The sequence below is a fragment of the Seriola dumerili genome, unplaced genomic scaffold, assembly GCF_002260705.1.
Source record: "Seriola dumerili isolate Sdu_G_001 unplaced genomic scaffold, Sdu_1.0 BDQW01001892.1, whole genome shotgun sequence".
NCBI lineage: Eukaryota > Metazoa > Chordata > Actinopteri > Carangiformes > Carangidae > Seriola > Seriola dumerili.
The window spans coordinates 680,142-752,230 of NW_019176147.1; the positions used below are offsets into that span (position 1 = coordinate 680,142).

General features: G+C 41.2%; 3 protein-coding genes and 1 long non-coding RNA gene across 5 annotated transcripts; 2 read left to right on the forward strand and 2 right to left on the reverse strand.

Moving 5' to 3' along the window:
* Window positions 1-6,732: 6,732 nt before the first annotated feature.
* On the reverse strand, window positions 6,733-25,548 carry LOC111239120 (polypyrimidine tract-binding protein 2-like). Its single transcript, XM_022768918.1, has 17 exons — window positions 25,460-25,548; window positions 22,575-22,596; window positions 22,100-22,151; window positions 21,531-21,694; window positions 21,305-21,376; window positions 20,415-20,486; window positions 20,158-20,316; window positions 18,908-19,018; window positions 18,326-18,494; window positions 16,869-16,946; window positions 15,604-15,716; window positions 12,698-12,731; window positions 10,711-10,803; window positions 9,705-9,821; window positions 9,466-9,565; window positions 9,278-9,355; window positions 6,733-8,845 (listed from the first exon to the last, which is right to left on the reverse strand). Exons 1-17 carry the CDS (start codon window positions 25,465-25,467, stop codon window positions 8,716-8,718), a joined length of 1,572 nt encoding a protein of 523 aa, XP_022624639.1. The 5' UTR covers window positions 25,468-25,548; the 3' UTR covers window positions 6,733-8,715.
* A 1,266-nt stretch (window positions 25,549-26,814) lies between these two features.
* On the reverse strand, window positions 26,815-43,995 carry dpyd (dihydropyrimidine dehydrogenase). The gene is made up of 26 exons (XM_022768938.1): window positions 43,727-43,995; window positions 43,016-43,204; window positions 40,019-40,129; window positions 39,836-39,918; window positions 39,078-39,165; window positions 38,766-38,927; window positions 38,074-38,270; window positions 37,688-37,769; window positions 37,192-37,279; window positions 35,683-35,790; window positions 35,063-35,232; window positions 34,198-34,408; window positions 33,741-33,925; window positions 32,701-32,916; window positions 31,915-32,079; window positions 31,762-31,830; window positions 31,551-31,634; window positions 31,248-31,368; window positions 30,973-31,092; window positions 30,120-30,262; window positions 29,419-29,473; window positions 28,837-28,958; window positions 28,556-28,705; window positions 28,330-28,392; window positions 27,561-27,638; window positions 26,815-27,468 (listed from the first exon to the last, which is right to left on the reverse strand). Exons 2-26 carry the CDS (start codon window positions 43,043-43,045, stop codon window positions 27,304-27,306), a joined length of 3,066 nt encoding a protein of 1,021 aa, XP_022624659.1. The 5' UTR covers window positions 43,046-43,204; window positions 43,727-43,995; the 3' UTR covers window positions 26,815-27,303.
* Window positions 43,996-47,485: 3,490 nt separating this feature from the next.
* ca8 (carbonic anhydrase 8) lies at window positions 47,486-64,309 on the forward strand. 2 transcript variants are annotated; one of them, XM_022768948.1, is made up of 9 exons: window positions 47,486-47,775; window positions 53,264-53,455; window positions 53,627-53,751; window positions 56,138-56,233; window positions 57,676-57,738; window positions 57,826-57,874; window positions 57,954-58,066; window positions 60,911-61,105; window positions 63,492-64,309. In XM_022768948.1, exons 1-8 carry the CDS (start codon window positions 47,622-47,624, stop codon window positions 61,043-61,045), a joined length of 927 nt encoding a protein of 308 aa, XP_022624669.1. In that variant the 5' UTR covers window positions 47,486-47,621; the 3' UTR covers window positions 61,046-61,105; window positions 63,492-64,309. The 2 variants fall into 2 exon arrangements, with proteins under 2 accessions (XP_022624669.1, XP_022624670.1); XM_022768949.1 differs by having other exon boundaries at window positions 53,270-53,455.
* A 4,644-nt stretch (window positions 64,310-68,953) lies between these two features.
* Window positions 68,954-71,841, forward strand: LOC111239143. Its single transcript, XR_002665845.1, has 3 exons — window positions 68,954-68,988; window positions 70,600-70,717; window positions 71,631-71,841. It is a non-coding gene; the product is annotated as an uncharacterized LOC111239143 (long non-coding RNA).
* Window positions 71,842-72,089: the final 248 nt, after the last annotated feature.

Here is a 72,089-nt window from a genome sequence, read left to right on the forward strand (position 1 = left end):
GAGATATGAATCAGCCCTGTGTGGTCTGCAGGGGAAAAATCAATTTCTATGGCAGGAGATGCAAGGTCCTCACTGGGCCAGTGTGTGTGTGTGTGTGTGTTTCTGTTATAGCCTACTTTTGGGGACAAATTTCAGACCAAAGACCAGTGAATTTGAGATGGCTTGTACAATTGCGGAGTCAGGGTTAGACAAGCCATGGTTAGGGTTTGGGTTAGTCTCCTGGAAATGAATGCACGTCTATGTAATGTCCCAAAAAGTGACCTATTACAACTGGTGTGTGTGTGTGTGTGTGCGCGTGCCAGAGACTACTGAAATACGACCCGGGGTGTCTGGGTCCATCCATTTCCAGCAGCGGCTGCTGATGGCACTATGTAAGCCTATCACATCGCTTAATGACTCTGAAGTCATCACTTACCTCATCCTGACATCAGGTATCGATTGGCCGACTGAGAGAGGGATGATGGATAGATGAGTGGGCAGACAGATGGATGGAGGGATGGACGGCTGAGGATATAGATCTTTACACATGATTCCATCAGATGTCTTTCAATTCAATAATAATACATACAGATCGTAAAAGAGCAAATCATTAAATGGAACTTTATCTGTGTTTTCACTTTCCGGTCCATCATGGCCGCATCGCATTCACTGCACAGGAGAGGCAGACCGACTCATGTACAGTATCACAAATTTACCTCAAGGTGCTTTACAATCTAGAAACCATACAACACCTCCTGTCCTTTGACCCCTGAAGTGAAGGAAAAACTTTTAGTTACGATGGTTAAAGTTAGGGGCTAGGAAATGTCTGAATGTATGTATGTCAGTGAGGGAAGGTTTAGATGTTAAATCATACTGTTTACGTGTTTATACAATTAATTATTTACATATTTATGTTTATACAATTATTTACATATTTACAAGTTTAAATATTTACATGTGCATCTTTAAAAACTGTTGCAGTAACCTACTTATTTACCGCTAAGTCCTCCTCGTCTCTGATTGGTTAGTTTAGCGACATGTGACTAAGAGACAGGAAGTGTTGGTGTTGCGAAGCGGGCGACGTGTGTAGAGAAGCTGTTTGTTTTATCCGTCAGATATCGAACCCTCACGTTACGGATCGTTGCTTTGCGCTGCAGTTCCTCTCGTGACCACAACCGTCGCTGTTCGACCGAAGCTGATGATGATTCTCAGAACAACTCGCCAAAATGTCTACAGCAGCACAGTACAGGAAGTAAAGGACCCTTCCACCGGTGTTTCGACGTAATGAAACAGCAGAGTGGACAGCGGTCTGTCGGAGGGTCGATACTCTCAGGATTTTAGTTTTTCGATGTGCTTCTGTTTTTTCTTCTTCTTCTGTTTTTAGCTATAACAGAGCTTCCTGTTGGGAATCAATGTGACTGTTACAAACACTGACACACTGATGTCACTGATACGTTATACCCTCCTTTGTGTGTTTGTGTGTGTGTGTTTGTGTGTGTGTTTGTGTGTGTGTGTTTGCGAGCACTGCTCCTCCTGCTCTCCTCATGACCTACACCCTTCTCCTCCCCTCCCTCCCACTCTCCCCTCCCCCACACCACCAAGGACTGAGTGAGGACAATGGAGGGGGAGGGGAGGAACAGATCAACCACAGCGTGGATCATCTGCATCACTGCACACAGGGGAGGGGCTCTGAGATCATCAGGGAGGCTCCATGTTATTGGTCAGCGAGGAGGTTATGGATCTGTATGAGCAAACATTTCTTCCTTCCTTCCTTCCCTCCTTCCTTTTGCCCTTCCTTCCTTCCTACCCCAGCGTGCACTGGGTAAAAGTTAGGGAGGCCACCGTTCACACATTGTGCTAACAGAGACAGAAAGACGTCTCTGGAGAAATTAGCATCTGCAGTCCACCTGCATAACTTAAGACGGACGGATTCTGCAGCTAATAATGAAAAATACAGCTCTTGTAATTGTCTCCACGACTTCTTCAAGGTGAATGCTTTGCTTGAAAACTCTATCCTTAAAATATATATTTGATATTCATGGTTAGATTTATTAGAGCTCTTTCTTTTCTGTCCTTTCTTTTTTGTTTCTCATCAGAGAACAGCTCTCTCCTTTATTTCCATTTAAGGAGGATCAAGCCTGATAACGGCAGGAGATCAAACCCAAAACCAGGAGACGGGGAGGAAGTGGGCGCCTTCTCTGAAAGACAAAGAGACCCTCATCTGAGCTCTGAATGTGAAACTTGATAAAATCACTAAACATTTAACCCTCTGGAGTCAGGGTCGATCTCTTCAGCTGTTCTTACTCCACAAGTGTGTAAAGCTTTCAGAAAAATAACACAGGAGGCTGTAAATTTAAAAATCTTTAGTTATAATTACTCAGAATATGATCAAACAACAGTTTAAGGTTGTAAAAATTATTGTTTCATGTTTATACAAATGAAAACAATTCAAAATGGAAGAACTAAAGCTCTAAAGTTACAGTCTACACGTAAAGCAAGTTTATTCTTCAACTTTTTCATTAGAAATCCAACTGAATATATTAATTAATGTTAGAAACTCACTATTTTAAAACCTGATTTTAATAAATGACCTGCACGTGAATCAGGTCGTGTTTTTAAAGCCCCACATCTCAGCTTGTCTCTACACGACCATATAAATAAAGTTACATTCATGTAAATAAAACATGTTCATCGTGTTCTCCACTGAACAACCAGAGTCCAGAGGGTTATTAAAGGGTTACTTCACCCCGATGACATCACTCCAGCCATGCGGTTTTGGTTTATTTGTCCGCCTTCACTTCAGTACAGTGGAGGTGAATGGAACTTAATTTGTGGTGATCACAGCGTTGAAAACTACTATAAATAAACTATAAAATTATCGCCTCACAGTCGTCTGCCTCCGCCACTCAGACTGGTGTCAGGTCACATCCCTGTTTATCCAGGGTCATATATAAAATATTAAACATTTGTGTGAAATTTCATAATTGCTGTGTGAAGTCTTGAGTAATGGCTAAAAAGTGTTTTCTTTCTTTCTTTGACTTTGAGTAATCCGTTCATCCTTGAGTCCAGGTGAACGAGCCAAATTTCAAGAAGTTTGACAAACAACCCGACAACAAACAAAGTGTCGTCGAGTCTTCTGGTCTTTTGTTGACAATCGGTAAAATATAGAATGAATCCAGCCCGATCCGTTACAGAAACAAGGTCGGCCACATGCAACAGGTTAGCTTAGTATAGCTTAGCTTAGCACACAGAGTGGAAACAGGGGGAAACAGGTAGCCTGAGGCACTAAAATTAACATGTCGTTAAACATATTGCTTTTGTCTGCTCGGTTAAGAAACGTACTTGTAGATGACTCTGACTGATCACCTCTGAGTGTCTTTCAAGCAGATTTCATGTGAGTCTCTTATCACAGTAACTAACTCCAACCTCAGTGATGCACGTCTCACTGTCTTACTCCTGTAACGCACCTGTGGTGACTGACCAGAGACAGCAGCAGGACTTGACTCACACTGACCTCTGGTGGTTTACAGACCACACTGCATTTAAAGTGCCATGCCACACACATGAAGATCATTACACTTGGCATTTTTTTATTATTATTATATCATTACTTAGCCGGGGGTGGGGGGGTCGTCGGTAACGAGGCTTCGAACTAACGATGAAACAGAGGGAGTCAGACATAAAGACCTGCCTCTAGTAAACAGCTGAAGTGAATAAAGACTAAACTGTTGTGGATCCAGACGGAGGCTGTGCTTCTAACTTTCTCTCTGATCATGTTTCAGTAAATCCGGCTGAAGTCACAGCTCAGTCTTTGACTTTGGTGATTTTGTCAGACGACGTCACGGGTGTAAAATCAGGATCCGGACAGGTACTAGGTTTTTAAAATGTGTTTCATTTCTGATGAATTCGTCTGGATGGATGATGATGACTGACTTCAGAAGAAGGAAGCCTTTTCTTGTGGTGAAATTATTTGATCCGTGACAACGCATCGTACTTTCGATCACAGACGATCGTATGTTTTGCAAAACCTTAATCTGAGGAACTTGTGGCGCTGAATAACGGCCACAAGTGTTTTTGCAGAACATAGTGATGTCACAGTGAACTTTCTCATTTCATCCTATTGGACATTTCAGTAGGATGTTAGATTGCATCATAATTAGCATGTGAATTCTTGAGTTACGGCCAAAAACACATTTTGTGAGGTCTCACTGACCTTTGACCTTTGACCAGTAAACCCTAATCAGTTCAACCTCGAGTCCAAGTGAATGTTTGTGCCAGATTCAAGGAGCTTTTTTTTCCCAGGCGCCCCTGCAGCAGCTGAGTGATGTGTGTGTCCTGCCGACTACCTTCACACTTTATAATTACAAACCAATTCGTGCAGCTGCTGAGCTGCTGTCTCACCGAATCGCTCCTTAATTAAACCAAACACTGGTAATTAACTAGAATGAGTCCATCAGTCTATATTTACCTTCTTTCGTCTTCCCCCTTTTTTAAGGTCTGAATGTGCCATAATAAGATCTTCATTAGTGATTATTTGATAAAGAAATAAAAGGAGGAGAGCAGACAGAGGAGACCAAAGGTTTCTTATTGCTCATTTCCTTCTATACAGTCTTATCTTAGAACTAGAATCACCTCCTCGTGGTCGTATCCCTCCGCCACTCAGACTCGCTCCAGGTTACATCCCTGTTTATTCAGTCATAGAATATTAAACATTAGTGTGAAATTTTGTCATAATTTCTGATACCGCGTTCACAAGGACAAAAAACCATGTTTTGTGAGGTCACTGTGAACTTGACCTTTGACCTTTAGTCATCAAAATCTAATCAGTTCACCCTTGAGTCCTGGTGAATGTTTGCGCCAAAAATTTGATGAAGTTCCGTCGAGGCGTTCCTGAGATATCGTGTCCAGGAGAACAGGACGGACTTAAGGGTGAACTGCGTGGGTTATGGTGGTCAAAGGTCAAAGTTCAAGTGCGTGATGACCCCACAAAACACTATTCATGACAAAAATTTCATATTTTATGACTCTGGATAAACAGGGATGTAACCTGAAAATAGTCAGAGTGGCGGAGGGATACGACCACGAGGCCGTGATTCTAGTTCTGTTTTTACTGTAGTTGATTATCTCAATTTGTTTTTATTTTTTCTTATTGTTCCTCTTATTTTCTTTATTTTTATGCATTTCTTTTTTCTATTATTTTGTAATTATTACTCTCGACTATGTCCACAACTATATTGAGCACGTTTGTACTGTTTGTACACTTGGATGTTTTTGAATAAAGATTGAAAAGAAAAAACTAAAATAAAGTCACCTCCCTCCACAGTGTGAATGAGGGAACAGAGCAGCTCGGAGGCAGACGAGAGGAGATCAGAGCAGAGAGACAGAGCTGAACAAAGTGAGAGAAGTTTATTGACAGGTCGACAGGTAAGACAGATGAAAGCAGAGGTCTGAACCCGGTCCAAACACACACTAACACACACAATTTAACCTGGGCTCCTTGGTAGAAAAGGCATGTTTAATTTGTGCTAATCTGAAATCTTATGACAAAAAAAAAAAACAGATTAAATTAAATTAAAAAAACTGAATTCAAGTAAAGAATTTACAACAATCCCCTAAAAGACTTTGGACATGAACTCAGTTCAAACGCTGACACAGTCGTCGGCTTGATAAGAGGTTCACATCTGGTTTTTTGTTTATTTTTTTTAGAAAATTAACAAAATAATGTGTTTCTACAGGTTTACAACACAGGATCAACAAACATCACCAGTAAAATCAAACGTTCAAAGTCACAAAAAGAATCAATAGTAATATCAGACCACAGACTTAAAAGGATCATGTACTTTGGTCCCAACAGGTCTCCTCCCAAAACCAGAGACCAAGACCAGAATCACATGTTGAAACGTCGTCTCAACAGAGAGCAAGAGCATGCATCCTGTGTGTGTAGAATCATGTGTGTGTCTGTGTGTGTGTGTGTGTGTGTGTGTGTGTGTGTCTGTCTGTGGTTGTCAAAAGGCTGGGATGGGATTTAAACGGGAACATTACAGATGGCTCTATTCTTCAAGGAAAGCTCCACCTTCAGCATCATTACAAAGTGTTAATGTCCACACACACATTCCAGGTTATTTTTGTAGAGGAAGTTTTTTGGGGGGGGAGTTCTCAATTGTCCTCAACAAGCATCGTTAGCTTCAAATTATGATTCACATTTCCCAGAATGCATTTCCCCCCCCCGCAGACTGGCCACAATGAGCCTGCTGCTTTTTAATCAAACGGGCATCACGTATAAACGGCGTCAGAGCGATTGTTCACAGTTCACAAAAAAATGTCTCTTGAAACTGGAAATGGCAGCACGCGTCGTTCACTCCGTCTCCTCTGAGGATTCCCTGGTTCTAAAGTTACGTCTGGCGTTTAAACGATTTCAGTTTTCTTTAAGCTGCGAGCTACCAAGTAACATTGGGTGCTGGTAATGTAACACTGGCCATATTTACACTGTAGATGTGAAACAACACGCCCTCTACTCCTTTATACTTGTAGCTTGGATGACGTGTCCAAGATATCAGTTGGTGTTTTTATTTTATTTTTTTATTTTGAATGCACCAAAGTGCAGAGACGAACAGGAAGAGGTGTGAAGGAGTGAATCAGCACACTGATGGATGAGCGTGGCAGAAACTGCACTGTCCAAAACAAATCTTCAAATGACAAGAGGGAAGAGGAGTCACATACTTGATGAGGAAAACGAATGTGTGTGGGGGGGGGGGGGGGGGGCAACTGTTAGAGCAATAATATTTTATGGTTCAAATAGGAATTTGCTTAAGAACAAAAGAACGTACAAAGAATTAAGAGATGATTAATCACAGGAACTCAAAGAGTCTACTGCTGTGCCGACAGGTGAGAGAGTCCGTTTCACCTGCTGTATATAACCACACCCAACAGTGATGTCACAACGTCGTGACACACCCAGGAGTACAGCTCTACATCACTGCAGCGAGGTGATCAGCCGCTCTTGAACGTGTCATGAGGGTAAAAGCAGGAACGGGGTTTGGCTAAGAACTGCTTCTATTGGTCAAGAGTTTACATCATGTGATCAGGTGTTTCTGAATCTTTTTAACTGAAACTTTATAATGTTTAACTTGTTGTATCTATTACTTATCTATTGTCTCTTGCTTTTGAACATCATACATCACTTTTCTAGACCGGTCTGTTTACATCTTTCAAATCTTCCTCAAAACAACTTCCCTCCCACCCATGAACTGATTGCCATCAGTGTTTATAAAAACAGTGATAGTTTACAAAATGACGAAAATAAATAAATTACTTATACACACACACAACAATGTGCACAAATGCATAACTACATATCCGTATATCGAAAAGGGGGGAGAAAAAAAAAAAAAGAAATGCAAAAGGAGTAAAGTCTAAGTTGGTAAATGCCACATTTAAGAAGTTTTCAGGTAATGATTCCAAAAATGTACGAGATGAATCCCATATATTATTATGAAATATATGATTTTTGTTTGTTTGATTAAAGCTCATTAATCCACCACAAACTCTGTTTTAATATTTCACATTAAGACAGTTCGCTTGTAATAAGCAGAGGTCATTAAACTCATTTACTTTCATGAGTTCTTTGTGGATGATGTTGGAAATTGTGTTGCTTATTGCTTTATTATTATTATTATTATGTATTTACACCTCCACATGCAAAGGAAATCGGGAACCTTTCTCTGTTCTGGGATATAAGGAATTCATCAAGAGTTACACAGGCTACGTCCTCTCAAGCCAATTATTTTTGGATTGATTTAAATCTTACTTCTAATGGATAAACTAGCTCTGTAATATCTGTCTGAAGGTCTAGGATATAAACCCGTCTGAGCCCAGAGTCTGAATTACCTGATGCAAACACTGTGTTACCCCCCTAATAGGAGAAAACGTGATTCATACCAAGCTGTAACTGTGGTTTTAACATACGGGTTAGTTGTTAAGCCTCCTGAGAGAGTCGGAGTAGAGAGATGTGTCCAGGGTTTTTGTTTTAATAACATTAATTTTGCTAATTAAGGTTGGGGGAAGAGTCATCTGTCTGTCCAAACAGCAACAATGGGGCTAAACTACATGGGATCATTATTCCTAAATACTTGAACTCATTTCCAGTTATTGTGACAGAGGCTGAATTGTTGATTGGTATTGTTGATTTACACCTTAGGTGGTGGTTTTTTGTTTTTAGAGATATACCAGTGTGTCGTCAGCAAATAAAGAAATCTGACGCTCTTTGAAATATCAATGCCTTTTATCCCTGGATGATTTCTGATTGCTGTTGCCAGGGATTCAAGGGTCAACACAACTTCAGCTAATGCTTCACAGTTCAGTAGTTTGGGATCCAGATCGACAGAGTGAATCACAAAAATAATGCCAATGTGTTTTCAGCGTCATGTTTACTATCTCTCTCTTTTCACGGATGACGTTCAGGACTCGTCGTACATTACGAAAGGCCTGTCTGTTCTTAATGATCGTTGGAAGATGGTTTTCTAATCTTAAGGTCTGTATGATTCACATTTTAGTCTGTGGCTTCATAATGTTTAATTGGACATTCAAAAACACATTGTGTGTGTGTGTTACTGTACGACTTAATTTAAGTTTTTTCGGGATAGCACAGAAGAGGTTAACAGAACATAAAACATGGAAAATGGGAGTGACTTCCCTCGCTCGTAATGGATCTTAAGGTTGAGGAATCGGGCGTGAGGCTTAGATGGTGGACTTTGAAAAGGAAACCTTTAGATGGTGATTCCCTCCCATGTCGTAGTTGTGAAGATCCATCAGCGCTTGGATTGCCTCCTCTACTGACGACATCTGGATCAAGGCCATCTTCCGGTCCCTGATGGAGGAAGCACAGAGACAAACAGCTGAATTGTATGAAAAGCGAAAGTGAAAGTGTGTGTGCACTTGGCACCATTTACTTCTTCAACTGTAGACGTTTTAAGTGTCTTAAAGACAGTCCCTCCAGAAAGTCGCAACGTCTCGATCGCAATAATTAACGCACACTCAACCAGCCCCTGTGAATTCTGTGCGACATTCATGAAGACTGGGTCACCACCTGCACTGACCTGGATTTATTCTCACTGGAACAAGTTGCCTTTAATTTTTAATGAATTATACAAATAAAAGATAGCAACATTTTGAGCTTGTTTTAAATTTTCTCCCAGTTTCATATATCAAATATCATGTATTTCTGTTGCAAAACAATCTCACAAAAAGCTGCCAAATCCTGGAGGGACTGTAAAGAGCGTCACACTAAATTGTTTCTTACTGGAAGAACTTGAAGGCCTTGACAGTTCCTCCGCTGTTGGAGAACAGAAGACGGAGATCATCCTCTCCAACACCGTCCCTGGGCATGAAAAAGACAAACTATTTACAGCCTTGAAGCGAAGCAGCATAAAGTCGATGAGACCGCTACACTAATTGCCGAATGACTTTGACTGAGATACGCTGTTCTACCGGATATTGGAGAGATGAAGTGTCGCAGAGGGAGGAAAGATATTCTGGAAGTTCTTGGATCCTGGTTTCTTAAAGCGATGGAGTGGAGAGCCGGAGAAATCTGTCCGACAGAAACAAAACAGTCGTAAAGAAAACGATAATGCTGGGTGAAACATTATTGTTATTATTATTAGGACTTAAGATTAAACACTGTATATTATTGCCTTTACAAACATATAAAGATTGAGAAAACAAATAACCTTTAGTGAGGAGCTGGTCGTCCAGTCCTTCTCTGGGTAAAGCCACAGTTTGATGCTTCGACAGCGTCACTCTCATCACTTTACCGAACACCTTCTGACCATTCAAGTGGCTCATTGCTACACGAGGAGAAAAACAGAAAATATGAGCAGGTGTGTTGAAGGAATATCACATAGACTGACGAACGAGGAATGTTTCTGCCATTTCACTCACAGAGATACACATGACAGAGCAGGCACACATTTACAACAAGAGAATTATCAGAAAATTGAATGAAGAAGCAGAAATCTGAGATAAAAAATACGTCGTCTGCACAGGTTTGACCACCGCTGGGAAAATTACATGTGTGGATTTTTTGAAGTCTGTCCGTTTTCAACATGTTATTTGAATCTGTAAATACACCTTTTTGGGATGGTGGCAGTCATGGATGTGGAGAGATGGATGTGGTGATGGTGCAACAGAAATGAACACGTGGACGCTGTTTAAATGTCTATTCTACATTTTATTCTATTATCTTATTTATTTATTATTATTACTGTACTATTATTATCTAAGACTAGTGTGTTTTTGTAATGTGGAATTATGAAAAGTTGTAAAAATTTAAGTCATAAAAAATAGAGAATATGAGCAGGTGAGAAATCTAAACGATATTTACTGATAATGCAACAGGGTCATTCATTTGTCATATCACATCCATAATGCAAACAAAAACAAAAACAAAAACCCACATACATGCACATATATATATATATATAATCTTTATTTCTCAGTATGGTTAAACACTAACTGGTGTAAATATTCTGTCAAAAAGCTCATTTCACTTCAATCCCACTAAATAAAAATCTCAAACATTCATGCACCTTTAAAATGTTCATATACTTGGGACCTGCAAGTGACCTTATCAGGATATGCACTTCTGATTTTAATTAAACAAAAAATAAAAAAAAACAAGCCAAGTCTTTATTCATCTTATTTTTCAGTGACATATTATGAACGTTCAAAACTCACCCAGCTGAGCCTGGTTGCCATCGGACAGCTGGATCAGAGCACTGTCCTTTTTGTTGTAGAGGATCTTCACCCTCTGGACATCACCATAGACTCCTGAAGGTAGAGAGAGTGCCAGAGAGAGAGGGAGGGAGAGGGAGAGAGGGAGAGAGAGAGAGAGAGAGAGAGAGAGAGAGAAAGAGAGAGAGACCAAGAGCGGGAGAGAGCAAGCAAGAGAGAGAGAGAGAGAGAGAGAGCAGGGTAGAGGCGAAGATGAGGAAGAGGACAGGACAGACAGAGCAGGAGAGATGAAGCCGGCGAAGATAAAAAAAGAAGAGGTGTGAAGGATGAAAGGAATAAAGTTAGTGCCAGAAAGACAAATGAAAAGAAAAGATGGAATCTTCTGATTTGACTTGCACTAGAAAAACTCAATCAAACGCTTCTGTGTAAACCAAGTAGTCTGAGCAGTGAAGGAAAGTCACGACACCTCAGCTGAGGCGTCTGGCTGACGGTTAACGTTTAGACTTAGCAGCGTGTGCACGAGTCAGACACCCAGCTTGATTAGGTGATTAAAAGCGTAAGACTATGAGCGGACATTGTAGGAGAGAAGACACTTCAAAAAGATATGCACTAATCTAAGACAGAACATACTATATGAGGAAACAAAGAAGACCTAAAAAGATCCTGTTCTTTTTAGGTCTTTTTAGGAAGATGTGCCAAAGTGGCTAAAACTGGTCCAGCAAGTAAATATGTAAAAGAAAACTGCTGGGCTAGTCTATATGTCTAACTTAATGTGACTGAGTGGCAGGTAATCCCAACTGCAAAGTCGTAGGTAGAATAAAATGAAAAAGGTGTAATGTGACTGCACATGATTAATACAAAATCTAGAGAAAGAGGCAAAACAGAAAGGAAGAGACGCAGAGGGTTTAAAAAGCTAGAACGAGTCTCAGTGAGCAACTTAACCGTTAATGTGGTGAGAACATAAAACACTAAAATAATCCTCGTGTCCCTGGGAGAACGGAGGCTCCAGTGTCGTACACCAAACCATTTAACAGACAGTTTCCTGATGACAGACTCTAGATTGATATTTTTAGCCAAAAAACAAATACTGAATAAATTATTTCAACAGCCAGACAGTCGACTGACAGAACAACAGAGTGCTGCTGGACAATTGGTCTTTTCTTTCTGTAATAATGTGAGGCCAAGCAGAGAGACTGGCTCACAGAGAGCAGAAACCTTTGACACGTTCACAGATCGTTCTGCTCAAAACAGAAGATCACAACAAGAGAAAAATGTCTGATAAGAGGTTTGTGAGCGTCAGTTTAGTGATTAAAACGTGAACAAACCTCCTCCTCCTCCCTTCATCTAACAGATTTGATCCTCAGCGTTTTGTCTGTACCATCAGCGCTCTAATGAATCCTGATTCAGTGCTAATTATCGTCACTGCAAAACTGTAGCTGCTTCTCACGAAAACATGTGACGGCAGCTTTTTATTGTGAAGCCGTCGTCGGTGTCTGTTTTCATCAAATCAGTCCAACGCTTGATTTTGGAGGTTTCACACCAAATTTTCAAACTATGGCACAGTGCTTAGAGAGGCACACCATGATGCAGTCTGGGTAAACATACAACAGGCCCTCGTTACAGGCTCCAATCAGTTGCTAACAGCACTGCACTGCACTGCCAGGATTATCATATCATTAAAATCTCAACCTACAAACCGTGAATCTGGTTTGGCTTCGATGTTTCGACAACATGAATGATTTTGGTGTCTTTGTTCTCATCAGTTAAGAGGTAAGCTGACCAAACACAAAGTCTCTCAGGATCACTATGTTTTAACGCAGAGACCAGAAGTAGATTTTAACTCTGTAGTGAACAATGTGAAAGAGGGAGGCTTGGAGACACGGAAAGATATAGAGGAATAAAGCGTGTCCACGACATCACTGAAGAAAGTGAACAAAAATAGGATTAACAGAGAGAGATATACAGATAGAATAGTAGAGGTTGAACATACCGAAGAGGGTAAAGAGACTTTGAGGCGTGACCATCTTTAGAGAGAGAGACCGCAGAGCAGAGGACAGGAAGAGGAGGAGCAGAGGAGGAAGAAGAAGGAGAGACGAAGGTAGAGATCAGACCGCCCAGCGTTGGACGAGGGGTAGGTGGTGGTTTCCATGATGAGGAGGAGTGGAGCAAAGATGGAAGGCATGGGGGGGAGGAAGGGGGGAGGAGGGAGGGAGGGAGGGGAGGGAGGGGGGGTTTGGAGAGTGGATCAAAACGGCAAAGCCAAAGTCAGGTTAGACCAGAGTAAGAAAAGTGACGTGAGGAAAAGGAAAGAAAAGAGAGGTAAACACACATCAGAGGAGGGAGGAGGGAGGAGGGGGGTTTAAGAGAAGTGTACGACATTAAAGGATGTTTGGCCAAAAGGAGAGACAAATGGAGAGAAAATAAACGTGTGAAGGGAGGAGCAGAGGAGGGAGGAAAGGAGGGGGTGGGGGAGGGGACACAAAAACCAAAGCAGAGGTCAGTAAACAGAGCATCAGTGGGACATCAACGGAGTCTGAATGATTGCTGGTTTGTTTCCAAACACACACAAACACACAGCATCACACACACACACAGCCTCACACACACACACTTTTTCCAGTTTTGTTAACACGCACGCACACACACACACACGCACGCACACACACACACACACACGCACACACATGCACACACCCTGCTGGATGCATTTATCAGTGAGGAAAATAAAGGATGGGAGGAAGGTTGAAAATAATGGATGGATGAATATATCAGGAAATAAATAAGTGAATGACAGACTTGAGTGGCAGGAGATATCAAACCAGAAAGGGGGCGGTACCATGAAGCAGATGGCCAATCAGATCACATGTAACAGGATAACTGTCTACGACTGGCAGAACAGACCAACACACGTTGAGTTACATGTAAAGGAATTGTACATAAACAAAAAATAAATAAAAATGCATCTTCACTTTGATTGCTTTAATGGAAAGATATTTTTTTGTTTTACTTTTCAATCGGTCAATTTGAATAAATTTCTTTTGTTATTGACCTGTCCATCCTTCCATGAGACCTGTGTCGTCATGGCAAAAAGCAATCACCTTTGAATGGATCATTCAATATACTGTGTTATACGGTGGCCGAGAGCTCAACGCACCGCAACTTAAGAAAACACATGCAAAGACACAAACACGCTGCGGATTCAGAAAACATCTTCATCAATACGACAAGACGCGCTGCTGCGAAAAAAAACTCACAACACGTGCAAACACTCAAACGCGCTCGCTGTGAATTCAGTCCTACAAACACAACAGAAGTGTTTCCAGGGGGCATTAAAAAGTGATGAACCTGGCTGGGGCTTACTGGATAACAGGTGCGTCACAGCCGGGTTCATCACTTTTTAATGTCCCCTGGAAACACTTCCGTTACGATGTAGGACTGAACCTGCAGCGTGCTCGTGTCTTTGCACGTGTTTTCTGAAGCTGCGGTGTGTTGAGCTCTCAGGGACACCGCAGTGCTATGATGAGAACAAGACTTTCATTTTGTGACGTGTTAACTTACACAATCACTGCCAACAAAACTGAAAATCACAGTTATCTGGACTTCGACAGCTAACTGTCGACGTGGAACAGTTAGCTTGGAGGTGAACAGGCTACAAGGCAATGTGTTCATTCCCACCAAAAAAAAAAAAAGGAAGGTGTTTAACCAACATGACATTTGGAGTCCAGCTCAGCTGCAGCTGTGCTGTAAGTGAAGGACATGATACCCCATCATCACTGGCAGATGTTTTATGGGTCTAGGTCTTAATCAACTACTTTGTCAAACTGGAATTAAATTGTAAAAAGATTAGTTTCTATAGCGACGCTACCTGGAAACAGGGTTCTGTATGAAAACGGCTAACAGATGTTGGTCTGCCCATTTGAGGACACGGTCGAGAGAGGATGAACAAGTAATTGAAAAACCACCACTTGGATTCAACACTCACAACCACACTCAACCACTGCACCTAGCCACTGGATTGTATTGAGCATACTCCCAAGTACAGGAGCTGCCGCTGTCAAGCTGACGAGTCACCAGGCGTGACCGCACGGTGTCGCCAAAACAGCCGGGATACAGCTGCCGCACCGAGACTTTAACCAGAGGGGGGCAGAAGTGTGAAAACCACCACTCCACTATGGAGTCCCTCTCCACAGGGGCGAGAGAGGGACAAAGACACAGAGAGAGAGAGGGAGAGAGACAGAGAGAGAGAGAGAGAGAGAGAGAAGGGCTCTGACAGAGAGATGGAACATACGGAAACAGGTAACAGGTGCAGTAGATTCAGAGATACACATGACAGAGCAGGCACACATTTACAACAAGAGAATTATCAGAAAATTGAATGAAGAAGCAGAAATCTGAGATAAAAAATACACAGTCGTATGCACAGGTTTGACCACCGCTAGGAAAATTACATGTGTGGATTTTTTGAAGTGAAAAGAAGCCAATACAATCCCTGTAACAAACAGATACTAAACATGATCATTTCTTATTTCATGAAATTAAAAGATGCAAAACTAAACAGTAACTGTGGCATTTGCACAAATTCAGTCTGTACTTTCTGCAGATATGATACTTGGAAATATTTTACCGCTATATAACTTCCTCTGAGACTGTAGGACCCACAGTCACACTGTGAATTTAATCCAACTTGAATTATATTACACGGACTTCACCTTGGTGGAAGATGCATGATCAATCATGCTGTAAAGTGACCTAAGAACACATGCAACCACACATCCACACAGTTACTCAAGAAAATCATTCAGCAGCGTCTGTTCAACAGTTGAAATTAGTCACTTAAAGCAGCGCTTGGAAACGCTGAGTCACAGTTAAGTTAAGTTATATTTGTGGTCAGTGTACCTCTTCGTTTAGGTTGGAGGCCAACAGGACTCCTGACACTCCAGACCCCGACAGAGCAACACGACCCGCAGCCGCTGCCGCCGCCGCCGCAGCGCTCAGAGGACTGATGGCTCCTGGTAGGAAAGCACGAGACAAAGAGACAGATCAGAGCTAAACATGCAGCAGAGTCTAAAACCATGGCTCCAATAAACCCTGTTCAATAGACTAACTGTACAACTCCTGTTTAACAATTACCCCAACATGCTGCAGCACAGCAACACATCAGGGACAGTGATGTGTTTCATGACAGTGTATAAATGTCTGTATAAATCTAAGCTTAGTTAACCTTCATTATTGTGTGTAATAAATCTTAACAAGCTTCATCTTCAGTAAAACATACATGAATATCTACAGATGCACTGGACAAGTTGTATTAACGTTTCAGAGGGTATAAACGGTCAACAGAGCTGCTTCAGTAATTTCCATAATTAACTGTAATGTTGAAGCCATTAATTGTTCTGAGCAAGATGTTTGTAAACTGTGTAAATGACTCAGATCTTTGATGACTCGCTCCTATCGACCACAACTATGTGTTGGTGTAATTAAGGATTATGCACCTCCCACTTGACATGTGATCAAAGCCTGAATAACAAACACAGAGAAGATAGAAGAAGATAAGGGAAAGGCCGGTGGGATTTCTGAACAGATCTTTTACAGGTCAGTGAAAGTGATTCGTTTTGAAAAACTTAATTTAAAAATACAGATTAGTATTGCATTTATATATAAACATGTCACGATAAAAAAGGGTAATTCTGACCAGGGTACACCCTCAAAAGACGAGGGGAGACACCCAACTCTCACCAAGAAATAAACAATAACAAACAATACAATCAATATTTAGCACATTCACACGTTAAGACATTTCATTTAACAAGTGTTGATGATGAAAACTGTGGAGAAATTACATCCATTTCTGCATGACTCTATATTTCTCACTAGGACAGAACACTAAGAAACATTTTTAAAGACATCTGAATTTAGGGTTGAAAAATTAAATGTTGGAACGATCTTGGAAGTTTGTTAAGTGGCAACTGAAGATTGTTAAGACCTGCACAGACATTTATCAACTGTAAATGTCCACAGCCGCTTTCAGTGGTACCTCTCTGATCCAAATATCTTATTACAGTAATTCAGGCTGGCGACTGTTATGAAATGACCAGCTCATTATGAGTCTTAATTCTGAGTGGTGGAAAAACAGAGTGATGGAAAGAAGAAAAGATATGTACCTCCACCCTGTGACAGGGAGAGAGATGATGAGTAACCTCCTCCACTAGAGTAGGAAGCCAGCGCTCCAGATGGGGTACCTACAAGACAATGACAAAAGTACATTTATACCACAGAATACACACCTAACGTCACACCACAGAATACAATTATCACAAGAAACCAAACTGACCTACATCAGAGTAAATGTTGTCAAAGCAGCAAATATTTAACTACGGTTACTCCTAGACAGTGGTTTTAGAAAGTGTTCAGACTCTCAGTTCATTTCAGTTATAAGTGAACCCATGTGAACTGATGATGACGTCAGTGAAGTTGACCTTCGACCTCTGAATATAAAATGTCATTACATCATCATTTTTTATCCTATTAGACATTTGTGTTAAACTGTGTCATGATTTGAATTTGAATTCTCGAGTTATGGCCCAAAAACACAGGGTCTGTTTTTACACTGTAACAGACCAAGCAGCAACTCACCACGAAGTCACCCATCGGTTTGTGGAATAGCGTTTTGAAGGTAAACTTTATGGCTAAGTGTTAACATAATATTAGTAGCTAATTGTATACACATCCACATTTGGCAAGTATTACATGTATGAGGATTAACCTTGTAGTGTTAACGGTTTTCTACTTGTCACACCTGATAAAAACAGTGACAAGATAAAGATGGAAGGATAAATAAATATATAGTAGTTCCACAGTACAGAGAAACTACTCTGTTTGCCTCCATAACTCACTAGTTAACCTGCCTTACAGTCATTTCCCACAGTTCTATTACACAATAACCACAGTGCTTCTTATGAAGGTCGGTAGTTAGGCAGGTTACCGTTTACTGACCCAGCAGAGGAGACGAGGGAGGAACAAGAGAAAAAGCAAGAATAGAGAATAAAATCTAATAAAGATGAACGACTGGTGCTGTGAATCTCTCCAGCAGACGTTGTCTAGTGCTTTAGCTTGTGATAAAATCTTTTCTAAACATTGTTGTGCGTCTGTGATGAGTGGCCGTGCACATGGAGCCTTAGGTTTACCACTTGTTGTCTGGCCTAGCCTGGGGTCTCGAATCACCCTGAGACAAAAGAGCATTTAACTGAAGTTTTCTAAAGTTCCTTTGTCACTAACATATTGACATGTAGAGCATTTACAGATTACAGAAAGCTAGGTCCTACTCTGTAGCTGTTGCAGGTTTTCACTGGTTTAACTTTAAGACCGACTTACAAAGCACTAAAACATGTTTAATTCAACCTTCAAGTACAAGTTCACAATTTTGAAGTCTGTCTTAAAATAATGTCTTTAAACAAACACTGTCACTGAAACACAGAAGAGGGAATTTCACACTAAAAATGACCAAGTTTGGAAAATACCTACTTTACTTTAAACTTTGGAATAAATTTTCCACATGGAACGAGGACTGACTGATATGAACGGACGCCGTGGAGACGGACCAGGAGAGCGGTGTATTTACCCAATAAAGAATGATCCTTGTTGGTCGCCTCTCCGTCTCCTGTAGGGAGGTCGGGTCTCGTGTAATCTCGACTCTTATCGTTGTTGTATTTGACATTGAGGTTGACCAGTTTACTGAAGTCTATCCGCAGAGTACAGCAGGAATTGTAGATGTTCTGTCCGTCCAAAGACTGGTGTGAAGGAGCGCAAGAGGGAGAAATGTGTGTTAACAGCGGGTTTTTTTTCCCATCTACAAAAGTGAGTGAACCCTTTGGAATTATCTGCATAAATTAGTCTTAAAACAATATTTAACACATCATTCAAACATTCACACTGTAGGCTGAAAGAAGCACATGAGCTCCTCAGCCAACGACATCAACAGAAGCTAACTGGAGTCAGGAGTTAACAAACCTGGAGTCCAATCAGTGACACCAGATTGGAGGTGTGGGTTACAGCTACTTTTATTTATAGAAAACACATCCGAGTCCCTCGTCTGCAGTCCCCATCAACCCCGTTCAAAACTCCACACCTTCCCCTGATAATCCTTAAACAGAGTATCTGTTAGCATGGTTGCTGATGTAAAAGGCTGTTTGTGTGATCCTACCAGTTTAGCTTGCTGTGCGTTGACGGGGTCACTGAACTGCAGCAGAGCCTGAAACTGGTTGTTCTTGGTGAAGGTTATAATCTTCATCACCGTCCCGAATTTACTGAAGATCTGCAAGAGTCAAATGATTCATAGAGAATAAAACAAAAACATAACACTTGACTTTTAACATTCTCGTTTAAAGCTGTGTGACATATGAATATTATCCCAATGAGCTTTTGAAAGAGTCTCAAACTGAGAAAGTGACAATAAGGGAGATCACACAAAGTTATACTGAGAAAAACCAAACAATTTATTTTATAACATAAGACCAATTAGCAATGAGGCGTGGAAATCAGCAGGTTCAGCCATGAAAGCAGCGCATGGAGGAGCGGTACATGTGCTGTGGAGCAAATGATACACAAAAACAAATGGATGTCAGCAGATGGAACGGAGAGGACAAGTGAACACATGGGCCAGCAACAGCATCAGCTGACGACCCTCACACGCCGAACCAATTGCCTGCCGACGTGGGTAAGGACAATCTCCAAGACAGTGGGAGGGGCATCACAAAAGGCCACATGCCTCTGAGAGGGCAACAGTGTTCATTCATGTAATTAGGACTGTCCCAGAATCAGGACATCAGAGCTGACGTGGCATTTCTAACAGCTGCACAAGTGGAGGAGGGGATATCAGCTGTGCATTTGTCATGTGCTTATGGTTCATTGGTTCATGGTTTTCTCATATATATATATATATATATATATATATATGTATATATATACACACACACACACACACACACACACACATATACATATATATAAATATATATTACCTTATCTAAAAATGTGAAAACTATATCATTCACTGTCCTGCCAAGTCCACCCTAAACTTTCATGTTTTACCTGTAAGACTCACATTTGAATGTATTTGACGATCATCTGCTCATAGTTCAGTTATAAAAATCTTTGCGCACCGTGCAGCGTCTGAGTGACAGCGCTGTTGTGATTTGGAGATTTTATCTACAGTTTACAGCCTGTCGTAATACATTGCTCTGTGCACAATGATGTAGCTAAAAATAATTACAGAGATTAGCGATGTCGATTATGTATGCAGCCCTAAATGATTTCCTTCCTCCTTTCCTCCCCAGAAAGGTTCTGTTTTGCTATAAAGCTGCTGTTTTTGTAGCTGAGTTGATCCAGACAACAGGAAAAAGGTCAAACTGGACTATGGGGCTGTGTGTTTTATGTAAGGTGTTCAGGCTTTACCTGTTGTAGAACGTCCAGTGTCACAGGATAAAACATGTTGTCAATAATAATTCGCAGGACAGGGCTGGGGGGCGGAGCGAGGTCCAGAACCCCTGGGTCGGAGGATGGAGAGCTTCCATCCTGAACTGCTGACACTGCCTGCAGCACTGCCTGGGCTCTCTGGGCAGAACGACAAAAACATCAAATCCTACATCAGTCCAACCACCTGGCTCAGCTGAAGCGTAGCGTCAAGTGTACAAATACATGGATGTGTGTACCTGGTTCAGAGCTGAGTCTGTTTTCAGTTCCTTGTGGTTGGAGTACTGGATGAAGACAGGTGTGTTTCTGACCTACACAGAATGAGGTCCGTTAATAAACAATTCAGTTTGTATCCCTTACAACAAAACCAGAACACAACTAGAGACAATCTTCTTGATGGGATCACACCAGCCAATCAACATGTCAACATGTCATGGGTCGGACCACACCCATCTTCAAAACTCATGGGTCGGACCACACCCATCTTCAAACGTGGCCTTCATTTTGATTTCAACTACACACCTGTGAAGTTTCATGATCCTGCAGATGTATCCGACCCATAGCCATTTGCTGCATGTCATCCCCTCACTCTCTCTCCCTGAACTTCCTGTCTACCTCTCACTGTACTATCAAATAAAGGCAAAAATGCCTCTGATTAAAAAAAATAAAATAAAAAGTCAGCTTTGTATTTTATGGTACAGTTTATTTTAGCTGATGACAGTAGGCTAGTAATTCCCAGTAGCTGTTGCTACGTTAGCCTAAACAAGCTAACATTAGCCTTTGTGACAGTTGCAGCTGTCACAATTCACAAACAATGACGGTCACATTTCAGGACAAGATAAGATAAGATGCAAAAAACATAAAAAAGCGAAAATATAAAATAAACATATAAATTCAACAACTGAAACTCACTCACCCTGAATTCTGTGTACAGATCTGGATGTCTGTGTTTGAGGTGTTAAGATAAGTTTGAAGTGTGTCTATAACTGTGTCTATAACTTATCCCTGCCGCCCTGCGTCAAACACAAACTATCTCGCTCGCGTCTCGGTTCTCATGACATCCCAGACACACGCAGACTCACACTGAAGGAATATGACCAACATGAATGAACACTGATGCATTTCAGACCTGTGGAGTGACAGCTGTGTAGTAGTTCACCATAGTAATGGCTGCTTCCTCTGTACCGAGCTCCAGAAAAGCCTGGAAAAACACAGTAAAATAGATTTGAAGAATAACAAATCGTCATTTTTCTTGTTTAGAAAAGAAGAAAATTATTCAATTGAACACTTTGTGTTATCCTATTGTTCACAACCTAAAGTATATGTTGACAGTATAGAGTTCTGTTATAGTTTACCTGGTTTTTCCCCTTGAGCATCAGTATGTTGGTGACCTTTCCAAAGGGTAGCCCCAAAGCAATGACTTCAGTCTCTGACACTTCATTGGGAAGTTTCCGAATGTGGAGAACTCTGGAGGGAGGTGATTCATCCAGACGCTGTTTCTTACTGTCACTGCCATTCGCTGCAGATGGACACAAACACACACACACACACACACACACACAAAATGTTTAAATTAAATTAGCACATGACACCGCAACTCTAGAGCAACAGGCTTCGTCACCACCAGACACACTTTCTACTAAAAGATATTTTGGTGCCGTCAGCCAGACTTCCTACAAGCTTTGATCTTTTCATAGTCAAAGACTTTATTCAACTTCTGATCTGTGTCATGTTATGTACAACATGAAGCCCATCGAGGAGCAGGTGTAAATACCTTAGTACACTCACAATCCAACTTATGAATTTAAAGCTTGTTTTGATCAAATTCTGGTTATGTGGCTCTCGATATAAATAATATCTTCCAGGCGTCTGATCATCTGTGGTGGGTGTTTGCCCATCCCATCAGGGTTAAGGTTGGTCTTACCGGTCATAGAGTTGGGGCTGCTACCATACATGTTGAGCTCATCTGAGCCTCTCTGAAAAGTTATGGAGAAAAAAAAATGAAATTTTCATTTATATCTTAATTTCTATTATTATAAACACAGTTATGTGTTAATATCAAACATACATCAAACATACTGTATAATCTTTATGCCTTACTGAACAAAAACAAAAGGCAGCTGATATCCTGTTATTGCTCATTATAACATATCACCTATGCACATAACATCAGCAAACAATAGACAAAATTATACATTAGGCTTTTAGTTTAATATTATTACCATCCTACCAAGCTTAACACAAAACTTTATAGCGTCTTATCTTGGAGTGTCCTCCCAGATGTTAATTAGTTTGACCTGCCGTATCCTAAAATCACGCTGGGCATCGAGGACAATATCATACAGACATAGAAAATGTGTGTTCATGTAAAATTTGTAAAAAGAAGTGAGACAGCTTACCTTCACACCAACCGCAACATCTCTGCCAAAGGGAGGAAACAGGAAGATGAAAGAAGAAAAGTAAGAGACAAGAATGTTATTTCAAATTTTCAAGGACATGCAATTATTTAACTCTGAAAGAGAGGGAAGGGAACTTGGTTAGAGTACAACCCGGATGAAAAAGTTGTGGCATATTACTTTAAGTGTGGAACAAAACTGGTTCCTAATGTACAGAGGCACATACGGTTTCACAGGTTCAAAAATTCAACACATGGATTTTTCTTTATTTTATATCTGCATCCTCCTGGTGTTGCCCACAATGATGGGGGTAGTTTATCCATTAATAAAAATGCTAAGAAATGTGGACTTGTGCACCAGCCAAGATAAACCGCAAACCAAATTACTATAATTCAAAAATACAACAAAGAGCTCAGTGTTTCCTCTACAATTGCCCGGCTGTCCCAATGGGACCCGCCCACAGCCCAAGGTTTTCCAACAAGTGTGATGAATCCCTCTAAAACCGAAGATGGACAGACGTCAACCACAAACATCTGAAAGTCGAGCCATAATATCAATCAAAATTTCGCAACATTGGTGACAAGCACAGGAAGACAGGCTCACAACAAAGCCCGCCCTGTAGCATCATCTTCTTCTTTCAGGCAGACAAACCAAAGTTTAGTACATCGCTGCCTCCCACTGGTGTAATCACGCCACTGCCACTTCAGATCTGCGAGGACTTATTGTCATTAAAAGGATTGATAGGAAAAGTCTGACTGGTGAGGAGACCCAGTATCAAGGCCACTGATTTCACTGGGGTCGTTACTGCTCCTGATCGTTGTGGTGACAGTCGCTGGAGTTGTTGCAGTCACATGAGGCCAAGTGTGACAGGTTGTTAAATCTCCTGGGAAGGGATGAAAGGACAGCATTGTATGCGGGGGGACAAGTGGCGTCGTATGGCTTCTCTACTCTGACATAGATGGCTTCCTTCACTCCTCTTTCAAACCATCTGTCCCTCCTTTCTAAAATACGTACACGGTTGTCATGGAAGGAGTGTCTCTTATCCTTCAGGTGTAGGTGAACTGCTGACTCTTGGCCTGAGGTGTTGGCCCTCCCGTGTGGAGCCATGTGTTCAGTGGTTGTTTGGTTTCACTGATATGTAGGTCTGTGCGCTCCTTGCTGCACTGGACTACATACACTAGTTTGCTTTTCCGGGTGTGTTGTGTGCAATCTCTTGGATCGTACCTCCATACGGTCCAACAGATCACACACCCAGAAAAGGTCAGTAACAGCTTTGATTTAAAAAAAAATCTATTTGTGCTATCAGAAACTGTCAAATGACAAGTACAGGTTTTACTTGAATATGCATGAAGACTGCTGTGAGTACAGTACGTGATAATATGTATTAAAATAGCCACATATCAATTTCCTCAGTGTCCACTTTGTGTACACCTGTGTAGTCTGATGCAATTCAATTTAAAGACAAAAAATAAATAAAAAATGAGACATCTAACCCCCACACTAACTCAGGCCTAAGACCAACGTTACCATGGTAACAATCAATGATAACACCTGTGCTGTCCAGGAGCACCCAACAACAAAATGACAGGAAAACATGGCTCATAATTTGCAGTTTGTTAACATTGTTATGGGGAGAGCAAAGAGAAGGGAAAGAGTTTTTAGAGGTCGCAGCTATTTATATTCCAAATCAGATTTTTTTTTTTCAATGTTTCACTCTTTGCTGAATTTACAAAAATAAAATGTCCTTGTAAATGTTGAATTCTTCCAGGTGAAAAACATTTTCTGCTGTGGTAAATGGAGCTGAGGCGTTGGCTGCAGTTTAATTTACCCAGAATGGATTGTACCACCGTCTGAATTAATTTTTTTACCCCCCCCCACCTAACTATTTTTCAACACATGACGTTCGTGCAACTATTTAATAATAAGAATTTGCTGCTTTTGCTTTATCTGCCATGATAGTAAACTAAGTATCTTTACTTTTTGGACTGTTATAAAACAAGATATTCATCACATCACCCTCCAACACCCTCCTTGCTCAGCTCCTCTCCATCTCACCCATGCAAACACACTGACAACGGGCACCTAACTGTTACCCAGCTGAGATGCTCGGTGTTTAGGGTTAGGATCACGTTAAGGTGAGAGGAAACACATCTTGACAGGTAAACAGACTTTGACATAACACCGGGACCAGGCTCACTGGACAGCCACAAGATGTAATCGACCCTGATGTTATGTGAGGCAATGGAGGTGTATATATATATTGTTCAGTACTAAGCAATTAAAACATTTACAGAGCAGGACCGTATATAAATGTATTAGGCTATTTAATATTATTTTAAGAAAGCACCCCCCCCCCCCCCCCAGCCCCGCCTCGTTCAGCTACCGCCACAAATAGAATCTAATTCTGTGGGAAACTCTGTAACACACAAGTCAAGTAACAAATAGCCCGTTACAGTAAAAATAACCGGGAAAACTGACGCCATTTATCCAGCTACTCAGCGGTAGCTACACTGTGTTAATGGAACGTAAGCTAACGTTAACGTTCATTATACGCACGAGCAAAGGTGATACTATGTTGAACGTTATTACCTTTTGGCAACGAGCTAACTAATAACTACATATTGCAGAAGTGATATGTAATTATGCTCTTGAGGCACGCCCTCCTATAATTGTACATTTCCCTACAAGCAAGACAACAATAAACTGGCACATTTCTTGTCTGGGACTTGGTGTCGTTGGGTAGCTAACGTCAGTATCAAGGTTCGCAGCTGAGCTAACAGTTAGCATATCTTAAATTGAGCACGGAAAACGGCTCGTTCTGCCTCTGCCACATGCACAGCTCTAGTAAGAGCACCCAGAAGGATTATCTGTGATGTGGACTTATTTACCCGTCCATTGCAGCTCTTTGTCCTCTTCTGTCTGTCTGTTATTTCAGCCCACTTCGGTGCCTGGACAGTGTGAGCAAAATGGGCGTTCTTCTTCTTCCTGGCTATTGATGGCTCCTGGCAACCAACAGTATCCGGTAGGCGCACTACCGCCACCTACTGTTTAGGGGGGTACACTGCACACTGTTTGTGTTTATCCGTCATAAAGCGACAGTATAAAAATATAAAATTTGGTCCTCAAATGGAAAACAAAAAAATGAAGCTTGGGAATGAACATTTAATTATTATTTTTAATTATTATTAATTTTAGCAAAATATTTTAGACATAAATGCGGTTTCTTAAAAACCACACCTGTATTTGATGCTTATTTAAATTAAATAATATTATATAAAAAATATGTGAAATGCTGTAATACTAAGGAAACCCAACATCGGTATGATTATCTCTGCACTTTAATACCTGATTCATGTCTTATTTTGTCCCTTTATTTCTATTTTATATGTACAATTGTTAATTAAGTTTTTTTTTTAAATTCATTTTAAATATATTTTATTTTATTTATATTTTTATTTTTAATGTATTTCTATTCTCATTACTGCTTGCTCAGTTGTTCCTATATTTTCTGCATTTATCCTGAACGTGATTTGTGCCTTTTTGACTGTTATAAAGATTGTCAATAAAAATAAATAAATAAATAAATAAAAAGCTACAGTGATTTCTCCTGCTAGGAGAGGACAACATGGCCTAACAGTAAATTAATCCAGCAACTGTGCAGCAACTGGTTGCTATGGTTACTGAGCATATCTGTGGGAGGGAAAGGGCAGGGAATACACAGAAAAAAAAACCCTATATCCCCATCATGTATGTATTATTAGAACACATTATACTGAATTACACACAATTCCACATTACACTGTACGATACGTTTACTGTTTTCCTACCATAGCCTATCATGTAAATATTATTATCCTGCTTTAACACTTGAATTTCCAGAAAAACTACAGCTTCTCTGTTTATTCCTATTTGTATTTATTTTTAGAGAGATGAGTGAACATATTTAAATATGTACATTTTGTATATTGAGTGATGTTGTCTACTATAATTAAATCAGGCAGTAATGTAGCAGGGTCACATCTGTTATCATGTCATTGATGGCACAGATGTTACAACACAGATGTTTTCATCCTGTCATGCTTCATTCTAATGCGACACTTTGTTTTCTACACAGATGATAATTTGGTTTATGTTTCTACATATTTCTGATGAATATATAGAAACGTGTGTTATATGCAGGTTGTTTTATGATGAATGAAACATAAAATGAATGGTGTTAGCTTGTGCTCCACTGTACAGATAGTTTGCTGCATCAGACAACCTTTATTGAAATCACAGATTATATTGCATCAAAGCATTTCTTTTTGCATTATTACATTTAACATACAGTTATTGTAAATTTAATCAGATATAATAGGTTTACATGTGTTTACAGAAAGATAATAACAAAGCAGAATCCACAAGGCACAACGTAATTTGAATCAGAAGCGACGGTTAAATTATTGAAAAATTAATTTGATACCATTATGGTGAACCTTGACCTTAAAAAGGTTGGTTGCCTCTTTCCACAGTGGTAGTATTAGTGCTAGTATTTCTTAAAATTTCCCATAAACTCCCATTCTCCTCCTCTATCAAGAAGATAAACATCATCTTCAACTCTTTACATCATCCAAATTATTTGCATTAACAGGAAACAATATCTCAAGCTTCATGCTGAAGGTTGATTAATTTAAATGTATAATATCTAATCTCCATCATTAAATCAGTAGAAAGTTTTGGTTTGTCTTTACTTTTAGCAGACAGGACTGATGGGTACACCCCTCTTGGGTACATAGGGTGTTGTCCTGGTAATCATGGTGACGCAGTCTATGATTGGGCAAACGCTGAGGCACAGGGTGCAGCCCGTACAGCTGTCAGTCACAAAGGGAAGGTGGGTCTCTGGATCGAACGTTATGGCCTGGGAAGACAAATGAAGTGTTACACAAATGAGGCAGATGAGTCTTAAATAAAACAGAGGAGAAGACAACTGTGTTTATGTCACTGACGTACCTGGTAACCGGAGTCATTGCAGGTCATGTAACATTTCCCACAGTTGATACACATCTCTTCATCTATCAGAGCCTGGACCTGAGGATACAGGGGAGGGTCATGATAATGATCAGTTCACACTCATTTTATTTTGAAGTAATCAAGTAAAGTAAGTAATTATCTGTGACCCTCTGGCAGTTCTTTTCCTGACACTACTGCAGCTGTCACCTTATGAAAAATTCATGTCCTTGTCCTGGACAGATTTCTTTGGCAGGCAGCCACTGTGCAGATTAATCCACAAATTTTAACCCCAGAATTGAGCCGAATTTCTTCAAGATATGTTTTCATTTGACGTACGGTTTGGACGGGATCACAACGCCTGATTAACCGATTAACTGCCTGATTTCCCTCTCAAACAACTGATTCAATACCTGGCACGTCAGAAATTTTGTTCATCTGTCTGCAGTTACAGTTCTATGGTTTAGTGTTTAATTCACTATATATATATATATATATATGTATACATGTGTGTATTTAAAGATGCTGATGACACAGCATAGAAAGGTGACAGGATTGGTTCCTTAGGTTTGTGACGTATGAATATTGACCGTGTTAGAACCAGGAACATTTTAATCTAATTATCCTGAGAAATCCGTCAAGAATGTCAAGAAAAGTGATTCATCCATGTTTCTCCCTCCGTTTATTTTCAAGCCAACGACTTCACTTCACATGTACCTGCACAGTCATTACAATATGAAGTGGTAACAACAGGTGAGAGAGAACTACGTACCTGCTCCATGTTGTTAAGCTCCTGGTACGCTCCGATGTGGCGCAATGCTCTGGCTATCACATCCTAGAAACACACACACACACACACACACACACACACACACACACACACACACACACACACACACAACCACGCACAGACCGTAGATGTTTACAAGCTTAAAGATGCATTTCACAGAACAAAGTGTGACACATCCTGATGAAGAGTGAGTGTATATTTGCCGCACCTTGACAGCAGGAACAGGTTTTTTGGGAGTCCCGCCCCGAGTGATGATGGTCTCTGTCACATCGGTTTTACCAGCGTCTCTGAGCCGCTTCTTGTACTGTGCAATAGCGTCTGTCTTCTGCTGCAGGTATGGACCAAAGCTAGGGAGGCTCTACACACACACACGTACACACACACACACACACACACACACACACACACACACACACATTCAACCATTTAGTGGTGCTGATAACAGGAGTAGTCACTGTAATTGCAGTAACTGGATTATTGCAGCAGTACCTTTCCAACCAGCTCTTCCAGTCTGGGAACTGGTTTTCCTTTCTGGTGTCTCTCTGTCGGAGGAGACTGGCCGTCCCAGTCCTTCAGCTCCAGGCTCTTGAGGTACAACAAGGTCTTCAGACCTTCAGACCAAACACATACATTTACCCTGATATCATTATCATGTAGTGTAAATATCTTAAAGCAGTGGCATCTGAATACACTGGAACATGTTCAGGTGGGTTTCAGGAGGGCGGAGGGAATGCAAAGTGTACATATATATGTATATATATATATGTCTCCCATAGGCACCACCCTCCTATGGGTGGTATCAGAGGGTTGGAAAAAAACAAAAAAGGACCTGTGTGGTTGTTGAGGTTGGAGAAGTGGTTGAATTATACACATCACTCTGGAAACTTTATTGACACCACTGACGAAAAGCGTTTTTTCTTTTAAACGAACCACATCAGTGTCACAATATGGACTTTAGTTCAAAACACAGCACAGAAGATCTTGCTGGGAAAAACAGGGCACCAGTAAACTGAGGTCATTGTTTGAGTTTAGCAACGAAGACAAAATACAAACTTAGAAACAGTTACGTACCGAGACAGTAATCCTCAATCACTGTGAAGTCCTGGTTCTGAACTGCACTGCACACCTGTTGTGACAGACAGAAGAGAAATATATATTTTAACATTTTGTATCTCACCCCCATAATACAGGAGAACAAATACGATCTGAGAGATGTTTGTAAGTTTACTGCACAAAAAGCTAAAAAAGGGATTAAAAGGAGACGTGTTTCTGTTGTTGGGGTTAAATTATGGAACAATGCTAATATACATTTAAAAATGTGTAATTTCCTTTAGGTTTACAAAAGAGTGGTTAACAGAGTTTTCTTTTATTTTTGGGTGGGGAAGCTTAAATTAATTAAATAAGAATGCAGGCAGGCAAATATAAGCATTTTGCTTCGGGCTGAGTCTGTTTAGTCACTATTTAATATTTCATTTATTTGTGTTTTTGCCCTCTATATTGTTTATAGTGACTGTATTATGTGTGATGACTGAATAAAAACTACTAATACTATAAAGCCTTTAAAGGACAGTATGAACCTTATTGCTGGAAAACAACGAATACGGGGCAAAATAGTGGATTTAAAATAAAGGCAATGACACAAATAAATAAACATATAATATATAATATAAATATAATGAACTAAATAAAAACAAGACTGGACCCATGTGCTGCATCATCAAAGCATTACTGCAGTCTCACCTCAGCAGCAGTAACAGTAACGTGATTATCACCTGTAACACTGAGGCTCCAGCGTGGAGAAACTGTAGTCCGGCCTCTGCTGAGTCAATGCCCCCCGTGGCCAGAACAGGGAAACCAGGAATCGCTCTGGCGATGGCCGACACCGCTCTGAGAGCGATGGGTCTGATGGCGTTACCTGCACACAGCGTTAATATTGCTAAATGCTCAGAGTGTCTGTCTGTCCGTCTGTCTGTCTATCTATCTAGTCTTGATGATGTCATAAGAGATATCTTGGCATGGCAACAGAAAGTCTGTGTTACGCTCTGGACTCATGGGTGTTTGCAAGACAGAGACGCTGCAGGGAAACCCGTACAGGAAATGTAATATATGACATACTGTAATACCCACAGTATGTATTAAAAATATCTATCATGAATTTTTGGAAGGTGTAACATGTTGAAACCATATTTGTTAATGTTATATACAGTTAATTAAAACAACATACATATAAAAATTCTATATGTTTATATATGTTTTTCTTATAAATTTTAAACATATAGGTCTATCTTTTATCTTTACATATGTAATTAATTTACATATATTACATACCTACATAAACATATATGGTTGTATGAGCTAGACATATATGACAATATATGAAATTGTTCCAATTTCCAACAGTTTACAACTGTAATGTATTTACATATATGATTTTATTTCATTTGTACATGTATTTCATATATGGAAATTCAATATATCTTTCATTTAACATTTCTCTTTAAAATCTTTCCCTCAGTTTATTAAGAACCTTTTATAACTACTGGTATTTAACAGTAACAGTAACAGTTACAAGGGATTGTGTGTGTGTGTGTGTGTGTGTGTGTGTGTGTGTGTGTGTGTCCTCACCAGACACCCCTCCATACGTGGTGCGTTTTTCCGCTCCAACCCCCGGCCAGGGGGAGCCGTCCCCCTTCAGTCCCATCAGTCCTGAGACTGTGTTGGTGGCGGTGACTCCGTCTGCTCCGCCTGTAAAACAACACAACGGTGACAACAATCAACAACCTTCTCTACATTATTATACTGTCGAATTTTAATCGTGTGATGTAAAAAAAAACGCAGAAGCAGAAGTGACACGGAGAGAAGAAGAGAACGAGGCGAGGAGTGGTGATGTGGTGTTGTACCTTCGTGAGCAGCCTTGGCGATGTCAACGATGTTGGTAACGTTTGGCGTCAGTTTGGCAAAGAAGGGAATGGAAACTGCTGCTCGCACCCAGCGACAGATGTTACGCACAAGCACGGGGTCCTAACGACAAACATGTTTTATATGACACATATCAAGAGTGATGTTGACATAGATGTCACTTATATTACTATCATATACTATATACAACCTCTGGGTATATGAAGATATACATTTATAACATATATGAAACACCCATAGTTGTGTGGGCTTGTGTGTGTGTGTGTGTGTGTGTGTGTGTGTACCTGTCCGCAGGCCAGGCCCATGCCTCTCTCTCCCATCCCATGGGGACAGGACAGGTTCAGCTCCAGTGCATCTGCTCCTGATTCCTAAACACACACATTGTTCTATTTCACACACACACTCACAGCTGGAACCTCTGTACGCTCTGCACATATAATAATTACAGCATGGTTTTCACTGCGCACACCTACTAGAGCTGGTGGTCTGTCTTACCTCTGCCATCTTGGCCAGTACCGTCCAGTCTTCCTTGTTGTAACTACACATTATACTGGAGATCACCACCTGGCAGAGAGAAGAGGCTCGGGTTAGTTTTCTTCTCTCCTCAGAGCAAGAAGAAACGTGATGTGACGTGACAGGAAAACTGACATTGTCGGGGAAGTCCTTCTTCAGCTCAGCCACGGACTGACACCAGTAGGCCGCCGTCTTCTCACTGATGAGCTCGATGTTCAGGAAGGAGCCCTGGCCGGGGCCGTACAGAGGCCCCGAGGTGGTGCCACGCACGATACGAGGAGACACGTTGGTGACGAGGTCCTGCGGAGAAAGGTTCACTCACGTGATGCGACACGCTCTCTGACAAACACATGCTGAGGATGAAATGAGACACTCCCTGTGAAAGTTTAACCAGTATATGAAACGTTTTCTGCCGTTCACTCTGTGTTTCCACGGGCAGTGACGTCCGACTAAACCTCTTTCATATTACTGTCACTGGACATGCATTCACTACATAAATGATCATACACAGAGGTCATTCAATGTGCTGAACACAAGTAAAAGAAGAATATGCAGGTAACAAGCACAATAAGAAAACAGTATAAAAACACAGATTATTAAATAGATAATATCCCATTAAAAAGTGCAGAAACGTTCAAGTCCTGAACAATGCAGAGCTTAACATGTAGAAGACCCCAGAGAGTTACTGTAATGCCGCACTCTGTGTTACTCACTTTATCAGACAGGAGGCAGTAGAGAGCCGACAGGAAACAGAGGAGACAAAGACTGGACTCAAACCGGGGTCATTACAACTACATGAGTCTTGTCTCTGTGTCGTAAACTCATCATGAACTTTGCTTCCAGCTCTTTTGTAAAATATACTTTTGACTAAAAGAAGAATCTCTGTAACCTCCACTCCACGTGACTGTTGTGTGCGTTTACCTTGTCCAGTCCGAACGTCTTGGTCAGAGCGAAGCCCCATCCTTGTTCAAAAGCTCGTCGGATCATGGCCGTGCTGGTGGTGGGAGGAGCAGAGGCCAGGCCGAACGGGTTGGGAAACTTTATTCCGCAAACCTCGACGCTGATGTCCACCTGATCTATAGCGCTGTAGAACAACGGCAGCTTCGGGACCGGATCCACCGCCTGTCCATGCAGGGACTACAGAAGGAAGGGACAGGATGTTTTAATCACTGATATTACATTTTATGTCGTTCAGTCCGAAGTCAAGCCCCATTATTCATGAATGCTCTTTGTGCGATGCGTTCAGGTGCTCCTGTGAATCATCTCAGACGATGACAAGAATCAAAGAAGAAGAAAACATGCTTGCTATCGTTTATTCTGTTTGGCTTCTGCCGACTGCAACACAGGTCTACGTTGTTGTGAGGATTTATACTTGTGCGCTGGTGTGTCTGCGTCGACTACTGACATCTAAAGACGACATTGGAGGAGAGGGTGTGTACGACCGTCGCACAGACTGAGGCTTGTCTGGCGACTGGGAGACACGGACGACACATGCGGACCAATCACAGTTGTTGCGGTCTGCGCGGTTACATTCAAAGGGAGACGCACGTCAGAAAAACCTTCAACGCACGAACACACCACAGCACAAAACAGTAACAAATGTCAGAGGATCCAAACATGGCGGTGTGGTGCACACTTTGACAGACCTATCTGTCAACGCAGTCAGACACTGTGTTTCAAGTTGGGATGATCTTAAAGTGGAGAGGTGCTGTCAAAGGCTCCTGTGGCTCAGACTCGTTGAACTGCCTGCAGCAGCAGCAGGGGAGAGATAATGCGCGCCACGCCCTTCTAACTAATCAGAGAACGCCAAAGTCGGAGGCGGGAGCTTTCGTTTCTTACGGTACCGCTAGCTTGACTTCCAGAACTTGCTTACTGTAGCTTTAAGAATGAATGACAAACACGCTGCTGTTGGAGCAGATCTCTTCAGAGCCCCGTGTTTTAAAACGTCTCATGAGATTTACCTGGACGTATCTGTGAAGGTGCCACGAGGCCTGTTTGCCGTCGTTCACCGATTCCACTGTGGTGTTTGCCAAACCGGCGATGTCTCCTCCCGCAAACACCCAGGGCTCGCTGGTCTGCATGGTGTCTGTGTTCACCTCCGGAGTACCCCAGCGGGTCATCTTCACAGGAACCATGGCGTCAGTCACTACAAAAAAAGTCAACACACGGATCAGGTTGATATATGAAAACATGTCTGCCTGCATCTACTGCATCCGTCCAACAAACAGCTTCGATTTCTGTTCTGTAACAATGAAAATATACATGATGTAGGACGTTTTGTCTGATGTAAATAAATCTCACGCACATCCTCTGATGCATCTTCAGTTCTAACTGTAGGTAGTTCTACAGTAGTTCTACTGAAGGGAAATCAAAAAGGCAAACTGTGGATCACTAGCTGTCAGCTCATTGGTTCGTTACCTTGCTGCTCGTTCAGCATGGAGCCGAAGGCGCTGATGATGTAATCAGCCTTCAGCCTGACAACTTGGTCTTCATCTTCCAGCCAATCACCTTCCTCGTTCTGCTCGGTGCGACAGAACTGCATCCCGGCGACCCGTCCGTTCTTCATGACGACCTCACGAGGAGACAGGAAGGGCAGGAACTCACACCTCTCCTCCTTCGCCAGCTCCATCTGACAGAACACAACACCAGGTCAGGACATAGTGAGCGGTCAGCTGGCTTCAGCTCTGTGCTCACATATACAGCATTTTAATACGGCCAGATTCACAATGAAGCTGTTCTCATTCACATGTTTAGAATATTAGGGTGTTTTCACATCTACTCCTTTATAAACGACCCAAACTCAGTCCTGTTAAAGTCCTGAACTCTGTTCTTTTTGCGTTTTTGCATCGAGTTAATTTGAAAGAGGACTCCTCTCCTCTGAAGCTCTCAGACCTTTACTGCCTTGGATTATGGGTAGCTGTGCTGTTACACTTCCTCTGGTATTTGGGTAAATTAGTATAACTATAGTAGTATATAAAGCCCCGTTTCCACTGGTCAAAAAACCCGCTAACATCTGGATTTTGTTGGCGATGGAAAAGGATTTAATCAGCATTCACACCCGGGTCAAATGACTCTGCAGTAGACACAATTATTTATTGGCTCCAGCTCCAATTGGCATTCAGCTGACCAATGGTGAAAATATGATCACTCAGTCAGTCAGTCAGTGACATTCATGATTATCGGACTGACCCTGTTGGTGCAACGCAGTCAAAATCATAAACAATATATTCAGTATTCCTGATTTATCCATCTGTCCATGTATCTGTCTATCCCACGTCCATACCTCCTCAGGAACAGCCCTGATGTTAGTGAAGCCCTTCCTGAAGCAGATGTACACTCTCCTGGCTCCGCAGCGAAGAGCCGAGGTGGCGCAGTCAAACGCGGTGTCTCCGGCCCCGAGGACAATCACCACGCCTCTTAACTCTGGCAGTGAAGCGCGACACTGACACATACCTGGACAGAGTGAGATGGACGGAGACACGGTGATGAGAGACTCAGTCAGACCCAGACTCAGAGGAGGAGTCTGTTGAGACCAGAACCAGAGACTAGCGGACGGATCAGAACTGTTAGCACAGTTAGCATCTTTTATTTGTTTATGTTGTTAGTTAGCTTGTAACTGCCAGTGGCTGACACAGTGTTGGTAGTTGTGCTAATGCTAACTCTCTCCCTCTGTCTGTACTGACAAGGTTTCAGGTGTATTTAGCCCCGCCCCCCCAAGTTGACAGGATTGGTTCCTGAGGTTTGTGACGTTTTTATGACACTGTCATTGGTGGAAACACTCAGTCATGGCGTTGATGATTATTTCAGTCATTATATCTTGTATTAAATAAAAACATCATATGGACGTTAACGAGGTTAAAAACGTGATTTTCATCGGAAGTTTAAGTTTGATTTCGTCCGTACCTTTCTTGCTGGCTGAGGCCACCATGGGCAGGAAGTCTTTGGAAGTGAAGAAGCCTTGGTCCATGGTTAAACCCTGGAAGATCTTAGCTCTGTTGGCCTGAGGAAGACCTGAAGTCACACACACACACACACACACACACACACACACACACACACACACACATACACACACACACACAACCATGGGGAAAATGATACTGATGTTTGAGTCTGATGAGTTTTAGCTGTATATTATTTACATGCATTTATTAATTTATTAAGTTTGTGTGCTACTTTAATTGATCCATATTGACGTACATATATGTTGTATTTTAAACATTTGCTGAAAGTGTGAAACTGTGGTGGAAACATATGATCAGCAGTTAAAATGCTGTGATTCACAGAGTTGTGAAATGCTGTTCTTGTTCACACCGTATATGGAGTTGTTTTTCTTATACATGCAGGGAAATGCATGACAGTTAGGATAACTGTTGGCAAGAAACCTTTAGAGCGAGACTGAGATAAGAGGAAGTTGCCCTCAGCTTAACACGGACTCTGTGAAGGGTCAGCTGCTCATGTCAAACTCAGACAGACGTGGGCTGCGGTCGGAGAAAAATCTCCTCTCTGACCCCGTCTCCTCGACCGGAGGGGAAACATCATGAGCTCAAGGAAACATGTGAAGGAGACTTCATAAGGACTTAGGAGAAGAATCCAACTGCACTTTTTCTTTTTTTAAACGATAAATCCTCTTTTCTTAACCACTAACAAAAAGTTAGAGGATTGAAATGTTGAAATAAGATAATATGAAGGGAATATACACGTAGCGAAAGTTGAGCCAGTGAAATAATAATGAAAACTAGAGCCACCTCCTCATGGTCGTATCCCTCCGCCACTCAGACTAGTTTCAGGTTACGTCCCTGATCATCCAGAGTAGGAGAGGAAATGAACCATTGGTGTGAAATATTGTCATAATTGCTGTGTGAAGTCTTGAGTTATGGCTAAAAAGTGTTTTGTGAGGTCACACTGACCTTGACCTTTAACCTTTGACCACCAAAATCGAATCAGTTCGTCCCTGAGTCCCAGTGAACGTTTGCACCAAATTTGAAGAAATTTCCTCAAGGCGTCACGGAGCTATCGCATTCACAACGCCAAAACTATGATTTGTGAGGTCACCGTGACCTTGACCTTTGACCTTTGACCAACAAAGTCTAATCAGTTCATGCTTGAGTCCACGTGAAGGTTTGTGCCAAATTTAAATGTTGCTGCACCAAGGAATTGTGGGGCGGTATTTTCTCCTTTCCTTTGGTAAAGGAAGCTCCAGTGTTTCCTAAGCTGAAGGAGACAGGAAGCACTGAAGCTCCCTTCCTCATCATTTAGAGAAGTGGAGCAGCTCTGATAATGGCCGCCGCTCAGATACTTCCGGGTCATTTCACTCAGTTTGAACCTTTATAAGAAAAAGAAAGATTTCTCGACTGCAGCCACGCTCTGGTTTGTGAGTCTGTATTAAATAACAAGTTTAACTACACTCACCAATCCCAATAAAGACGGCCTTAAATCCTTCCTCTCTCAGGGACGTCAGAGTCATTCCATTAACACCGAGACCCTTCTCACACACCACCTGTACACACACACACGCACACACACAGACACACACACACAGACACACACACACACACTTTAACAGAACTGTGAGGGTGCTCTTCATACAGTCACACTGTCCTACTTAAAACTAAAGTACCGAGTGTTTCATAAATCAAAACTGTGATTATATTATAACAGTTTTGATTTTCTTTCTTTTGATCACAAAATTTAAAATGTTGTAAATAATATTGAAGATCGTCATAATATTGGAGATTTTTCTATCGAATGTGCCGACAAGTCATTTGTTGTTTTCCTTTATTTGCTGAGGACATTATGGAGATTAATAAGCAAAAAAAGTCTAAAAACCAACAGAGAACTTAATAACAATTACTGCATCATATATTTCACAGCACATCAGAACAATATGGGAAACTGCAGTTGGTACCTTGACTCCCAGATCCTTCATCAGGTCTATTTCAAACTGGACAACCTCATAGGGAAGACGGAACTGGGGGATTTCTGATGTGCTGCGAGGAAGAACAGATATTTTTGAATGTTTCCTTCGCCACACGTCTCTCCTCTTGTCGTCTGGGTTTTTCTGCAGCGAGGTTTCAGGAGTCGCCCTCTTCATCTTCTCCAGTCTGCCTCTCCTGTCTCTCCGTTTGATCATTTTCAAACAGACCTGCATTCGGTCCTCGTCACCTTCATTAACACCGACCGATTCCCAGATGACCCCGTGTTTAAGTTGCTGTATCTGAACCCCTGCTTTGTAGAATCATGTGTAAAATATAATATAATAAGATATTTAGTATGAATGTGGTGACACGTTACCTCAGCCCTCCAATGTACTTCTGTCTCTCGAATACGGTAATATTATCGTATCCCAGACGAGCCAGAAAGGAAGCACAGCTGACCGACGCTGGGCCACAGCCAATCAGAGCGATCGGGGTGTGGTAAGACTCTGGCATCTCACTGGATGGTGGGAGTTCAGGATTCCTGATCTGAGCGATGCCCATCTTACTAAACACCTGAGAACAAAAAACAACAACCTTGTCAAACCTTTAAATAAACTGCATTCAAATTATAACTGTCAACACAACATGGCCGACTTCACAGTGAGGCTGTGTAACACTTGGATGAACAGTGGCCACAACGAGCAAGTACAAGATGATGGTTAATCATCTATCGAAAGTCTGCTAACGTTAGATAACATTAGCCTCCGTATGCTAGAGGTCATATCAGGCCAGGCCAAGTAATGTTGCAGGAGCAAAACTCCCTGTGTATTGACTTGAGGAGCGGTAAAAGACATTGTGACCATACAACATAATAATAATTATAATAATAAGTATTTATGTCATTTAAGTTCTGGTTTCATGTGCTGCTGTATTACCTGCATTACTGCACACTTCCTGTGAGCTACTGGCGTTTACAAACTTCCACAGTTCTGTTTCTTTCAAAGTAAATTCTGGAAAGTGTCAGTAACATGTTTAATGAAGACAAGTTGACAGCTACACGTGTCCTACCTCCACAGCAAACTGCTGTAAGCCTCCGATGTTGATGGGTCCTTCCTCGGAGGCGTACAGGTTGCAGCCGCCGACACACAGATCTGATGTGGGACAAACCATCCCGCAGGTCAAACCCAGGGGGTTGTCGGACAGGATGGCCCGCGCTGCCCCATAGTAGTTCTGGTAAACGCACACACACACACACACACACGACTTTAGTATTGTGTTACCTACCATGATTAGCATTGTCATTGTTATTCCTTCTTCTTTGAGTTAGTTCTCATCATAGACAGATGGATAGATGTATTGACTGCGTGTGTTTTCTAGTACCTTATTAGAGATGCTTGTGATGAATGACTTGATGTCCAGGTTGGTCGGGCAGCTCTTCTGACAGGGAGCATCTGCACATTTTAGACACCTGGACACAGATGTCACTTTTATTTGACAGTTTCACCAAGTTATTGACATTAAAAATAAAATAAAATAAAAAAATACTTCAAATCAGAAAAAAAGGTGGTAAATTTTCTGTCTGCCAGACTTTTATTGATAGAAATCACCATAATAATAATTGAAGTTTTGGCCTGACGATGGGGCTGGATGAACCAGTCCGCCTTCACAGCCTCGTTGTGTTTGTACAAACTGTCACTGTGTCAGAGGAAAAGCTTCTGTAGAAGAGGTCAGACATAAACCAGACTACAAGGCTGAAGTTTAGTGGTGGAGACGTTGAAGTCATGTGACCGTGGTGTCGTTGGTTTATAGCCTAGCGTTAGCTTCTTATTTCTGCTGATTGTACTGAGGCTTCAAACATCATAACGTGGTGTTTATTAGAGAAGAGGATCCTGTTGAACAGTCACTATTTTATTCTCTGCAGAGTTTATTCTCTGTAATAATCCCAAAGTGAATGTAAAAATCCCAGAGGCTTTTTGTGGAGGGAACCAGGGTGACGCTAACATCTGGGTCGACCTAAAATAACATGTCGTCCCTGCACCACTGTCCTTGAGGCGACTCTTCAGCCTGCTCATTGTAAGTGACTGAGTTTGTCCGATAGTGAGATTGTTAGGAGTCATTTGCATCATTCATTCATTCACCTCATCGCTTCTCGCAGAGCTCCACGCTCGCTCAGCGTTGTGTGTTTGATGTCGTCAAAGTTGTTCTCTAACTTCACAGAGGACTGAAAGAAAGAAGAGTCGGGGGGGAAAAAGAAGGATGAAGACAGTAATGAAGAATAATGTCAAGGAAGACAATGAACCTGTATGTGCAGTATATCTCACATCACAGCTCCTTTCAGGGTTTCTTTTCCAGTGTTTCTTTTCTTCCTTCTTGTTGGCGGTGGACATGATCTGAGCATGAGTTTTCACCCTGGGGTTCAGAGCCAGGATGCTCTGCAGACAAACACATCAACACGTCAGTAAGAACAGACACAACTCCTGATTCTGAGTCTCTGACAGACACAAATACAGTTGTTTTCTGTCCTCACAGAAACGTTTTTAGTGACCTGTTCTTATGGAAGCCATGGTTTATATCCCGTTATCACCCGATCGTTAGTTAATAATTTCTTTATCTCAGGACATTAAAGCCATTTTCTTATCATGACCAAATAAATCATCATAACTGTCAAAGTTAAGGATGGCTAGGTAACAGGATGTGCCCCGTCTTCACAATTACTGACGTTAAGTTACATCAAGGTGTGTGCAGTTTTACAGATGACATCTCCGCTCTAACCAAAGGTTTTTAGATCTGTGCATCACAGCTGGAGTCGTGATGTTGTTTTCCATGTGAGCTGCTGCTGTTATCTGACTTTCTGGCAGATAGAGATCCGCTGGACAAACACTGGATCTATGGAACATTGTGGGACGTTTGCTTGTTTGGATGGTTGGGGGTAAGATGATAAGATAATGATGAGCTGCAGGGTCAGTGCACTGAGGTTATGTGACCTGACATGTTGATGTATAACAGCGGAAATGAAGCAATAATTTACTGTATGTCATTTAGAAAGGTGGTTTAATATTTCCTCCGGTTATTACATTACCTTTTCATACGTTTTGAATCTCAGTGTTTAAACCTACAGATTTTTTATGACATCTGTCGAAACTATTGCCCCATCGCGACACGTGCCAACCCCTTTCCCCTCTGACCATACATCACTTATCTACAGCTCCATAACACACGGCTTGTTGCACAACACCATAAGACTGTAGTAAAAACATGACATTTTATCCTGTTACTCCTCACTTTGCTGCTGCATGTTAGTGGCAGACCAGCATGCAACTCTTGTCTGTCCCCAAGTGCAGTGTAGTCCAGGAGCGTGGCCTTTAAAGCCGCTGTCACTTATATTTTACTGCTGAAATCTAAGCACCTGAATGTGATTAACAAAGTGAGTTTGCAACAAAAGGAGCAGAACATAAACTTAAAGTCTTCATGTAGTTACTGATCAGTGACTGTAGGTTCAGTCTGTTCGTGTAAATCATTGTGGGAACTGATTGAAAGACGTCTAACGCTGTGATTTGTGCCTTAATAACAGCAAGCCACAATCCACAGAGGGGCAAGTGCGCCTGACTGTTAAAGGGAATGGGAGACGGCACTCTGATTGGTTTATTGCATGTTTAATCCATGATTAATTTAGAGTACTTAGAGAACTACACTTTGGACTGTTAGCGCAGAGCCGTTACTCTTTCTGAAGTATATTGATCTGGAAAGAACTGAACAGGGTTATTTTTATGGGTATCCTGTTAGCTACTCACTTATTTTCATTTATTTATCATTAATTATTTAATTATTAATATCATTATAATTATTATTTTTATTTTTGTTGGGTGAGGGTTTGGAAATGGACAAAAAAAACATGGATTTTGTTCTGTTGGATTTGCTTTTCTCCTCTACATAAAAAGAAGAATAACGCTCTTGCTGGTGTCGGTTTAGCAGGAAGTGATTGTTCGTTATTCAAGTGAGAGTTTCTGCCTCTTTTGTCTCTTTATATTATTTTTCTATATAACGCATTCCATCAGTGTGCTCAGTCTGTGCAGACTTCTTTAACATTGAGCTATCCAGTATTTCCTTCATTAATGTGCTTAAGTGGTTCTGCAGTGATTTTCATATTTCACTTCCATAAAATCAGGAAACACAAGAGACACATTTCATTAAAAGACAAGGGTTAAGATCAAGGTAACATACAGCTGATATATCCTGACTCCTATTCTAAAAACACTGCACTAACAGTCAGGATTCCTCACATGTGTTATGTCCCATAATGCAACTCAACAGTGTCTTCTTAAATGTCCACTTCTTTGTAACCCTGAGGATGTAAGTGTTTCACAGGCTGAGTGGTTTCTCCTCGTGACGAGGAAACTAATGAGTGACCTTCATGCGTAAATTTTAGTGGGACGCCCCTTTAAAATGTTAATCCTCAAAATCCTCTTTTGAATCCTGTCTCTCCCTCCGGTCCCTGCTGATCCCAGCTCAGTGTTTCTGCAAGTCATTCAAAGTCTCTTACGTTTCTATAGGTGAAGCTGCTTTTATTTCTTTATTTTTACCGTCACGTGATCACAGGTGGAGAATATTTAAACTTTTCTGCTGTGAAACTGCCACCAGTCCAGCTCCGGCTCAGTAGCCCCCTTGTGAAGCCCCAGATTAGTGTCCTGTCCGTCGTGGTGGAGACTAATCCCCACACTAAACTAAACAAATTCCTCTTTGCACTTGATCTGAAAATTCAAATAACCTCTACAAGTCCTCCGAGGAGTTTCACAAGTGCCAAGAGGATTTTACAGAAATATAACAGACTCTATATGACACAAAAACCCCTGCCACTGAACATGATCGTACAGGGTTCACGAGCCCATAAACAGATGGAGATTGTGCTCGTGAACCCTGTACGATCATGTCCGGTGGCAGGGGTTTTTTGTGTCATATAGAGTCTGTTATATAAGAAAGCATGCAGGCGTACAGGACAGGACACTAATCTGGGGCTTCACAAGGGGGCTACTGAGCCGGAGCTGGACTGGTGGCAGTTTCACAGATTGTGGTAATTATTAAAGGACACTGACCGTGAACTTTAGTCAATGATCAATAACCATCAATATGATCAATGAAGTGTTGTAATTCAAAATCATTATGTCCCGTCAATATTACAGAATGAATAAGGAGGCGAAAAACACCCAAAACAAAAGGTGATTTACCTCATAACAACTTGACATTGGGATTCATGGTGTGTTAACGAACAGAAAATAAAGGAAGCTGCTGAGAAAGGAGGTAAAAGAGACACAGTAGTTTACCTCAATGTCTGGAAGGTCTTTACTCAACATGCTGCTTCTGTCCAGAGTTTTCTGCGAAGATCTTCTGGAGATTCTCGTTGGTTTTGAAGGTCCGGATTAGAGGTCCGAAGCACTGTCCGGGACGGCTCCGCTCCCAACAAGTGAAAGTATCAGACAGCTGACCGACTCTTATCACGTCCGCTTCGCTTCCTGTTGAGAGAGAGAGAGATGTCAGACGACAGGCTGCCTGGTGAGAGCCACCTCTGACAGACAGAGCCGTTATCTCTCCCTGGGGGGGGGGGGTCAAAGTTCAGCACAGCTGGGCAGTCTGGACAGGTTCCCAAGTGCATTACACCTGAGCTCCGGATAACTGTGACCTCACAAGACAGGTCAGGTCCAAACTCCACCTCTTGTGAAGGGAGCCTGCATGCTTTCTTTTTTGAATGTAATTAAACTGCCTTCTTGCCGCTCTCAAAGACCCCCCCCCCCCCCATTGTGTTCACACAGCAGACATCAATCATCTCATTTTAAACACAGTATAAACACAGTGTGAACCAGAGACCTGCGGTCACTTTTAGACAAGAGAAGCAGGAGAAAACACCCCCCCTACCACCACCCCTCCTCCCGCTTCCCGTCTAAACAGTTTCCTGGCGGAGGAAATGTCTGTTCCTTAAAACCGAAAGTAACCTAAATATATATGAAATGTGCGTTTTAGTGTCGGAGGAAACTCACCTCTGTGCTGCTCAACATGATCATAAACATTCACCCCGGTGTGACACTGATCCCCGGCTGCACTGTGGAAACTTTTCTTTGCAGAAACGAGCCACTAAAGAAGCTGCTGCAGCGGCCAGTCTAACGCCGTTACACATGATGAGCAAAGTGACTGATGTGACAAACTTGCCGATCTGGGAGAAGAAATCGATTCTTTGCTCGCGGGTTGAAGTAATTTTCTAATGCAAAAGGTCCGTTTCCAAACAAGCCCGGTCCTGCTCACCGGACACGCCGCGCCCACCGCAGTGACACGGTGCGATCAAACTTTTGATATGATACTTCAAGGAGACAAAAAAAAAATTGATAAATCTTGTTATTTTTAAATGAGTAAATTCTCGAACAATAAACCTCTTTCCTTCTTTAATCATAGAAATATAAAAAAACGTACACACATCATATCCACAAGTACAAAGAGAAAAGCGATTAAGACATATAAGGTAATGCTTGCAAAAACTTTTCCTGTGATTCAGTCTGTGACTCAGGAGACAACAGCCCGCTGCGGCCACGAGAGGGCAGTAAGTTACAAGATGAATGTAAACAGACAACAACTACATTTGGAATAACTTGTGAACATCACTTTACAAGTTCAAATTCTTTTGACCCTAATTTGAGCCCATACAGATATGAGGTGTAGTCATGCCAATAACTTACCATTTCTTGCTGGTTCTGTTGTGGTGTGGCGCTGGCCTGAGGTGGGTTCTGGTATCCCTGTGAAAACACATAATTATACTAAATAAAACAAACTTTCCATTGCAGGGAAAACCAGGTCATTTAAGGCAGCTGTTCACAAAAGAGTATTGAGTAACATTTTTAACTAAAATTTATTACACTTACCATTATTAACTCAGTCAGGTGCGAGTTATGCAGGAAGCTCCTGTCAGTTTCAAAGGAGGTAGCCGCACAGCTCCAACTGCAGGTACTGTTAACAGGAACCCTGACACAGATTTTAAAAAGTTGGACTCAAATCGGATTCACGTGTAAAAACATGGTCAACATTTGTACTTGTAACTGCAGTGTCAAACGCTGTGTGGGAACTTTGAGCGCTGAGTTTTATATGCAGTTTTCTGCTCTGTATTTGTGCACATATTAACAAAAGCACTTCATCTTTCACAGTGTCTTTGTGAAACATGGAAAACATGTAATTATATTAAATAAAATGACTTTCCATTGCAGGGCAAACAAGGACATTTTAAGCAGCTCTTCACAGTACAATCTTGAAAAACATTTATATTTACTTAAAGTTTGTTCAAGCACAAACACAAAAGGTGACATTTAAAAGTAACGCTAACAAAAGCTTGAGGTTTTTTTCATCAAATGATGTACAAATGTCTTGATACAGTAAACGGCATGAAGCTGCTGTGAATGGGGGAAATGTGCCCTGAATATTGACTTGAGTCGGGACGAAGCCCCAGATGTTTACAATGTCTGGCTCCGCCCCTGCTGTAGTGTGTAGTTGTGCAGTTGTAGCTGATTGTGTAGTTAGCTGTAATAGGTAATTGTTTCCTGTAGGGAGCAGCAAAGTGACATAAGTGATAGGTTATTGTGTGTGTGTGTGTGTGTGTGTGTGTGTGTGTGTGTGTGTGTGTGTGTGTGTGTGTGTGTGTGTGTGTGTGTGGTCCACTCATGACACCACATGCTGCATGTGCCAAACTACAGACTGTAGTGCATGTAGATGAAGAAATAAAATGCATTTAATGTTGTAACTAAATCTTAATTAATTAATAATGAATTAATAAACAATCTGTTTTATACATTAAATATTTATAATATGTACATAAATAATCAAACATCTCATCCATCTATCCTCCATCCATCAGCTATAGAGGCTGGTGAAGGTTGTCAGTCCTCGGGGCCAAACATCTAAACCAACTGCAGGAAACCTTTAACTGGAGACATCATCAGTATCTGGTGTAATCGTCTGACCCAGCCGTCACTGAATATAAATAAATGGATCAGTGAGTTGGTCGGTCCAACAGCTACTGGACAGGTTGAAATGAGGTACAGTCCTTCATGTTCCCCTCAGGACAAACTGTTATAACTTCATCCAGGACCTTCCTCAGGTCAATATTTGTATCTGCCGATACTTTGGTTTATGACTAAATACCTGCAAAACTAATGCCTTCCCCATCATCTTCAGTTGTACTGTGTGTTTAGTGCTAAGATGCTGAATATGTTAAACATTAAACCTGCTGAAAATGCATGACTGTATAGACTCTTAGTCTTGTGATGGAAACACAGTAATTACACAAGCAAAACGAAACCACACGCACCTCGACACAGTCCTGTCTCTGAGCTGTGCAGGTACTTCCTTCCTCCTCATGGTCAAATTATGAGCCACGTTTTCTTGTTTTTTGTTGTTGGGTGCCACTAGTCAATAAGGGTGTCATTGATTGTTACCATGGTAACATTGGTCTTAAGCCTAAATTAGCCTGAGGGTAAGGTGTCTAGTGTGTTTGTCTTTAAATGAGTCAGTCTTTATTTTTGTGAAACAGTCTGACTGACATTAGACTGAAGCAACGCCACAGACCGGTCTGAGACGTTTCTGTGGAACCGGCTCCATTTCAGGTGTCATAGCCAAGTGTCTGAACACTTGCTGTATGTAGGTGCGGTATTCCACTTTTTTCTTTTTTTTAATACATTTGCAAAATAAAATTTCTGAAATTCTGTTTTCACTTTGTCATTACGGGACATTGAGTGTAGATTAAAGTGTGAAAAAGGGGTCTGAAGACTTTCTGAATGCGCTGTGTACAGAATAAGACGGCACTAAATAAAATGTGCAGACTTGGACGTGGTCAGTCTCTGATTGGCTATTCCTTAGCGTATAGCACATGGTCACTTGAGCGTTAGCCTTCAAGGTGTTCAGATGTGGATCACTGCAGCCCATGTTCTGCTTTCAGCTTCACAGTGTGGAAACAGGGGAGTTCACCTGAATTCAGACGGCTCAGAGGACGCTTTTCCTGATAAGGAATGTAGGGCAATTAACATCAGCTGCCTGGAGGATATGGATTAACAAAGAAAGAAACTGAGAGAGGAAGAACACCATGAACTATGAACCATTCGTCCCTCTTCGTTTCACACAAATAACCCAAATAACAAAATACATCTCGTCTAGTTCAACCCAGAGGAAAGTCAAGAACTCTGAGGAGAATCATTTGGGTTTGACCACTGAGCCAAGTGTGTTTTGTAAATGTGTGAATAACATCCAGTGTTGGAGAGTTTCTCCGTCCATCTTGAAGTCATCAAGTTTGGAGAACAGCTCGGCCTTTCTCTCTGTTCGTTCAGGCTGTTTTCTGCCTGTTGTCTCAACCACTGCTGTTTCCTTAACCCAAGGGTGGCTGTGTGGCCTCCAACAGAAACACCAGCATGACCTTCCTGCCAGCATTCCTGCACACGCACAACAGGGAACGGCACCCAAAACAGCAGAGACTGAACAGAAAATAACAAACTGTAACCGAGAAAGATTAAAGCTGATTCACCTAAAAGGTTTATTTTCAGTCATGAAAAAGGAAAAAGAAAAACTGTGAGCAAGCACACCTGCAGCCTGCAGAGAGAGAGAGAGAGAAGAAGAGAGGAAGACAGAGAGGAAGAGAGAGAGAGATAATAGCCGAGCAAAGCTGAGAGAGAGAGAGAGAGAGAGAGAAGGAGGAGCAACTGAGAGAAAAGAAAAAGAGAGAGGCAGAGAGCTTCACACTGCAGTGAATAACGTTAAGAAAACAGAGCGAGAGAAGAAAGAAACGGGGAGAAAAAGAGAGAGAGAGAGAAAAAAAAGTAAAAGACAAAGAGCAAAGTCAAAGTAGTTTCTTGGCTGGGAATCCGTCCAGCAGACTGCAGAGACTTCAGCTTTGTGTCCAAGTGAATGGACAAAACCAGTGTGACTGGGAGTGTAGTGGGAGGACAGACTGGTTTTCAACCCACAGTGAGCAGACTGTCAAACACCATGGCCGACAGCGTGAATGAGGAGTCGGATTATAACCCGGGGAAGGATGAGCTGGACTGGGGCTACGAGGAAGGTACGTAGGTCTTCATCAGCGTGTGAGGGGATGCACGTTAGAGCGGTTTTTATTTACTGTGTGGCCCTGGAGGTTTGCAGTGTTGACACATGCGATAGATGCTGGTTTTCTGTTGCTACACTGTGAAAGAAAAGACATGAGTTGTTTTGCTTCCCTGACACAGTTTACTGCAACACAAAACAGCGCAGACTTTCTGGGGGAAAATAACACTAATAGTTTATTTTATTTTATTTAGGGACAATGCAATTTATCATAGTTTCAAAAAACAAAGCATGAACCTAATGTGTTGCATAAAGAGTTTATAGCTGTTGTTAATTCTTGACTCCGGTCCCTAATTGGGCTTTTACATGCATAACGTAATTATATTTATTATTGTAATAAAACACAACTGATAATATCCTACAATTAGCTAAAAATATACAGATGTTCAGTCTAAAAAGAGACAATAAAGACAATTAACAATAGATAATGAGTAATAAATGAGTCCAGCTCTGGTTTGCTTTTAGCACTTCACCTTTGCTGTAAAAGAATTTCTATCTGAAGTTAATTTGATTTCAGTTGGTGACGTGTTCAAGAAGCTTTAACATCATCAGGGTTATTTTTCACAGACGTGACAGAACTCCTCCAGCAGCACAGACAACATTACGCCTTATAAATACACTCTGCATGACAAGTGAGCCGGTCTGTGTGCGTGAAAACGATGATGGAGGAATGTGATGCCATCCGGGAATTCTGGGAAGATTCACCTGGAGCTGATTGTTTCACCGTGGAAGAAAAGCTCCTTATTTTCCTTATTCAATAGTTCCTGATACTTTTTCAACTGTCCAAGACATTTACAGGTGTTTAAAAGCAGCATAAGATTATTAAACTGCGCCAGTTATGTCAGGTCTTTACAGAAGCGCAATGCATTCACTGGAAAAAGAAAAATTCTGCTCCGTTTTTCTGAATTAACGAGATAATGATCTCAACATTTTTAGAAAGTTTTTTTTAATTAACAAGATATTTAAGGTAAACACAAGAAACTTGTGTTTACCTTAAACATGATGTGATATGTGTGATGTGATAAGCTGGTTTAATGTGTGTTATCTCACTCTGTCTTCCTTTTATTGCTGCCTTTACTGAGCACTGAGGATGCACTGTGATACTGAACTGTAACTCTTACTGTAAGTATACTAAATGATGTGTGGCAGTTTGTAAGCAGAGATTACACACTAAAGTATGGCTCCGGTGTCCTGTGGAGACCTTGTGTCTAAACACAGGCTAAACAGAGGAAACCGTGCAAATATAGATGTTCAGTATTTTTAAATATAAATAAAAAACGAAATGTTTTTATTGATTACTTCTGTCACGGCTGCAGGACAGATCGTGACGTCTCTCTGCAGGACACTTGTGGTGCTAGAAGTTGATGAGGTCTTTATTAGAATAGACTTTAGTGGATTACAATGTGAGAAACAACAAGCAACAGTTAAGTAACAATAAAAACAGGACACAGTAATAAAAAATACTTATTATTAAACACAACTAAAGCGCTACGAGACGACACAGCTCCACCATGATTTACTGTGATCTGCATCTGGTTCTGAATCTGAATGTGCTGAGGGAATAATAGTGACAGATGTGCCGGTGCCACTTCACAATAAGACGGCCCTTATAAAGGATTTATAAACGGTTTATATTAAACACTTTACGAATCACAAATAAAGAATTATAAACAAATTACAACACGGTTTTCATACATTGACGAATGCTCACTATTTGGCAAGATCTAGTTAATGCTTACTATTCATTCATCTTACTAATGAGTTACTATTATTCATATATTATTTATAACTGGTAAATGGAGCCTTATAGTAACTCATTAATAAATGATGATGTGTTTCATACTTTACAATAAGGCATGAATCTGGTCATTTGATATGATATTTTGATCTGCCAGATGAATCTTTTTGACTGTTAAGATGCTGACGGTGGTTCATTGCTAGTGACTGAACAGACAGAAGAAGCAGCAGGTACAAACGCTGATGATGGAGAAAACAATGAGATACGAGGCTGAACAGTACAGAGAAATGTGGGCTCACTATTTGGCAAGCAGCAGGTCACTGTTGCCCTTTTTATTTAAATGAAAAATGAATGAAAAACAGACAGACAAGGCAACAGTCCACGGGTTTGACGTGACCACGAGCGGAGCGACGGAGAGGTTGTCAGTCAGTGCAATCTGATTTGATTTGATTTGAGTGATTCAGAGTTTTCCTCAATCTGCCTGATATTTCACTGATTTAAGAAAACATGACGTACGTACATTAAAGTCACTTTAATCAAGGATTGCATTGCTGCCTTTTTCTAAACAAGAATCCAGCTCATTTATTTTCACAATATATTACTTGGAAATTTATATGAAAGAGATGTAGAAATGTTATCCCTGCAATTATAGTGTCATTTTACTTGTTACTTGATGTTTTCCATATTACATTTACTATACATCACACCTGCCTGAAAGAAATACACATTTGTTCAACTCAATTTAAAGACACATAAAGAAGTGTTTATATTAAATGAATGAACCAGCTGTGAGAGGATAGTCTGATGACTGAGAATCGAACCTGTGCTGCAAGTTTAAACAGCTTTCAGTTGCTTTCTGCTGCTCTCAGTTCATTGTTTCGGTTCTCTGCACCTACCAAAAAAAAAAAGTGTGCTGGCACTGCAAGGACCAGCTCTAATACAAACTCACTGTGAACTATCAGTCAGTATCAAGGCGAGTTTATTTATACAGCAGCATTCAGACACAAGGCAAGCGCTTTCCAGAGGTATCGAAATACATAAAAAATAGAACATTAGTTAGATATAGATAGATAGACAAATATAATACAGTAAATAGTAATAATAATAAATAATAAACAATGAGACAAAGAAAAGATGACATTAAAGTAGGATTTACCGTTTTAAAAGAGGTGCTGTCGTGATAAAAGACATCAACAACAAGCAAATGCACAAGAATAAAAAGATGTTAGAAGTTATGTATGTGATTTATTAGTGAGCAGTTTTAAGGCCTGATTGAAATGAGCTGACAGTTTCAGCAGATCTCAGGTGTTCAGGAAGCTCGTTCCACAGGTGAGGAGCAGGGAAAGAGAGAAGAGAAGAGAAATAGAAGCAGTTTAGATCTTGACCATCTTAAGTCGAACTGTGGTACAATGAATTCTGGGTAAATTAAAACAAAACAATTCAAGAAAGAGTGAAACAATAAAAAGAAGATTTTGGTCTCTAACAACTCTATAGTTATGAGCCATGTTTTCCTGTTTTTTGTTGTTGGGTGCTACTGGCGAGCATGGGGGTGTCAATGACTGTTACCATGGTAACATTGGTCTCAGACCTGAGTTATCCTGGGGAAAAGGTGTCTAATGTTTTTGGCTTAAAATGAGTCAGTCTTTATTTTTGTGAAACAGTTTGACGAACATTAGACTGATCGGTGAGTAAAACGAAGACCTGGGGCCGGTTTCACAAAGAGTTGTATCTTGGTTAAAAATGACAGTAGCAGGATATTTACAGGAAACTCCAGAATCATGTTTCAGCTTTTCAAAAAGAGCAACAAAAATAACTCTATAAGGGAAAATACATTAAGAACCACATGCTAACCTAGGTGTGGTTTGGGGCTACGTCTCAACAGCTTGACAAGCTAAAAGGCTAGCTGTGAGTTCATTTGCTAAATGCAGAATTAAATTGTGTTTTTCTTTATGATGAAGTCATAACAGTGTGGTGGCAAACACATTAACTGACCATAATCAGTGTCAGTCAACCCTATAGTCAGTATAAATATATGATTTAGCAACGTAAACCAGTCCCACAGCCCTACAAACACACTGTGACTGTGGTCAGAAAAAAGCTGAAATGAATCTAGAACAGTGTGTACCCTTTAGTATCACTTTCACTGCACTGTGCCATTGTAAACCTTAGAAACAGCTTTCAGCCACTTCAAAACTAAAGATACTAGTCTCTTACAAATACATATACAATAATTCTTTCTCTTCCTGTCTCTGAAATTCATTTTCACAATCACAGCAAGAAATCCTGTTCACGCACTGCAGACTGAGAGGAAGCAGATAGGGGATGAATGGAGGGGCAGAGGGACTAAAAAGGCCAATTCAGTCTAGACTTTAGACAGAATGATCTAAATACAAACACACACACACACACACACACAGGAACTGGCCTCGATATAAATGTGTTCCTTTAGAGGAACAAATACTGGGGGAAAGAACAAGGTTACAGTTAAAGCACTCACTGACTGTTTAAACAAAAACAACTTAAAGTTCACTTCATAGCTTTCTCCAGAGGTTCCATGGTCTTCATCATGTTAAATTACTTCTTCAGGTTTTTCAGTTCAGGAATGAACTTTAACGTTTAATGAATCTTAAATACAGATTTTCATCCAGGTTAAAGTTTTCAGTTTTACTGTCTCACTTAGATTAGACAAACCTATATAGCTTGTTGAAAGTTTGTTAGACAGTGCACGACTGAAAATGCAGAAAAAGTAGACCAAAAATCATTTCAAAACCACAGATTTTTAACTTAAGAAACAAACAAAACAAACAAGTTAAGACAGAACAAAACATGTGACTAACTACTGAGACAAAAGGAACAGTATATATATATATATGTCATTTCATTAGCAGTATCTAATGTTAGCAAACACTGGTGCTGTGAGATGAGTTTTGACATCAATTAAGTTAATGTGTATATATATACCAATATATACAAAGGTTAACCTGAGAAGGAGGGCAGGAATACACATTAACTTAATTGATGTCACAATTTCTCTCAGATCATCAGTGTTTGCTAACATTAGATACGGCTAATGAAATAACAAGCTAACATTAGAAATGAACGGGCGCTATAAGCTAGCTAGCGTTAGTTAGCTAAACTGTAACTTGAGGCTAAAGTTAGAAACAAGTTAACGTCAGCGTTCATCTACAGATACTTCACACAGTCTAATTCAGAAACTGTGAAGGTAAGACCGTAAAGTGTATTATACCAACTGGGTAGTTTGATACTGACACTTACATTCACCGTCACTGTCGCGCGGGGGCACAGACGCAACGCGAGCCACTGACGTCAGGGTTAGGAAATGGAACGGTCCAATTTAGGGGTGTCTGCAATCGTATCACAGGATTCTTCCAAGCATGAATACGGGAAATATATCGTAATAGCATTAATTACAGGTAAAAAAAAATATTTAGATGTTGCAACCCCCTCCCGGACTGTTGTTTTTACCTCCTTTTGGGGGGGTCAACGTCTTAGTTGCCCCCCCCCCCCTTTATTCGAACCCTGAGTAGTGGAATGTACTTACTGTAATTGAAGTATCTGCACACTATATTGTATATAGTGTAGAGCCGCTCAATAAAGACATAGACATGTACAACATATGTAATGTGTGTTTTGTGTGTGTGTGTGTGTGTGTGTGTGTGTGTGTGCTTTTGCCTGTTTCTACCCATAGGTGTAGAGTGGGGACTCCATTTCCCAGCAGCCAATGGCGAGTACCAGTCTCCAATTAACCTAAACTCCAGGGAGGCCCAGTACGACCCGTCCCTCCTAGACGTCGGTTTATCACCAAACTACGTGGTGTGTCGAGACTGTGAGGTCATCAACGATGGACACACTGTCCGCATCATTCTCAAGTCCAAGTCAGGTAACTCCCAGGAGACATGACAACAAGTTGTTAGTCACTGAGGTTTAGTCAAATCCATCTAAATGATCCCTTTATCTCACTTTCATTTTTACCACGACTTCTTTGATCTGTCCTCTGCTTCCTGTGTTTTTGCTTCCCCACAATGCCACGCCTTTCCTGCGCTGTTGCCAGTGGTTACCGGGGGTCCTTTGCCTAGCGATCACGAGTATGAACTTCATGAGGTTCGATTCCACTGGGGCAAAGAGAACCAGAGAGGATCAGAGCACACTGTCAACTTCAAGGCTTTCCCCATGGAGGTATACAGTACACACACACACACACACACACACACACAGATAAGGCCATGACCTGCAGCCTCTACTAGACTAAAGAAATACAGTGTACACATTTTAAAACTTCTGGCGTTGTCGGTCGACCTTCAGCAACTGTAACATCACAGCTGGTTGAGTCCTTGAACACAAAACACTTTCACCATCAGGAGACGTTTAGTGAGGCTAAAAAAAAATACAATTTCACAGGTTGTGTTGTGACAGTCTGTTTCCACCTGAAAGAAGGACTGATCGAGGTTTAATTCATGTGAAACTTTCTCCAGCTGTTCTTAAAGAAATACAGCAGTTCAACTGTTTCTTATAAAATTCATATGAGAAGTTTGATGCCACTTTCATGTCTGTTTATTTAGTCCAAGCTGAAACAGGCTCTGTCCAAAGTTCAAACATAAAAGACGTAGAACCGACTGAATTCTCCATGCAACACTAAATTATTGTTTTTATTCCTCCGCGCCAGCGACAGTTAGAGCGGCGGCCATATTGTTTTCAGGCTGTCCATCCGTCTCATTCTTGTGGATATCTCAGTAACGCCTTGATGGAACTTCTTCAAATTTGGCACAAACATTCACCAGGACTCAAGGATGGACTGATTAGATTTTGGGGGTCAAAGGTCAAAGGTCATGGGTGTGGCAAGCTCACAAAACACGGTCTTGGCCTTGTGAACGTGATATCTCCCTAACACCTTGAAGGAACTTCTTGAAATTTGGTACAAATATTCATTTGTACAAACTGAATACAGACTGATTACAGTCCAAAACAATAAAAAATTCTCACAAAAGTTAAGATCAAGTAATAATTAAACGTTAAAATGCCAAAATGATTTTGGTTTTCCAGCGAAGGATAGAAGCAGCTCTATTGAAACTAAATGACGGTCTGTAAAAGCAACAGTGAGAATCCAACAGTTAACAACTCAAGCAGTAAAAGAACCAGATAAATGAAATCGGGCTGCAGCTGACAGATGTTTCATCCCTCCACACATCGACCACATCAGTTTCCTTTAAAACATGAGACAAAGCAGAGGATGACTGAAGGTGTGGCTCCTCTCCAGTCCGGTCTAGAGTAACATCAGTCCAACAGTTACAGTCTCCAACCAGAAAAATACGCTCCCCTTGATCAATGCCACTTCATTTTTCGTTCAATATTTTAGAAAGCCCTTCACGCTCCAACTCCATTACGCTGCCCGTTACTCCCCTCCTCACAGTAGACCCTGCTGCATGATGTCTAGGGGCAAAAGTGATCCACATTCAAAACACTTCATGCTCCCGGAGTTGGCGTACACCTCCTCATCCCTAACACACAGAGAGAGAGAGAGACATCCAGTATTCGAACCCAACACTTGTCTCTGCAGTGACTGAACATGCTTCAGCTTGGCGTCCTCACAGCCCAGAGGCATGCGAGCTGTTTCCGTGCCCCACCTGTTCTCATACCGCCAACAGCACCTACTCCATCGTGGGGCTGCAGCACCACCCGTACTCCATGTCCCAGAGACGGGGACGGTGTCTCGGCAAACGACCTGGCTGCCAAGAAAGATGACTCAACATCCAGAAAAAAACAATCACACCAAAGTACATAAAAAACACAATTAACCACCAAACACAGAAGCAATTAGGTTGTATCCCTCAGCCACTCAGACTAGTTTCACATTACACCCCTGTTTATCCTGAGTCATATAAGATATTAACCATTTGTGTGAAATTGTGTCATAATTGCTGTGTGAAGTCTGTGTGAATGTTTGTGCCAGTTCCTCCAAGGCGTTACTGAGATATCGTGTCCACGAGAATGGGACGGAGCGGTGACCACACAAAACGTGGTTTTTGGCTTTGTGGACGTATTATCTACGTAACGCCTCAAAGGAACTTCTTCAAATTTGGCACAAACATTCACCAGGACTCAAGGATGAACTGATTAGATTTTGGTGGCCAAAGGTCAAAGGTCAAGGGCGTGGTGACCTCAGGAAAAAGACACAAATGGTTACTATTTTACACGACTGGATAAACAGGGATGTAACCTGAATTAATTAGACACATTAGATTTTAGAGATTTGCAAATCTCAAAATCAATGTCGAGTGGGAAGATAACGGCTCAGAGATAATTCCACTTCCACAGTTTCTATATGACAGTAAGACGCTGTAAATACCACGACAGAGTACAGATCTGTGGTCTGGTCTGATCTGGGGGGAGGTTTCCCCCTCTTCTCTCTCTCCGTTCACTTTAACCTGACATAAGAGCCCATACAGAAAGCTTCAGTCGCCACCAGCTGCTGGTTCCTCACACTCTTACCTACTGCTGTTCCCTCCACCTGCTCACAACAATGGCCTCTCAAATATAAGTTGTGTCCTGTTGTCTCTCTTCGTAGCTTCATCTGATTCACTGGAACAGCACCCTGTTCAACACTTTGGAGGACGCTCTGGCAAAGAAGAACGGAGTCCTCATCATAGCTCTTTTTGTGCAGGTAAACATCCAGGCTTCATGAAGGGACCCATGGAGGACTTATTCCCATCATGGTTCCCTGGGTTTTATGGTTGGCCTGATGAGATTTGTTACGTTGAGAAAACCAACAGATCTCCATTATCTCGGGACAAATAACTGACTAAAATAATTATCTTGTTATTTCAACATGACAAAGCTCCATTATCTCATGATAACGCCATTATAATTAGAATAATTATCCCGTTATCTTGAGAAAACAAAGCCCTTTTATCCCGAGATAATTGAATAATTATCTTGTTGACATTATCTCGAGTTAACAGAATAATTATCCCATTGTCTCGAGATAACGGGATAAAAAAATATTTGTGAGTATGGCCTTTCTCGGCTTCCGTAGTTTTCCCCTTCACGGCCGACATTAATAACAACATTAACCTTCAGTGGCCTTAAAGTGTTTTCCTTCGCGGGGGTTGTAAGAGTTGTTATTCTAAATGAGTGAACAGGTTCATTCCAGATTAACTTGAACCACCCTGTGAAATTCCCTGATTCCTCTGTATTACGACTCACCTAGAAAAATGACCCTCACATGCTTCCCGTCAGGAAAACTTTTAAAAGTGATTTATGTCCATTGAGTGAATCAAATCAAATGAAAAGAGAAAACCTCTGAGAGAGAGGTCTGAGTCATGGCAGCTGAGGAAAAGCACACCCAACGAAACAACAGTGGCTTTTACCTCAACACCTCCTGAACCTCAGTCTTAACACGTCAAGCTCACACGTCCTGTATTTGACGGCCTCTTCAGTTTTGACTTCCTGTTTATGTCCTGTAAGGATACAAGAGATATAAACAAAGATCCGCTGACTTCCTCAAGACTCTCACTGATAACATTGTCTTATGCCGACCACACACTACAAGACACTAGAAGTCTGATACCCTCTCACATCTGAGACTGGGGATTTTGCACGGTCATGATTTGCATGACCACATTCCTCTGAGATTATTTCCCATCATATCCAGTCACATAACATTGTAATTGTCATAATTTGCCAATGAAATCACTGTGTCAGGACTTTGTATTTATGATTTCCGGTTTTATTTTGAAATGAATTTCCCTGAATCCAGTTAACCCTTGATTTACTGACGGCCTCACACCAAACGACTCAGATTCTTGCACCTCCCAGGAGTCGCCTCCACGCTCACTATCAGCTCAGTTTGCTGCTTCCTGTTTGATGCTGGAGAAGTCGACAGTGTCACTATTTGCGTGAGCCAAGACTAAAAACTTATGATAATATTCAACATGTGTGATTTTATTGGAACGGCTGAAGACGGCTCGGATGATCACCTGACACCAAACGATCAGGATGAGATGGATATTTATCTGTGAAAAGTCGTTTGGCGTGAGGCCGGCGTTAATCAGATACACTGATGACTCCTCTGACCACCATCTCAAAATCATGTGATTTTACCAGATTGGTAAGGAGCATCTGGGTCTGAAGGCCATCACTGAAGTTCTGCAGGACCTACAGTACAAGGTGAGACCACGATTACATCATGATGAAGATCAACATCAGACGTTAAACTGGACAATAATTATTGTTGTGTTGCTGTATTTCCTTCAGGGGAAGAGTAAATTAATCCCGTGCTTCAACCCCAACACTCTGTTACCTGGTGAGTAGAAAAACCATTTGATTACAGAGACGTAAAAGAAAATACATGTCTTTAAATGAAATGTTTAATCTTCCCTTAGACCCGTTACTGAGAGACTACTGGGTATATGAAGGATCTCTGACCACCCCGCCTTGCAGTGAAAACGTGACCTGGATCTTGTACCGCTACCCTCTCACCATCTCACAGCTGCAGGTAAAACATGAATATAAAGTACAACTGTCTTCAGTGTTAGGAATGTTTTAACCTATGTCACAGGAAAAGCAATAAAGCATTTCCTTAATTTGATATTTTAATAGGATTAAAAACAGGAATTAATCCATCAATAAATCCTTAAGATTTAAAAATGGATTCACAAAATCAGCTTAAAACACTCATTACATTAAATAAACCATTTATAAATTCATGAATAAACAGGCTAAACCATCCCAATTGGCCGTGGGATGTTACAAGCTCTCTGATTGGTTGGACACCTAACCAGGCTAACAGGAGAAGCTAAATGATGAAGCTAACGAATTAGCTAATAGGAAAAGCAGCAAATTATATTATTTATTCATGAATTATTAAATCCTTTATAAAAAAAAAAATTAAATAAATAATATTATAGCTGACAGTCCTAAAGACCCCACTGACCCGTGGCTCTCTGACATTCACTGCAGTAGAGGAAGCGTTTACACCCACTGCCAATCAATGAGCCCGTCACATGGCCTCTAATAGATCTGAACTTTAATTCAACCTTTGCCTGACCGGTGGCTCTCTTCACCATCAGAGAGAGTCGCTGTAGAGGATGATGATGATGGTAATCCTCTGACATTTACTTCAGTCTGGCGTCTGTGCCGTCCTCTGGCCCGCTGACCCTTCGAAATGCCAACAGGAAGAAAGACTTCTGGCGCTCCTCCTGCCTCAGGCCGTGTCCACACACACCGCTAACCCGGACAAGCTGACTGTAGTTTGAAAAACTGAGGCAGAAACTGATTGCCTTAAAAAAAAAAACTGAGGTAACGCAGATTCAACCTGCACGATCTTTCATTTTCATTCAATCATCGTAACTTTTCTGCAAATTTAATTAAAAAAATCATCACAGTTTCCCGCCAGTTGAACCGATCACACCAGTCCCGGCGCAAAACCTTTGACGTACGTCTCCAAACTCACTTTGCTTGTTTCTGGTTTTGAAGCGTGTTGCTAACCAGCTCGGTAGCCATGTTGATTAGCAAACAAGTATATGATGTGTTCCAGCCGGAAACAAGATAAAAGTTCCTATCGTTAGCTTATCGCAGTGATAACCGTGATAATATTGAAGCTTTTGATGTTTTTAAAGATCATTTCATATATATATATATATATATATATATATATATATTTATATTATTTTATATATTTGATTTTTTTTTTTTTTTACATTTTATTTATAATTACGTTGCTTCACCAAAATTGCGAATGATTTGGCAGCCCACTTGCAATACCTTCGCGGCCCACCAGGTTGGTAACCACTGCTCTAACAATTTAAAATCAGTGTAAATTTTAACCATTTCAGTTCCATCTGATGCACCTCGCTCCAGTTACGTAACAGAACACGCACGCTAATGTAAAAGAATAAAAACATAAAATCTAGAAGCACACTTACCCTACAGCTTTATGTTACCGTCGGCTTCTCCAGTTAAGTTAATTGAGTAGTATAATAGCTCATTAGTTTGTGTGTCACAGCCGCTGCTGCAGCTCTGACTGTTTGTGCCACTCAGCAACCAAACCACCACAACAACTAACTTCCTGTTGTTTTTAGATCAGTGGCATGCACCTTTCCCTCTCAGCTCGAGCAGCATCTGTGCCTCACATCTCTCTCTCTCTCTCTCTCTCTCTCTCTCTCTCTGCGTCGCCCTTCACAGTAGAACATTCAGATTTTGGAAAAGTGAGCAACAGAAAACAAATTAAAACTTGTAGGAGCTTGTTTTGTGACGGCGCTGCTGAGTGAACACAGCTGAAAGTGCTTTAAAACAGCAGGTCCTGCTTACCTACAATACACACCTCAAACATCCGGCTATTATTGCCTGCTAAAAGACCAAGAGTGTGTGTGCACAGTGAAAGAGTGCATGCAAGTATTCAACTGTGTATTTCATTCAACAGTTGCTATGTTTATAAGGTTTGCACTCAGAGACTGGGCTGTAAATCTTCCATCGCCGAGCCAACAGCATGACACTCGGCACAGGACCTGCCGTCATGTTTGTTTTGGCTGATGTAACCAGCCACCACACAGCGCACGTGTGTCAAGGTGATTGTATCTGCAGTTTTAAAATAAATGCACTGACCTGGATTTATTCTCACTGGAACAAGTTGTTCTTTTTGCAATTTCTATTTTCTCTCGCAGTTTCATTGCAAGAAATGTCTTAAAACATTGCAACTTTTACGAAAAAAAAATCTGGTGTTTTAGCTGCAACAATTGCCAGATCCTGGAGGGACTGATAAACCAGACAGAAAGAATTAGTTTTGAAATTATCTTTTCGATTATAACTCTCACCTCTATCCAGAACATTTTAATCTTTCTGCATTACTAAATAGTGAAACAATAAGCCCTCAGTTTCTGTACATGTTGTGAATATGTCTGGTGTGTCTTTGTTCTATCGATTTAGATCCACATATATCCGCATGTAGTCACTGAGTGTCCTCTATGTCATTCCCACACTGTTGTCATATCTTTATCAAGCCTTTCTTTGTCCCAGCTCCTCTTGTGTATTCAGGAAGCCTCTTCTCCCTCAGCCCTGAAAGCTTTATCACCTGAGCGTTTCACAGCCGGAGGAAACCCTGAGTGTTGAGCAAATATTTGAAGTCATAAGTAGTACTTAAAAGATGTGCAAAGCCAAAGCAACCATGTTGTCACCTTATGTTAGACTGGATAATTCACTGTAAAAAGCACTGGATGTTTTAATATACTAATATTTAATATTAGTCACTTCAGCTCAGTGACAGTCAGTTTGCATGTTGAGATCTGGAGCTGTGACCCAGTTCAGCCTCTGAAAGTCAGTCTCTCCACTTGTGTCTCTGCAGATCGAGGAGTTTCGGAGGCTGCGGTCCCACGTTAAAGGGGCCGAGCTGCTGGAGGGGAATGACGGGCTGCTGGGTGACAACTTCCGTCCCACCCAGCCACTCAGTGACCGGACAGTTCGCGCTGCCTTCCAGTGACTGTCATTCACCACCTCCAACTCAGAGGAACAATGGGACCTACAGATACGAGTATTGAAGGTAACAGACACACCCAATGTAGACACACCTGTCACCTAAACCCAGAAACACTGCAGCTACACTTCGCTCTGTGATGAAAGAGTGAAGCTGCAGCCCCGAAATCAGTTTTAAAAACACACGCTCACCGATCGAAGCGTCTCATTACAGATGCTCCGTTATCTTGAGGTTAGGTTTGTACCTGCTTTCTTATACCAGCTAATTTTGGTGGGAAAAGGGTAAAACAGAACATTAGCCCACTTACCCTTGTGGGAACCAAATATGTGTGTATATGATTCTGGATCTTTACAGCAGCATTAGTTGAGTTTTGTCAGCGAATACTCACAGATAGAGATACAGAGCAAATTAGCCTCATTTTTAGGCCATTTTGTCACCATGTGGTAAATATAGATCCAATATTCCCTCTCTGTTTTGGCCTTCACTAACTCCTGTGGGAAATATCTGGCTCTTTAGCTGCTGAATGCTCCACTGTGTCCAGTAGGTGCAAACTCTGCCTGCTGTTCGGTGGATAAGACGCTCCAGAAAGAGCGGGAAACTGCAGAGACATTGTTGATATAAAAGTATTGATTAGAGCAGCTTTAACTGACCAGTATTTTCTCCACACACTGACAAACACTGTTCTGTGTGTTCTTAGTTCAGCACACTCCCTCCCGCGGGACAGACTCTTAATGGAAGCTTTCCCTGAGGTTTTTGGGTTTTCTGAAACCATAGTATAATGGATCAAGCCCTGGAAGAACTAACCCAGTTCAGTTGTTAATCTGGGAATAGCCTATATCCAGCATGTGGTGCATGGGGGGGGGGGCACCAGATTTAGCTCAGCAGGGCTGCAGCAGGACGACAGGGCAGAACTTTTTGAGCTCAGACGGAACAACCAAATGAAAGACAAAGACAAATGAGACTTTTATAGTCAGAGTCCGAGCTTTGAACTAATGAGGACACAAGAGACCCGAGACGAGTTCTGAATCTCTGGGGAAATTAAATGTTTGTGTTTATTTTTACACGTCACGTCAAAGAACAGCTGAGCAAAGAGCTGAAAACCATCGATCAGCTTTGATACACGGGAGGAACAATTAATCTGCAAACCAAAAAAGAGGCTAAAACAGCTGGATCCTACATTTCCCATAATGCAACACGGTATAGAGTTTATATAGGGTTCAACCTATCCCAAGATTCATTGTGCGCCGGTAAACGACAGCAAACAGCACTGACAGAGAGCCCGAGGATTACACCGTCAGATGTGAGTCGTATGAAGGGCCACACCTTCGCAGACCACGCCCCCTAGAATTGGGACACAGCCACAAGTAGGATTTAATGGAGAGGCTCATAGGCGAGAACCGGATCCTACATTTCCCATAATGCAACACAGTAGCATCTTTTTATTAAACCGAATGGGGTTTTCAAGGGTGCACGCCTTATGATGATAAACTTCCTGTGTCAGCTCCCCTTCAAACAAACGACCTCTTCGTGGATGTTTTAATGCAGTCGGATTATTTTAGAAGTTACGATCACATGACAACTAATACAGTTGTTTGGTTTCCAGGATTTATTTGAAATTAAGTTCTTTTATTGTGAAAGTCTGGTGTGTTTTTCACATTCTCGGTGACAAAGAACCGACTGCAGCACAGTTCACATTCAAGGGCCAGAGGGGTGAGAGTAAGAGGAAGACTGTGGAGGAAGAAGTGGAGGAACAGAGTTGTTGAGAGGCAGGAAATAGAGGGGCACTGTGGTGAAGGGAGGTGAGAGAGCCAGAGTGATGAAGGAGGAGGAGAGGGAGGGCAGGAGAACAGAGGGCTATTATTTGCACTGTAAGTGGACACTGATCCGGTCCCACCGGCTCAAACCCACCTGAGACCAGAGAGCTGTGAGAGGGAGCCGGAGGTTCAACTGCAGCTCAGTCACATTTTTACCACATTATATATAATAACAGCTGGTATCTGCAGATGATGTTTTATAACGATGTTTGGTTCGTCCCTGCTGAAAGAAGTCGTAAAGCTTTTATCACATTGCAACGTGAAGCTTTTCACCGTGAGGTTTCAGCATCGTACGACGTCTCTGTCGCAGCTTTTAGGCCTTTGTTGTTCTCAGACAAAGGTGGGAAGCCATTTTACTCTGGTCCCTTCGCTTTCATTAAACCATGTGGTTTTTCATGGCCCTGCAGGCGGACAGGTCCTCCGCTGTCACAGAGCAGCTTCAGCACTTTTCTCATGAGTAACTCTGTCTGCAGTTTAAATATTTCCGCTCTGAGGTAAGTCGTAAAAGCTGTAATACTACAGGACCAATAAAAACTTCCCTCCCCTCTTTCCGAAGTTTCTCCCAGCTGTAGAAAACATCTGGTTTCTCTTTCTCTTTCCCCTTTTACTCTCATGTATCCGTATATCTTTCATTTCAGGAGAGAAGAAAGACGAGGCGGGAAGAGAGGAACAGAAAGAGAAAGAAGAGAAGGAAGGTTGATGTTGTTGACGAGCTGCAGACTGAAGGTGGACAAAGAAGCTATTGATAACACACCTTCACCCTGTGCTTCATGTGTTTATGTGTGTGTGTGTGTGTGTGTGTGTGTGTTTATGTGTGTGTGTGAGTGTCCTGATCAGATGATAGTAGACCGATACAGTCAAAACAAGAGGAAACATGAACCACAGAACACACACACACACACACACACACACACACACACACACACACACACACACACACACACACACACACACACACACACCTTCACTTCACATGTGCTGTATACATCAAACTGGAAAGGAGGTCACAAACAGCCTGTCATGTAAAATGTTGACGTTTCACTTCTTGTGTTTGTTCAGCAGCAGTTTGAGCCGAAGTTCACTCGTACACACGTCAGTTACAAGCATTTGCACCGTCCTCGTTTCTCCTCCTTGAATCTCTGATACAGTTTTAATGTCCTTTTCATTGTTAAAAAGCCGAATATAAAGACAAAGACAGCGAATGTCTTCACACAGTGTTTCCTGTTAGCAGCTTTAATACAGAGTGTTTGTGTCGGAGCCTCCTGTAACACCGGTAACACTACTGTCTTCACTCCCTCCATGTTGTTTCAGGAGGCGGGGAGGATTGTGAGCGCTGCTGTGGTGTGTATAAGTATGTGTGTGTGTGTGTGTGTGTGTTTGTGTGTCTTTAGTGTCTTAAAGGTACGGTGTCTGACGAGTGACAGTGAGAGCTGAAGACTCACCAATAAACCACAACACTGACTTACTAAACGCTGATCTGAAATGGTGTTTTTGTTTATACGTAGAACCAAAGGTGGGAGTAACCTGGTCGTCATGGAGACTGATCTGTAGTCTGTAACGTCTGCGTCTAGGGGTCTCTCAATCAAAACAATAACAAAAGATGACATTGGGTGGCGTCATGAAACAGCGTGGGATCATGGGAATTGTTGTCTCCTCCCAGTTTAAAACACTGAACGAAGCAGCTTCACATTTAAAGTCAGAGTCTGAGCGACGCTGTACGGAGGACAGAGACTCAGGGAAGAGTCGGAGCTGAGACTGATGCTAACCTTTGTTCTGACTGTTTCTCTGAAAACTCAAGAACCAGACGTTCAGCAGGTTTTCACCAGCTGAATCAGCTGAATGATCCACAGAGGTTTCCTCCTCTCCACAACAAACACACCAGGAGATTAAAACCAGGAGAAACACTGAATAAAACAGTTTAGCTTCAAACATCAGTGATGCTGTTCGGCATGCTCCTGTGTCAATGTGGAAAAGTTACAGATTATAACTTTAAAAGACAAAGCAAATATTATGTGTGTGTGTGTGTGTGTGTATCCAAAAAGCCTGATATATCTCAGCTGAAGAGCATCACTGTCATCCAAAAACACATGAACACACACACGCAGCCGAAAATAGTCCCTGACAAATGCACTATATCCTCTCGTTTGAGTAAAACAAATGAAAAACAAAAAGAATGAATTATATATTTGTGACCGATGATATTTGTTACTGATATTCATCTTCATCAGTTCCTACTAATAGATGATGCACCTGCGGCCACACACAGAGTGAGGACGTGTGCAGGTAACGAGAGACAGACCGACACATTGTTGGTTTGGTCTCTCTGTGGAATTACTTGACAAAAACAAAAAACATGAACAAACACTCGTCTTATCCTTTGAGCAAATATGGAGGATTAGATTATTTGAACACACGTTCTGTTCAGTCAGCTGTGTCTGACTGTGTAAGTCAAATGCACCTCGGGGTTGTTCAAATATTTTCTGGAAGATTTATCAAGGTGTGGCTGTTTGGTGTCACGACAACACGGGCTGACGCTCACTCTGTTTAATCTCCCCGGGACAAACTGGGTGTCTCAGGTATCCTCCGCTCAGGTGCTGTGCAGACACACACAGGTCTCAGGACGTCGCACACGACTCGACAGTATATTGTGCACATTCTTGTGTTAGTTAATGTCCCGCTTCAGGATTTTTTATAGGCTCTCTTTGGATCCAAACCCCACCAGGATGAAACTGTGTTAGTGCAGCAGATTTAAATGTGGATACAAGCACCAAAGTTACTGTACTGTATGGTACTGGATGTTTATGGAGGCCTTTAATTTTTAAAATCCCATTAGCCACTTGAAATTTTAAAATTTAAAGATGGCCACCATTTCTGGCACAGGGAAACACATATTTTACCACAGAATTTTACCCACGAGACAGATTTCCATTTAATCTGATGTTTTAGAGTCTGAGGATGTCAAATCACAACTCTTACATTTCCTCTGCACAAAACACAATGTGTTTACAAACCTTTTATGATGAAGGACGTACCAAAGGTTCTGTAAGACAGTCTACTTGTTTACTTGTCTTAACATTAGCTCGCTAGGCTAACTTACTAGCGCTAGGATAAATTGTGCCAAGTTTAGAATTTGTATCCACATTTGAAAGATTTCCCTGAAATGTGCAGTTACCTGCTGCACGATATATATATATATATATATATATATATATATATGTATACAGTATATCTGCGGCAAACCAGATGTTTATTTTGTATAATTACTGTAAAAAAAATTTAGAAAATGTTAATCAATGCAAAACCACATCTCCCACAAGCCTCGTTTCCTGGGGCCTTCTCATTTGATGTGCTATTTTACCCTAACTCCAATCTACCATCTTTCTTAGCTTAGCTTATTTTCTTCTCAAAGTCAGAATGGTAATGCTTTACCATGACACATCTACATTTATTGTGATTGGTTTAAAGGAATTAATTTTTCGGTAATTACCCTTTAAACAAATATCTCAGGGGATATGTTTGAATTTGTTCTATTTTACTAAAATGCTCTATCTTTATTGTTTGCACTGTGATGTTTTTTTTTAATTAGGAAAAATAATAAAACAATCCTCTACTTTCCAAAGGAATATTAAAACTTACACTACAATAAACCATCAGTGTCTAGAAATCTTTTTCACAATTCTATAAAAACCCTGTTATGAGTTGTTAAGTCTCATATTCTGCTTCTGGGATGAAACGCTCACATTTGTTCCAGGTGCCTTGATGTTTATATGAAGGATTTACCTTGAAATTACTGTCAGTATATTGTGACGGCGCTCTGACTGTCTTGTCCTCGGTTGCTGCTTCTGTTTTGTTTCCCTTCGGGTCCTGGGAGGCGGAGTTGGCGTCAGTACACCTGGGTGCACCTGGCCAGTCCACCCAGAATGCATTTGATGTTGTTTCTTTGGTGTGGTCGTACTTTTATGTTGCACCGTACAAACACCACCTTTTCATGCATCCACAACATCACTGAACCTGTCTGCCCATGTCATATATTTAGTTGTTGTGTTTGGTATTTTATGTATTCTTCACTTCAAGGTAAATCATGGCCTAAGAGCCGCGTTGTGACAAATCCTATCAACACAAACATCAAATACATCCTCTCTGCCCACCTGCATGGAAAACTATGAAACAATTAGTACTAGTTACTCCTTCAAATGATGAGCCCCCAGTTTGTCACAAAGCAGCTCTTAGGCCTTGACAAACGGAGGGAAATAAACACTATTTAACTTGAAATAATACAATACAATACAATAATACCAAATACAATAACTGAATATATGTGAAATGGCTAGTTAGTAGAGTTGGTGAGTGGATGCAAACAAAAGAAACAATGTGGTGCAAGAGGGAGATCCAGGGATGGAGTGAGAGGAAAACAAGGGGGGGTAGATGGTCTTAAATGCATTCTGGGTGGCGTGACCAGGTGCACCCAGGTGTACGGTAACTCCGCCTCCCAGGACCTGAAGGGAAACAAAACAGAAGCAGTAACTGAGGACAAGACAACCCATGGCAGGGGTTGTGAGGGAAAATGGCCTGAAAATGACAGTAATCATAATAATTATGCAAATAATTATCAGCTCCTGTTCCACCATAGCTAATGTGGCTTTATGTTGTCTCATGAATATGTATTTTTACTTAAACTAAAACTCCTCTCTCATCTTTTGTTTTACCTCCACTGGAACTTCATGAATTCAACTTTGAAGACGTGAGTGATGGATAAAATAATCAACATGTGACAGTGCTGCCCTCTGCTGTTAGAAGTGAGGCACTACAGGTGGTGGACGGATCCAGTCACAGCCAGACGAAACATCTCAGACAATCCACTGGGTTCTTTATTTAGAAGTAGAAGAAACTTCACAGCCAGTAAAGGGAACTCTACAATCTTACTTTTCTCCACCAAATTCCTGAGGGTTCATATCGATGAATTAGCAAAAAAAAAAAAAAGTCTAAATATGTTGGTTTCTTTTTCTAAGTTGAAGAACCTCTAACCTTATATCAGTCCTTATGTGAGCCTCATGAGCTTCCTGAAGCTCACTGAATGTGATATCTTTCACATTTATTCACTAATTACTAATTTTGCATTATTTGATTAACCAATTCGTATAGAGAAACAATTACAATTAGACTCAGAATAGATTTGTGAAATATCAAATCTTTGAATGACTTGTAAGTGATTCATAATATATCAACCACTTGCTATTCACTGATTTGTTATTGATTGTTTTATGATTTACTAAAAGTTTATGGATGACTTCTAACAGATTTGTGACATGTTAACACACTTACTAATCATTGACAAGCTTCTATCAATGTTTTGGAATGATTATTTCATCGTTAACAATAAGTGACTTCTGACTGCACGTTATTATAAAGTATTACCCAATAAATCACCCTGTAAACCAGCATTCTGCCTCTGTGTCTGCATTTCACTGTCTGAACATGCTTGAGGTCAACCCGGTTACAGTCTGCAGCAATAATAAAAACCACATATGAAAACGTGTTCTGTTGCTGTTTTATGTAGCTGTAGCTCAACCAGTGCTAGCCCACCATTTGCCAGTGGTGAGATGTACATAACCGTAATAATCATAACAGTAAATTCTCACGGCAGGTAGAATGGCCTTCACCTGAGCTTACAATATTACAGATAAGGGGAACAGTGTCTTCCAGTTATTTTAGAGTCCTTACACCAGTTGTTGTGCATGTATTCACACACAGAGCTGGAGCTGCCAAGTTCCCCAATAAAATAATAAACTTCAAAAGATAAGCTGAAGGATAACTTGGATATGCTATTCCATTTTTACATTTCTATTAAACTGGGAACTTTGATCACACTGGCAGTCATTGGGAGACGTGGCCGCTACAGATGTTTACAACTGCTTTGACATACTTTATGAAAATATGGGGTGTAAGCTAGGGTTCATTTCTGATCATGCCAACAGCGTTTTGAAGACAGGATCAGTTGAACTAGTGATACATGAACACCTGCTGAAATCACATATAGGTGTGTCTCACATACTTTAAAATTTAAGCTGCTGCTTGACTCCGACATTACTGGAGTCACCGTCGAGAGGAGAGGCAGCTTCAGCTCTACATGTAAAGGTCTGTCTTGCAGTATACTCAACTTTATTCTGGTGTCATATTCATGGGCATGTTGTTGTAAAGATTGTATATATCTCAAACTTTATGTATTTTGTTTGAATGCTGGGGAATCCTTTTATTCTCAGTGGAAATTATTTAGTTTACTGAATGGTGAAAACAAGAGTTTACAGATACCAACTCAACTGCTGGATTGCGGAAGCATTCTGACTGGGTTGTGGAGGGAGTGAGTTCTGTCACAACTTTAATCACTTTCGATGTCATTTGATTGAACATCAGGGTTTATTTTGAAATGGTAAAGCTGGAAAAAGTTGATGCCTGTGGCTCAGGAGGTAGAAAACATTCTCAACTAATCAGGAGGTTGGTGGTTTGATCCCTGGCTCCTATAGTCTGCATGTTCAAGTGTCTTTGGGCAAGATACTCAACTTGAAAGTAGCGTGACGGCTGTTCTGTCAGTGTGTGAATGTACACTTGTAGTAAGTATCCGGTATATGGATTAGGAGCTGTGTTTCAAACGAGACTATGAGACTATTAAAGCACAGCGTATTTAAAAAGGGAGCTCTCGGAGAGACCAGCTCATGTCCTGATAATTATCCCGTTAAGTCAAGATAACAGAGTTTTGAGTGTTTTCAGGCTCCGTCGGCTCCATTGTTATATAAGCAGCCACAGAAGTAATTCCTGCTCACCCAAGGAGAATCATCCTCTGACTCTCACTGTTCGGCATTGTTACTCAACTTCACACACGAGGCACCATTATATTGGGGCATTGGTGGTTTATCAATTATTGGCTATCATAGACTAATAAAATAAAAGATTCATATTATGTTAACTTTAAAATGAATCAAAGTTCCCCTGCCCTTTTATTTGCAGGAAGTTTCAGATGACTCTGCAGGTGAGGGGTAGGGGCCGAAGACAAAAGAAATGGTGGACTAGGACAAGAACTAAGTTGCACACTCTTTCCATTCTAGAAGAAGTGGAGGTGCTGCAGGGCTACAAATACCTGGTCTTTCACTTTGACAGTAGATTGGACTGGAAGTGTAATATAGTTACTGTCTACAGGAAGAGACAGAGCAAACTACTTCTTGATAAAGGCTAGGTCCATTAATGTGCACAGCAAGATGTTGCATGTCTTCTACTTGTCTGTTGTACAATTTTCTTTGCAGCCATCTCTTGGGGCAGCAGCATCAGAGCCAACGACAGTAAGAAACTGTGCTGCGGCTCTGGAACCCCTGAAGTTAGTTGTTGAGAAAGGGTTGATGCATGAACTGTTAAACATTATGAAAGACTTCATATCCCCTACACAAACTACTTGTCAGACAACAGGCTCCTTCAGCTCTGATGTAATAAAGGCTGCTACAGGAAGTCATTCCTGCCCACCCCAGTGACTCCCCTCTGAGCCAGTAGAGGAAAATAACTCTCTAAGTGGCAAAGCATAAGCATATTATTCATTTGTTTTGAATAGTACATCTGAGATCTGAGATTTTTGTGAATTGCAGCTGCAACACTGCAATTTCCCTTTGAAGATCAATAACATACTTTATCTAAAGCATCATAGGACTATTTAATTAGTTACATGTTCTAATAATTAAGTACATTTTGTGTTTTGTTTTCCAGTTGAAATTTATTGACACCATGGCCTCATCTGATGATGATACCATAGAGACTGCAGCCCTGGGAAGACCATTCCAGCTTGGCACACTGTATGACTGCCGGAAGGATGTTCTTGTTCCAGGTAAGATGTGTTGAATGTCTCAGTTAACCTTAACATGAATACACAAATAAATAAACCAATGCCCAGTTTAAAGGTTCCTTAAACAAGATTCTAAACATTAATATAGTGGAGTAATGGCATCCTGAGAAGAGAAAGAAGTCATACCCCCTCTGTGTGTTATAATCCGAGCTTCTCTGGTCTTTGTTTTGGTAGCTGGCATGTTAGTGTATGTGAGTCTCTCTTTCTTAAACCATTGGTCCTCTCCACATCAGTACAGTAGTACAGTGTAGTAAAAAGTGTTCAGGTGAAAGTGACCCTCTAGAACTTCCTCCACTAAAGAAATAAAATTTCTGCTAAAAAGGCGTCCAACAAATAAAGAGATGAGACTGAAACATGGACTGGCCATGAGCACTACTGACCCTGGTCAGCCGGTGAGTGATCATTACATCCATAAAGTTTACCAGCTCCATCAGTGCCATTTGTGCGGCCGGTCCCAGTGGATCAGTCCAAGGTTGAATTTCTTTCCCAGTCCGACCATGGAGCCAATACTTATCTGTCTTTACTGAGAGGATATCTTGTCAATGCTAGAGTAGGTTGATGGTTCTGGCTGGATTGTTTTTGTTAGATGTCATGTACACAGTGTAAATTTATTCAGTTGTGCTCCTTATTGTGTGTTTCGTGGACACTTTCCTTGGGCTTCATAACGCCTTGCTGGAAATAGAAAGGGGGGTGGGGGTTGTTGTGGAGGCAGTTGTTTTGGTCTAAGATGCTGGTGGTCTAGTGCGACATCTAGTGGCAATGATGATCATTTACAGAACCTTTAAATAGTATATGTATCATTTGGATAACAATGCTTAATGTTAGACATATAGGCTTAAACTGTAGTATTTGAAGGCTTTGTTGACCTAACATTGTATCATTAATTTGTCAACAGGTGTAACTCTGTGGGATCCAGATCAGCTACAAAAGAATACAAGTGTAACACGTCAACATAACACTGAATTCAATGTCACCGCATCAGATTCCATTGAGGAGAAGTCAAATTTATTAAACATCTCTGGCTCTCTGAAGTTGAGTCTCTTGGGAGGACTGGTGAATGTGGGAGGATCGGCAAAATATTTCCAAGACACAAAGAAATCTCACAAACAAGCCAGGATGACTGTTCAGTACAAAACGACAACAAAGTTTGAAACATTAACGATGTCTCACCTGGCTCATAGACAGGTATCTCATCGAAATGTGTTTGAGGATGACACTGCCACTCATGTTGTCACAGCCATCTTGTACACAGTTTTGAACCAGAAACCTTCAGCTGGCTACTTGAGGTAAAGGAAAGCACACAATATTTCTGACCTTAAATCAGTACCAAGAGGTCATCCAAATTGTCGTCCAT

What these genes read in the sequence shown, in the direction of transcription:
- dpyd (XM_022768938.1), bottom strand. Translation starts at nt 43,045, where the DNA reads ATGTTGAGTAAAGACCTTCCAGACATTGAG. An exon ending in GGCCGTCTTTATTGGGATTG is followed by an intron (nt 35,791 to 37,191) that starts GTGAGTGTAGTT and finishes GTGTGACTTCAG; the next exon opens with GTCTTCCTCAGGCCAACAGA. An exon ending in TGGAAGAGCTGGTTGGAAAG is followed by an intron (nt 28,706 to 28,836) that starts GTACTGCTGCAA and finishes GTGTGTGTGTAG; the next exon opens with AGCCTCCCTAGCTTTGGTCC.
- LOC111239120 (XM_022768918.1), bottom strand. An exon ending in CAGCCCCAACTCTATGACCG is followed by an intron (nt 21,695 to 22,099) that starts GTAAGACCAACC and finishes GTCCATCTGCAG; the next exon opens with CGAATGGCAGTGACAGTAAG. An exon ending in AAGGCCTTCAAGTTCTTCCA is followed by an intron (nt 8,846 to 9,277) that starts GTAAGAAACAAT and finishes TTCCTCCATCAG; the next exon opens with GGACCGGAAGATGGCCTTGA.
- ca8 (XM_022768948.1), top strand. Translation starts at nt 47,622, where the DNA reads ATGGACAAAACCAGTGTGACTGGGAGTGTAGTGGGAGGACAGACTGGT. An exon ending in TCATAGCTCTTTTTGTGCAG is followed by an intron (nt 56,234 to 57,675) that starts GTAAACATCCAG and finishes TGATTTTACCAG; the next exon opens with ATTGGTAAGGAGCATCTGGG. An exon ending in TGCAGGACCTACAGTACAAG is followed by an intron (nt 57,739 to 57,825) that starts GTGAGACCACGA and finishes TATTTCCTTCAG; the next exon opens with GGGAAGAGTAAATTAATCCC.